The sequence below is a fragment of the Triturus cristatus genome, chromosome 7, assembly GCF_964204655.1.
Source record: "Triturus cristatus chromosome 7, aTriCri1.1, whole genome shotgun sequence".
Classification (NCBI taxonomy): domain Eukaryota; kingdom Metazoa; phylum Chordata; class Amphibia; order Caudata; family Salamandridae; genus Triturus; species Triturus cristatus.
In genome coordinates this window covers 1,171,597,854-1,171,669,942 of record NC_140590.1, presented here as the reverse complement: position 1 = coordinate 1,171,669,942, position 72,089 = coordinate 1,171,597,854, and the positions used below count along the sequence as shown (strand labels likewise).

The 72,089-nt window shown below is 48.0% G+C and overlaps 1 protein-coding gene across 1 annotated transcript; it reads left to right on the top strand.

Moving 5' to 3' along the window:
* Positions 1-49,191: 49,191 nt before the first annotated feature.
* Positions 49,192-56,545, top strand: MYL11 (myosin light chain 11). Its single transcript, XM_085618469.1, has 7 exons — positions 49,192-49,251; positions 51,393-51,488; positions 53,966-54,041; positions 54,665-54,769; positions 54,879-54,957; positions 55,327-55,375; positions 56,051-56,545. The coding sequence occupies exons 1-7, from the start codon at positions 49,249-49,251 to the stop codon at positions 56,153-56,155; spliced, it is 513 nt and encodes a 170-aa protein (XP_085474595.1). The 5' UTR covers positions 49,192-49,248; the 3' UTR covers positions 56,156-56,545.
* Positions 56,546-72,089: the final 15,544 nt, after the last annotated feature.

The following is a 72,089-nucleotide window of genomic DNA, read 5'->3' as shown; positions in this document are numbered from 1 at the left end:
ATTAAGAGTGGAATCCATGTGTATTTGCCCCGCCCCCCCCTACATGCCACCTAGCACTGTTACTTTGGCCCTGCCCGCCCGAAGGGATGCAGGCAGTGGTTGAGCTGTACGACTGATGATACCAATAAAGATCTTGTTTGTTCAAAAAAAAAAAAAAGAGTGGAATCCATGGACCAAGTTATTTTATCTGGAAAACACTCAGAACAGGAGTTAGCGACAAGACTATCCCCCTGATTTCATTTAAACCATAGAAGAGGTTTTTAAATTTTCATGAAAGTCGGAGAGATTTTATTATTTTTGTCCTGATGAAGGTGGGATTCAAATAAGCATCCACCACCGAAACGCGTCAACGCTTATGTCTTTAAGAATTGGTTAAGATCCAGGAACTATCTCATGTCGAAATCCATTATGAAATAATAGACTGATAATTTTTATATATTGATTCTTACTGGAAATAACCTTTTCTTCGATTAATGTAATGATTTCACGCAATGTTTTTGCTCTCTAGCCCTTCTCATTTTTAACACGCACTTTTTATGTATTTCATCATTGGGATTGTATGACTGTTGATTATTGTCTATGTGATTGTGTAATTTTTAATAAATTGTGCATATTTTACATAATTTCAGTCTTTATCATTTTGTCACATGTGGTTGTTCGTTGGGGTTAACACTGAAGCTTGAGCTAGGATAAATATTGGGGTGCCTTTACCTCTGGTTAGGAAAAATGGTGATTGATGTATGTATGATATAATAGTGTATATTTGGGAAAAAAGGTGGTCTTTATAGATACTCAAAAGAATATCTTATTCTTATGATCTCCTCTAGTACCTGCTCTCTCATCTCTTGATCTTATATATCCCCCACATATCTCAAATGTAGCTGTTCGCTGAACTCATTTGTGTGACTGCTATCAAGTCCTGCCATATACTGTTCTTTCGTACCCTGTTTGAGCTGACCTTTGCCCTGTGTCTGGCTGTTCTCTGATATCCTGTGTGTGATTGATCACTGATCTTCTGTGTGACTGCTCTCTTGCTCTCTGATCTCCTGTATGTGAGTACCCGACGCTCTCCTCTTTGTAGATGCCCCATGATATCCCGCATGTGGGTGATCTCTATTAATCTGTGCGATAATCTCATCTATTGTGCTGCTTCTATCTTGTCTCTTGTAATGGCTGCTATGTGAAATGGTACAGTGTCAACTGTCTCATCTCCTGTGTCTGGCTGCTCTCTGATGTCCTATAATTGGTGCTCTCTGATTGCCTGTGTGTGGCTACTCTCTGAGCTCCTGTTTGGGGACACTGTCCTGTGTTTCTGTGGCTCCTATCTCGCCTCTTATAGTGGCTGCAATATGATAGTCTATAGAGTCTGTGGCTGACCTCTGATCTCATGTGTGTGGTTGCTACCTCATCTCCCCGTGATTTCCATTTTGTTTCTTAAGGTGGCTGCTGTCTGATATGGGTAAGCAGCTGCTCCAGGATATCCTGTGAATGGCTGCTGACTAATAACCCTGTGGCTTTTATCTTGACTCCTATGGATAGCTGTTGTTAAATATCAAATAGAGATTGCTCTTTCATTTCCGGCTGTGTGGCTGCTCTCTGATCTCCTGTGTGGCTGCTCTCTGTTAACCTAAAACGGTAAACAACCTTTACAATGCAACTTTTACAACGCACTACCATTACAACAAAACTTTTACAACGCAAGTGGATTTACAACGCATGCCATTACAACGCAAGTCTTTACATCGACTCGCGCTAGATGGCGTGCTAACATTACAAATAGTGTAGTTTACTATCCCAACACCTTCCCTACTGTTAAGTGGACTGGAGTTGGAATAGTAAATTACACTTTTCTAATGTTAGCACGCCATCTATCGCAAGTCGATGTAAAGACTTGCGTTGTAATGGCATAGCGTTGTAAATCCACTTGCGTTGTAAAAGTTTCGTTGTAGCAGCACGCATTATAACAGCACGCGTTGTAATGTCATACATACACCTATAACTGGTGCTCTCTGACCTCTGTGTGTGGCTGCTCACTGATCTCCTGTGTGGCTGCTCTCTGTTAACCTATAACTGGTGCTCTCTGACCTCTGTGTGTGGCTGCTCACTGTTATCCTATAATTGGTGCTCTCTAAATGCCTATATGTGGCTGCTCTCTGACCTCCTGTGTGTGGCTGCTCTCTGACCTCCTGTGTTTGGCTGCTCTCTGATGTCCTATAATTGGTGCACTCTGATTCCCTATGTGTGGCTTCTCTCTATACTCTTGTGTGTGGTTGCTCTCTGGTGTCCTATAATTAGTGCTCTCTGGCCTCCTATGTGTGTCTGCTCTCTGATGTCCTTTAATTGGTGCTCTCTGATTGCCAATGTGTGGCTGCTTTCTGACCTCCTGTGTGTGGTTCCTCTCTGGTGTCCTATAATTAGTGCTCCCTGATTGCCAGTGTGTGGCTGCTCTCTGACCTCCTGTGTGTGGCAGCTCTCTGATGTTTTATAATTGGTGCTCTCTGATTGCCTATGTGTGGCTGCTCTCTGACCTCCTGTGTGTGGCTGCTCTCTGTTATCCTATAGTTGATGCTCTTATTGCCTATGTGTGGCTACTCTCTGACCTCGTGTGTGGTTGCTCTCTGATGTCCTATAATTAGTGCTCTCTGGTCGCCTGTGTGGCTGCTCTCTGATATCCCATAGTGAGTGGTTTCTGATCGCCTGGTCTTAGATCTGAGGTGGCTGCTCTCTGATCTACTGTGTGTGCTTAAAGTAGCAGGTCTCTCGCAGGCATCAACTATCAAGAAACTGCAAATTCAATGTTCCTCCCAGGTACAGATAAAACAGCCTTCCCCAAGCAATGCAGCACGATTCCAGCCTGTCCCAACGAGGCACGGATCAGGGCTTTAAATGGGAAGGGTCATGCCAGGTTCAGACTCTAAAGGAAATGAAAACTCACTTTGAAATGGATCCCTCCTGGGGTTGTATGACAGAGGCACGCATGGCTAAACCACGTGTGCTTCTACTACACAGCCCAAACAACAAATGCACCTCAACAACGACTTCCTTTACCACGCATACCTTTACCATGCAAATGCTCATTATTATTTTCTGTGAAAGTGTGTGAAGGCGGTATACGCAGCTGTTGAAATATTGATGTCGCCAAAGGAAAATAAAATGCTGTGTTTACAGCTGAGGAGAGAGAGGTGTGAGTGCGCGAGAGAGAGGGCCATGGTGAGGGGGAAGTGGTGCAGGGAAGTACCACAAGGAAGTACATGCAAAAGGAAAGACTGAAAAACAGTGACAAAGAGGAAGGAGATGATGTGTAAGGTATGCAGACGGAAGATTTCAGAAACATGTTGCAAGAAACAAAACATGAGCATCTCACAGCGTGAGAGACTGCAGAGTCAAGTGGTGTGAAGGAAGCATGAGCGTGAGTGTAACACTCAGGAGATCACTGTCATTTCCAAAGACCTTACTAATGTTTAATTGGCTATGGCCAATAGCCATGACTTGTTTGAAGTGTATGTTTGTCGTTGTGGAATATGTCTCGATACAGTAACAGTCAACTCAGAGACGCACCGTAAAGTAATAAACAACTCAGAGACGCACCGTGCAGCAACTAGGGTGGCCAACTGGCATGGGTGCAAATTCAGGACGGTGAGTGTAAAAATTCAGGACAAGGGGTCAAAATTCAGGAAACAAATTCGGGACAACAGGTATGCTTTGCAGACACATCAGTGGATGTCAAGCAATAGTGTATAAATACATAGGCAAGGAACATAAGTACAAGTCACTTCTCCTGCCCTGTCGCTTTCTCCTGCCCGGTCAATTCTCTTACCCCGTCACTGCTCCTTTGTCATTTCCCCTGCCCCGTCACTGCTCCTGCCCGTTCACTGCTCCTGCCCGTTCACTGCTCCTACTCGTTCACCATTCCTGCTCATGCCTAATCACAGCTCCTGCCCCATCACTTCTCCTGCCCCGTCACCACTCCTGCCCGTTCACTGCTCCTGCCCGTTCACTGCTCCTGCCCGTTCACTGCTCCTGCCCGTTCACTGCTCCTGCCCGTTCACTGCTCCTGCCCGTTCACTGCTCCTACTCGTTCACCATTCCTGCTCATGCCTAATCACAGCTCCTGCCCCATCACTTCTCCTGCCCCGTCACCACTCCTGCCCGTTCACTGCTCCTGCCCGTTCACTGCTCCTGCCCGTTCACTGCTCCTGCCCGTTCACTGCTCCTGCCCGTTCACTGCTCCTACTCGTTCACCATTCCTGCTCATGCCTAATCACAGCTCCTGCCCCATCACTTCTCCTGCCCCGTCACCACTCCTGCCCGTTCACTGCTCCTGCCCGTTCACTGCTCCTGCCCGTTCACTGCTCCTGCCCTTTCACTGCTCCTGTCCAGTCAGTACTCCTGCTCATGCTCGATCACTGCTCCTGCTTCGTCACTTCCCCCTGCCCCTCACTTCTCCTGCCCCCTCACTTCTCCTGCCCCCTCACTTCTCCTGCCCCCTCGCTTCTGCTGCCTCGTCACTTCTGCTGCCCCGTCACTTCTGCTGCCCTGTCACTTCTCCTTCCCCGTTCACTGCTCCTATCCGTTCTCCGCTCCTGTCCGTTCACTGTTCCTGTCCGTTCACTGTTCCTGTCCGTTCACTGCTCCTGCCCGGTCACGGCTCCTGCTCATGCTACTGTCCGTTCACCGCTCCTGCCCGGTCACTGCTCCTGCCCCATCACCACTCCTGCCCGTCACTGCTCCTGCTCATGCCTAATCACCTCTCCTGCCCGGTCACCTCTCCTTCCCTCTCACCTCTCCTTCCCTGTCACTGCTCCTGCCCTGTCCCTTCTCCTGCCCCGTCACTTCTCCTGCCCGTCACTTCTCCTGCCCGTCACTTCTCCTGCCTCAGTCACTGCTCCTGCCCCGTTCACTGCTCCTGCCCCGTTCCCTGCTCCTGTCCCGTTCACTGCTCCTGTCCTTTCACCCCTCCCGCCCAGTTACCGCTCCTGCTCATGCCTAATCACCGCTCCTGCCCGTCACTTCTCCTGCTTCATCACTTCTCCTGCTTCGTCATTTCTCCTGCCCCATCACCTCTTCTGCCCCATCACCTCTCCTGCCCCGACACTTCTCCTGCCCCGTCACTTTTCCTGCCCATCACATCACTTGACCGTCACTTCTCCTGCCCGTCACCTCTCCTGCCCCGTCACCTCTCCTTTCCTTTTGCCTCTCCTGTCCCGTCACTGCTCCTGCCCCATCACTTTTCCTGCCCCGTCACTTTTTCTGCCCCGTCACCGCTCCTGCCCGTTCACTGCTCTTGCCCGTTCACTGCTCCTGCCCGTTCACTGCTCCTGTCCGGTCAGCACTCCTGCTCATGCACGATCACTTCTCCTGTCCCATCACTTCTCCTGTCCCATCACTGCTTCTGCCCCATTCACTGCTCCTATCCTTTCACTGCTCCTATCCGTTCCCTGCTCCTGTCCATTCACTGCTCCTGTCCATTCACTGCTCCTGCATGGTTACCGCTCCTGCTCATGCGTAATCACCGCTCCTGCCTGTCACTTCTCCTGCCCGGTCACCTCTCATGCCCCATGCCCCATCACCTCTCCTTTCCTGTTGCCTCTCCTGTCCCATCACTACTCCTGCCCCGTCACTTCTCCTGCCCTGTCACTTCTCCTGCCCGGTCACCTCTCCTGCCCCATCACCTCTCCTTTCCTGTCGCCTCTCCTGTCCCGTCACTGCTCCTGCCCCGTCACCTCTCCTGCCCTGTCACTTCTCCTGCCCCGTCACTTCTCCTGCCCGGTCACCTCTCCTGCCTCATCACCTCTCCTTTGCTGTTGCCTCTCCTGTCCCGTCACTGCTCCTGCCCTGTCACTTTTCCTGCCCCATCACTTTTCCTGCCCCGTCACTGCTCCTGCCTGTTCACCGCTCCTGCCTGTTCACCGCTCCTGCCCGTTCACTGCTTTTGCCCGTTCACTGCTCCTGCCCTTTCACTGCTCCTGTCCGGCCAGCACTCCTGCTCATGCCCAATCACTTCTCCTGTCCCATCCCTTCGCCTGTCCCATCACTTCTCCTGCCCTGTTCACTGCTCCTATCTGTTCACTCCTCCTGTCCGTTCACTGCTCCTGCACGGTTACTGCTCCTGCTCATGTCTAATCACTGCTCCTGCCCGTCACTTCTCCTGGCCCGTCACTTCTCCTGCCCCGTCACTTCTCCTGCCCCGTCACTTCTCCTGCCCAGTCACCTCTCCTGCCCTGTCACCTCTCCTGCCCTGTCACCACTCCTGCCCCATCACCACTCCTTTCCTGTCGCCTCTCCTGTCCCGTCACTGCTCCTGCCCGTCACCTCTCCTGCCCCATCACCTCTCCTTACCTGTCGCCTCTTCTGTCCTGTCACTGCTCCTGCCCTGTTCACTCTGTGTACAACATTGACAAATTACACAGGGCGGCAAGTTCCCCACAGTGCTCTGTTTAGGGAAAAGCTCCTCTGTAATCACAAACTACGATCTACTGGCACATGATATGCTAAAGGCAGGCGGCGCATTGTCATTCGAAAGGGGATAATCAGCCTCAATCGGAATGCCAATGGGCCTGCCCACAGTCCCTGCGAGCTCAGGGAGTGGCTGCTGCAGCCTCTGAAGTTCAACAGAGAAGTGCCAGCGCTCCTGAGAACTTTTAATCTCTTGGGACTTCTCGCAGGGAACGCTGTAATTAATGTCCAAAATTACGGACAAACGGCATCCGTAAAAGGAATGATTACGGACAACGGACATCACACCAAAATGACAGACGGTCCGTAAAATGTACGGACGGTTGGTCACCCTAACAGCAACAGACAACTCAGAGATGCACCGTACAGCAACAGTCATTCATTTCAAAACTTTATTCGATTGTTCAAAAACAGTCATAAAAGCACATGGCATCAGTAATACAATACAATACATAAAATGATAAACTAAAATAACAATACATTCGGTTAACGATAATAAAAATGGGGCAGGAAGGGGGGGTGAGCCAGATGGACAACATCTACGAGTATCATTTCACATGTAATTTCAGTAGATCATACTTTTCCTGACGGACACAGATTGCAAAATAAAGGTCGCTGTAAAAAAGCATACCTCCGGTTCGTCAAGTGCAAAAAGAAGGCTCATTGCAGATCCGACATTAGACACTGAATATTTTTTTAAAAGTGGTTTGAGGTAGGCAATTCGGAGATATAAATACAGAGGGCAAAGAAGCAAAAAGTGCTTGGTACTCTGCTTCGAAGTCCCATCACAGGGACAGGGCATTGCCGTGTAATTATTGATCAACGGAAAGGCCACTAAAATGTGGGCAATACCTAGACGTAGTCTGGTGAGGACAAACTAATGAGATTGTTTGGTGACCACTTTTAGGTACTTGGCGAAACCCAAACTTGCCTGGTTAAGGGAGTAGTGAAATTGGTGAGTAGCCATCGGGCGGGTTATGTCTCTACGCACTTTGGATTTAATCCCCAAGTAAATAAGTTTTAGCTCCTTTTTTGAGGAATCTACAGCCCTGGCAGGGTCCACCAAAACATTCATATCGAATATCTCTCTATAGGATAAGATCACGTAATTAAGCCATGGGATCTGGTTATGTTTATCCAAACGGAGGCAGTCTTGGATCATTTTCCTAGTGAAGCCAGTTTCCTCCTTTGCCCAAATCGATCTCCAGGTCATTAGTGGGCCTAGCCCCGTAAGGTCAGTCAGGTATTCCAGCCCAACCTCAAGGTGGGACAGTCCAGTGGAGGCTGCAGTTGGAAAGCACAGTCAAGTCAGAGACGCGCCCAAATACTGGGCAGGTGACCCTCTGAGTGAAGCACAGAATTTCAGCTCACGTTTTTAGCCATGCCCTTTTTACATAGACCTCTTGGAAAGGATTCCTAGTTACACTTCTTTGCCGCCCTCCTTTCAGTGACCCCCACCTTTTTCATCCCACTTCAGGCACTGGCAAAGACCATGCAAATTCATGGAAGGCAGCAGCAAACAGCCTCTATATCACAGGAATGAGCCACACTAAAAACAAAACAGACAGGGTCAGGTGCCGATCGGCATGAGGTAGGGGGCAAGATGCGGGAGGGGGGGTGGACACAAGTAGACGGACTATGAATTTTTTAAATTATAAACTTACCTTTTTGCCGCTTCCTTGCCCATCTCACTTCCGTTGTCCTCTCTCGCTCGGCCACAGGAAGCACACACAGGCTCCCAGTCAGCCAATCAGATCGCTGCCTTAGTAGCGTTGTGATTGGTCTGAATGGAGGCCTGGGTATGTTCTCCTTGTAGGCTGTATTGCAGCCTGCATGGAGAGCGTGTGAAGTGCGCAAGGCTGTTTTGGGAGGGCTGTCCAAGCAGACATTGTGCACTTTAGGAGGGTGCTACCACTCCTCCCTGAAGCTGTGGGCGGAAGTAGGAGAAAATAAAATGATAACAACGCGAGTTATTATTATTTTATGTTCTCTGTCTTTCAGTGTAAAAAAGCAGTGAGGCGACGTTCCTCCGCCTTAGCAGAGGAGCCGCCACTGGACAGGGCTCAAGAAGCCTGTACCTCCCACTCATGAGCTGTACAATACCGGAACTACGGGTTCAACCAGCTTGTCCCTTCCAGGCACGAACCGTGCAGGGAACACAAGTAATGCTCAGCTTATGCCTCCAACACATAAACCATACAAACACCAGCCCGCCCAGTGGTGTCTGCTAGTCTGTGCAGCAGCCTGTAGAGATTGGCTGCACATCTGCGCTGGGGATACAGGCTTGGTTTCCTTTCACACAGTGCCATTTTGTAATCCCACAGAGTGGCTGGTGTATTCCAGGTCCAGGATCACAAACTGCTCATGGGATGCCGTGTTCTGGTAGGGGGGGGGGCATGTGGGTAGTTACTGTTTTGAGAGCCTAATTGTTTGCGATTTGCACTTTCACCTGCATTCATTAAAGGTGGCCATAAGAAGCCTGATTTGCATGCTATTTCCCCAATTCTGAAATGTATTCTTTTGACTGCCTACTCACTTCCGGGTCACACGCGGAAATACATTCAGGAATCAAATCCTTTAAGCTGGAGAGCCTGTTTAGTATAGAATCTGGCTCAATGGCGCCTGTGGACCTGATATTGCCTGAGCTTCACCACCACACTATCAGCTGGCCAATACCTGGCCTCAGGAAGTGTTTAAAATAGTGAAACACCTGCATCTTCCACCAGCCCTGAAAAGATAGCATCATTGAGCCTTCCTCAGAATCTTTTTTATCTTTTTCTGCTATTTTTTTTACAAGAAAAAGCTCTAGTTATAAATTACAAATGGAGGAAGGGCACTGCTGTAACCTACTGTTTGCCATTCCTCTCTTTACCGTGCTCCGGCTGATTCAATTAGAGCCGCAACAGTAATTAAAACAATACTAATCGTAAGAGGGCACTGTTTATGAGAATATCCCTTGTCCTGCTCTTCCGAAGAAAAGCAACGCTGTCTGGGGTTCGGATAAAAAGATATTTGTCGACACACAAGACTTTGGACTAGAAAATTGCGTGCACGAGTGTCGAGGAGATAACATACAATATACGCCATATAGGGTATCCAGGCCAGTGTATATTCTCGTAGGTGATTTGAGGCTGCCTCAATGAGAGACTCCATTCAGATAGGAGCTCAGATGCACCCTCAATGACCAATCTACCAGTGAACCTATCTTTTACAAGAGTCACGATTAAAAAACAACATATATTGCATGACTTCAGTTGTGTACACGGATGTATGGCGTTACAACGCATACATTTACATCGCGGTACACTACATCGCGGTTTTGACAACGCAAGTCGTTACAACGACTTGCGCTAGATGGCGCTCTAGGACAAGGAATAGGACTTAGTCTACGTACAGTAGGGAAGGTGTTGGATAGTAAATTATACTATTCCTTGTCCTAGAGCGCCATCTAGCGCAAGTCGTTGTAACGACATGCGTTGCAAAAACCGCGATGTAATGGCATCGCGATGTAATCCCCGCGTTGTAAACGATGTTTCCCGTGTACACTAGGTTCTGCCACAGAACATGTGAGGTGACTCCGGGCTGTTTGCACTGCAGGTTCAAATGTAGACAAATTCAGCAGCCAATGAGATTGCACCGTTTCAATATAGCATGCTGTGCCAGTTTACAACACAAAGCGGATCCTTTATTTTCTATTCAGCATCATTGGTGATTCATTGCACAAGGCCACCACAGACAATCCTGACCTTCGCTGAATTGAGGCCAGGACTCGGCACGTCCTAGTGCAATGGCATGACTCAAGCTCGTTGTCATGACGAATCAAAGCCTTCCAACCAACCCTTCTTTTTTAAATAAGCACTGTTATTGTACTAGACAATTGCAGAGAGTTCTTTTTCAACTCAAACCAAAAGGCGGCAGCCTCGGAAACAAAGGGCAGGAGAAATGAGCAGTAAAGCAGAGTGAACGCCACTTGGAAAAGAAAGAATAGCTCCACACAAAAGGCAGCATGCGTTGTGTTGCATTCACTGAAGCACCCAGAGGCACTTGATTTTGACATTTAGGAGAAATCTCAACACTGTACTCGAATTTTTAGGAATGCTTTTTTCAGCAGTGTCACGTTGGTCTTGGTGCATCAGGAAACAAGCATTGGCATAGCCAATAGGTCTCGCCTTTGGGACCTTATAAGTGATTAGCCATGCAACAGTTGCATAACTAAATACTTAGAAGGTCCCAAAAGCGAGACCTATTGGCTATGCAAAGCGGCTGTGCGGCCGCGAAAGTTAAAGTGATCGGGATCACAATCAAACATCAAAGCGAAAGTGAAAGTAATTGCGGTAAAGCGTGGCGCGCGCGCCCGCGCATGTGCACTGTAGCTCTAGGCTGGCCTGGTAGCACTTTTTGGAGCCCTCTCAATAAGTCTCGCCAGACCAGCGCATGCGCTGGGTCAGGCGAGACCTAAAAATTAATGTGCACTGTCACTGAACATTCTTTTCTAGTCTTGCTGCCATTCAGAGGCTGTTAGACAGGAGCTGCAGTCTGCGCTCCCTGGGATGAAAACCAAACAACTGCGATAGGCCAGTGCCTGTCAAGGAAGCAGCCTTTAGCAAAACAATTCCTTTCCATAAACAATTGCGAGGGATACTTTAGGCCATTTCACATGCGGCATAAGCCAGTGGAAGTCCACAGCCTAGCGAGCGAACAAGCATCGGCAAAGACAAGAGGTCTGACTCATATTTGCCTCCTAAATAAACATTAAAAGGAAAGCCAGCAGCACTTAAGAAAAAAAATAAAACGGTCGCTTTCTGCATTCAGTGCATCCCTCGGCGAGTTAAATGTAATGAGTAATTATTCAGTGTAGTACTGGGAAGTAAAATAGTCCCGCATGAGTTGCAATGAAAGCACAGCATAGGAGGAAGAAAAATACCGCAAACAGACAATGACTTGAGTTGAAAGGAAAATATGCTTCTGAGAAGAGACAACGCCTACTATATCTATATCCTAAAGAATTGGTACAACTGTCCATGCACATAACTAGGCTGTCAATCCAGACACAAAGAGTAGGGTGGACATTCAAGCTGGGACAGGACAAAAATATTGAAGGTAAGTATGTCTAGATAGACTCCACATATGTGAATGTTGAAAATATACGTATATATTTAAAGTTTGTAGAATTAGGGCCACCTGTACGTCCGTTTTTTAGTGGTCGCAAACAGAGATTCGGGCTGTTTGTAACTGCTCAAAAGGGTTGTAGCATGCATCAACCCTATTTTGTGACTAGTTAACCTGTTACGGGCTTGTAAAATAGGGTTTGCAAGTCGCTATTAGGAAGCGGCATGCCAAGGGCGTCCCTTCCTAATAGCGAGTCGCACGGGCATGTACAATTGTTATGCGACTGGAATGCAGGCACAAAACAATTACGGTTTACCGCCTACTTCACGTCGTTGGTAAGCCACTCGCAAACAGAAAGTGGTCCTCAGAGGACCCCCTTCCCCTTTATGAAGGGCAACAAAAACTTTTTAAGAACAGTCAGTGGTCCCACAGACCCCTGCCTACTCTTAAAAAATTAAACTGAAATTTTCATTTTTGTTTCTGATATGCATCCCGTTTTCTTTAAAGTCAAAGGGCTGCATAAAAAAAAAGTAGCTTTTCTTAAAAAGCAAAATCGGAAATGGGGGTCTGCTGTCCCCAGCAGGCCACCATCCTTGTGTTATTGCCCATTCCCAATAGGTCGCAAATTGCAACCTGCCTAATGTATATTGATGAGGCAAGTCATGTGCGACCCCATTAGGAATCGTAAAATGTGTCTGACACACATTAGTATATTTCCTGTTGCGACTCGCAAATTGTGAGTCGCTAAAATGCACAAATTCCGAGTCGCAAAACGAAATGGTCGTACATGTGGCCCATAGAGTAAACAATAGTAAATCTATACTTCCCTATATGCACATACCTTTCGATATTTTGGTCCTCCATATTTTTGGTACGACTTTAAGGTATCCCAATATTCCTGACTCGACATTACAGAGTACAACCAGAAAAACAGTGGTGTGCTTTCATCTTGTCATACATCGACTAGTGCAACATGCTTTTTTTTGCTTCCCTAAAATGGATGGCTTTTCAGCTAAACCAACAGAGTCAAAATATTGCAGCAAGAGTTTTGTTCAATCTGCTTCCCTGCGGCCATACTTTATGTTACCAAAGGGAGCTGTGAAAACAAAGAGGTATGCAGTTCCTAAAATTGACGCAAGATGTGTTAGAATCACTAAAAGATACCAGGGTGACACTGTGAAAATAATGAGATAAGCAGGAGTGGAGGTCACTCCTTCTGGAAAAGAAGACCCTCACACACCCAACAAGCGGGTGTCTTGCTTCATCACCGGGTCTTTGCTCCTTATCAGGCCAGCGGTGCAATGCCCGATCAGGCACCCAAATGGGGCCTTCCTATTGGAGATCTTTATTTCCAACGCCGATGAGTGATGTGTGTGGGGGGAGTTAATTTTAATAGTTGGTGTAGGTGCATGTGAGGTGAGAGGTAAGTGAACTAAAACAGGGGTAGGTGATCCACTTCAAACAATTTTAATAAAGCATGGTCACCATCCTGATTAAAATCAAAATAATCCGCACATATCTCACCTTTAGGTGTGTGAGTAAATGTGCTAAAGAGATCAGAGGGTCAACATGTTTCTTGCCTTGTAATGTATTAAATGGCAATTCTTCAGGACCAAAGAAAATGATACGGCTACCTGCACTTGGTACCAGACTGCAGCGGCTGGTGAGGTCTTAGGTTTACGGTATTTTCCTCAAGACGGAATCAACACTAAAATTTAGTGGTCTCCCACCCTGGCCTCGAATTCGTCACAGCCTATGAGGGTTGTGTTTTTTTACTCGCGGTACCACACATTTTTAGGGTGCTGTACGTGTGGCCACTTAGAGGTTGTGACCACCACCAAAAAAGTGCAGGTAGCCGTATCATTTTCTTTGGTCCTGAAGAATTGCCATTTAATACATTACAAGGCAAGAAACATGTTGACCCTCTGATCTCTTTAGCACATTTACTCACACACCTAAAGGTGAGATATGTGCGGATTATTTTGATTTTAATCAGGATGGTGACCATGCTTTATGAAAATTGTTTGAAGTGGATCACCTACCCCTGTTTTAGTTCACTTACCTCTCACCTCACATGCACCTACACCAACTATTAAAATTAACTCCCCCCACACACCTCACTCATCGGCGTTGGAAATAAAGAACTCCGATAGGAAGGCCCCATCTGGGTGCCTGATCGGGCATTGCACCGCCGGCCCGATAAGGAGCAAAGACCCGGTGATGAAGCAAGACACCCGCTTGTTGGGTGTGTGAGGGTCTTCTTTTCCAGAAGGAGTGACCTTCACTCCTGCTTATCTCATTATTTTCACAGTGTCACCCTGGTATCTTTTAGTGATTCTAACACACCTTGCGTCAATTTTAGGAACTGCATACCTCTTTGTTTTCACTGATTGATGGGCATGTATGCTGGACCTGTATGAATAATAAGATAGATTATTATTTATAAGCCCCCCTTTTTCCCTCTATTTGTTTGAGACCAAAGGGAGCTGCACTGGTTACCAGTGCACAAACATGTCTAGTTTAAGACCCAGTGCTTCTGTCACAGCGCATTCTAGGAAAAAAGTCCAGTGTTTATCCAGTCTAGGTTAACCTGGTATCTTCTAACCAACTACCTTCTTTCTGCCAATGCTTTACATATGGCTGTGCCACGTAGTAGGTGCTCTAAGTGGGGTGGCACATCTTTTTCTTTTCTGGGTCCTACTTTATGGAATTCTCTTCCTTTCGAGCTATGCTCACATACTTCTTTGCCATCCTGCTCTAAATAGTTGAAGACCTGACTATTCGGAAAGCCCTGAGCACCTTGTTGGCTAGGGCCTATCTTTCATACTCTATCCTCTAGCACTGGGACATCATCCGGGAAGATGTTCACACTCTACAAATCTGCTTCATCATTGATTTAAAATGTTCATATAAAACTAAAGGGTCTGAAAGAGCTCACTGAAATATCCCAGTACTTTCATGGTGTGCCAACTAAGTTTGACCAGAATTTTTTCTGGCTCGCTTGTCCAAAGATGGTTTTGAGAAAATGGTCCCTTTTTCAGCGCAAATGCTCTAAAATAGTGTTTAATCTTTGACTTGTGTGGACCCCCACTTTATTTGATAATCAAGTTTATTGAATTTGAGACAAACCACAGATTTACATTGGCAGCGAAATCAAGCACAATCTCTGAATAATATGCAACCGTACGATAGATGACAGAAACTCGTAAGACATTCTTCAGGGTAGAATCTTGCATGAAGGCATCATTAATCATAAAAACACACACCCCCCTTAGGATAATAGGTTGAACTATTTACCCCAAATCTTTCCAAAATGTTTGGGGCAGCCCCGGGCTTCAAAGAGGGATTCTTCTTGAGTTCCACACCAGTCTACCCCTCGTCGCCATTTCTGTAAAGTAGGGGACTTGGCCTGAGACCAGAGTGCTGTTATATCTCGCTTCGCCACAGCCACCGCTGTCCAAAGGAAGCGCTCATTGGCTAATCCCGGGCGTAGTACTCCGCTTCGCCCACGGAGTGTATGTAGCGCTGCCTGCTAAGCAGTTTACGAAGTAGGCATAGCAGGCAGCGCTACGCACACGCCGCGGCGAAGCAGAGCTGCCCGCCACCCGCCTCCCGCCCACCCTAATTTTAAAATAAATTAAAGAATTTTAAAGTAAATTAAATACCTTACCTGCGGTGCGGCGTCCCGGGGCTCCCTCTTCCTGCTTGACCGGCAACTTCTTCTCACAAATGCGCATGCGCGGATAGCCGCGCACACGCATTTCTCGCGAGAAATGCGCATGCGCGGGCGTAAGGGTAAGGATACCGTCAAACTCACGAAACCAACTCCCCGGAGGTGAAAGGTAATATTTTGAGAATATATAAAAAACGAGGGAGAAACATCATTTTAAAGAGTGCTCTTCTGCCAAGGGGGTTAAGGGGGATGGGTTGCCATCTCCTGACGTCTACCTTGGTGACCAGGGGCGTGATATTTAGGGCCCATTCAAGCTCTGGAAGCAGGGCGACCCAAACCCCCAGATACTTGAAAGACTGCCTATGATGGGGAATGGTCATTTGCCAATCGAAGCAGGCACGGGACGGGTGGACGGGAATCAGAGTGGACTTCGCCGGATTAAGCCGAAGGCCCAAAACCCGTTCAAAGGCTGGGAGGGTGTCCAGGCACCGTCCGCCAGGTAGAGGAGGACGCCGTCGGTGTAAAGGGCGACCATGTCGACCTGAAAGGGTTCCCAAGCCCAGCCATGGATGCAGGGATCTTGGCGTATGAGAGAGACCAGGGGCTCCATTTCTAGCGCAAATAAGAGCGGCAAGAGCGGGCAGACTTGGTGAGTGTCCCTCTGGATGGGGAACGCCTCCGAAAGCACGCCGTTGATTAAGACCCTCGCTTTAGGACTAGAGTATAAAACACGGACGAGGCGCCGGAACGGAAGGCCGAAACCCAACACCTCTAGCACATCCTCCAGATAGCTCCAGTCAACCGTATACATTGCTTTTTCAAAGTCAATGAAGAGCAGAGCCAAATACGGAGTGAGATGGTGGAGGTGCGCGAGGGCGAGGTGAAGGCAGCGTATACAATGCTGGGTACCCCTGGCAGGCATGAAACCACATTGGTCTGGGTGGACCAGGTCATGCAGGTGGGGCCGGCCGGAGACGTTGAGCCAAGGCAGTGGAAAAGATTTTCACCTCTGTGTTGATGAGGGAAATGGGGCGCTAGTCCGCACAGGCAAGGGAGGGCGGCTGTGTCTTTGGGACGACCACAATAGTGGCCACGTCCGTTTCGGATGGGAAAGGATCCCGTGTCTACCACATGTTGAAACAATGCCACTAAATGCGGGACCAACATGTTGCAGTAAGTCGCGTAGTATTCCTGGGGAGAGCCATCCAGCCCTGGCGTCTTACCAGAATGCAGGAGCGAAATGGCCCCATGTATCTCCTCCGGGGTGATGGGGAGATCCAGAGTCTCCAAGACCGTCTGGGTAAGGCGGGGCAGGTGGGTCCCTGTCTCCGAAAACAATGCAGCCAGGGAGGCTGTGGGAGGCCGGACTGCGTAAAGATTAGCATAATAGCCAGTGAAGGCTTAGGCGATAGCCCGTGAGGTGAAGTGGTGAGTACCGGCCGCGTCACGAACCTCAGGAATGATGCGGTCGGCCCTGGGGTACGAGATTAGATTATGGAGTAATTTGCCATTTTTATCACCCCATCCATATACGCACGCCATGAAGGAGCGCCAGAGCATCTTAGTAGAATCCAAAGAGATCTGTCAGATCTCCTCACTGAGCAGTGCAAGCTACCGGGTGGAGTCAGCACTGTCAGTATCAGCGTGGGCCGTTTCCAACCGCGCAGCATGGGCCGTTTCCAACCGCGCAGCGCTGGCCTCCAGCTGTGCTAGGCGGGTGGCACGAGCCGCGCATTTTGCGTGGACTAAGCCCCTAGCCACCCCTCGTATAGTGGCCTTGCCGGCCTCCCACAATGTACCCGGTGAGGGGACCGATCCTGTATTGGTCAAAAAATATTGCCTCAGTTCCTGCCCGAGGGAGTCAATGAATTCCGCATCTTGTAGGAACCAGACGTTCATCCGCCAAGTCATACGAACACCAACGGGGGAGTTACCGAGATGGAGGGACACAGGGGAGTGGTCCGAGATGCCTCGGGGCAAAATAGTAGCCCCGGACACCAACAGACAGTCGGGGGCCGGTAATAGGAGCAGGTTGATACAGGAGTGAGTATGGTGGGCTGCTGAAGTGTGGGTATACTGTTCCCGACTGGGGTTCCACACCCTCCAAGCGTCACAGAGACCCAGGGCGGAGGACCAATCAGAAAGGCACTTAGCAGAGGCAAGACAGGATGCAGAGGGAGCACCTGTTGTGTCGCGAGGAGGTTGTATAACGGCATTGAAGTCACCCCCGATGACCGTCAGACCCTGAGGGAAGGTGGAGTCTATGAGCGTGAGGCGCCGGAGGGCAGAGGGCATTGTGGCGGGGGGAACGTATACACATAAAAGATTAATAGGATGTCTCCGATCTTGCCGGTCAGGGCCACATAATGGCCTTGTGTGTCTGTCTCAGCCTGTGTCAAAATAAAGGGGAGACCCTTACGAACCAGTATGGCCACCCCCCGGGAGCCCTGTGTGAAACCAGAGTGACAGACCCTGGCGAACCCATAGCGGGAGAGGAAGGGGCGAAGAGCTCCTAGAAGGTGTGTTTTCTGTAGAAAAAGGATATCAGGCGCGTGGCGTTGGGCGCTGCGCAGAACAGCAGTTCGCTTTATGAGGTCTAGTAGGCCATTGACGTTCCATGACAAAATGTGGAGGGGTCTACCTAGAGTGGACAGCATTGGAATGGGTAGTGTGTGTTGGGGACATGGCAATTAAACCCGGGTCCCAGGGAAGATAACATCCCAAAACCGGGCCATGGGGTTGAAGTCCGTACGGTGTGATAAGTCTCATGTCATCATCAGTGGCGTGTGTGCACAGAGAGCTGCCAAGAGAAATAAAAAACAGCGGCCCGTAAGCAGCCAAAAACAAAAAACTGTTGGGAGACAACTGTTTGCCTACCCTCCCTTGCCCCCCAACACCCCCCACCCTACACTTCTGTTACCCTGAAAAGGAAAACCACAACAAAAACAACAATACAAATGAGTCTGGGTGCTAAACTAAAACGGCTAGCGGAACATGAACGTGGCAGAGATGGACCCTTCCATGTAGGCAGATGTGAGAATCGTTTGCAGCTGTCAGAACAAGTAAAACAATTCAGCAACAGAGGAATATATTTAAATCTGGGCACTAAGGTAGAACAGTCAGCAGGGTAAACTACCTTCACCCCGCATCTGTGACCCCGCATGCTGACACAACGCAGTCGTAACAACGACGGGTTGTGATAACGCATACCATTACTCTGCAAGTCGTTACAACGACTTGCGGAGGGGGGAGAAGGTGTTGGATTTAAAATCCAACACCTTCCCTACAGTCCGCACAGACTGGAGTTGGAATAGTAAATTTTACTATTCCATCATCCAGCGCCCCCCCTCCGCAAGTCGTTGTAATGACTTGCGGGGTAATGGTATGCGTTGTCACAACGCGGTCATTGTTACGACCGCGTTGTGACAGCATGCGGGATAACAGTATGCGGAGTGAAGAGGCATATTCAGTCAGCAGAACATGGTCTCGGTGAAGATGAACCTTTCCATGTGTCCGGATGTGGTAGTGACCTCAACTGTAGGAGCAATGTGAGAAGTAGTGTATGGATCCCATGACTTTGAGCCCCTGAGTTCAGACTCCCTCGTCATCCCCGGTTCCACGAAGTACGGGGCTCCTCGACAAGTCAGAGTCGGATATGGTAGAGCGCAGTGTCTCAGAGGGGTCTGGGATGCGGCTCAGATCAATCAGGGAGCCAGTCGAGCTGGGAGGTGCAGATCTCTGAGATAGTGCATGGGGAAGGGGCAGGTGGGACACTGCACCCGGCGAGCGGGAGGCTGCATCGCGACGGTCACTCTTCTTGTGGGACTGAGTGCAGCGTTTCTGGGGCTTGGGTGGGGTTGGTTAAGGTTGCGTAGGCTCTCGTCAGGCCAGGGAGGAGACAAGTCGGGTCTGGAGAGGGCACTCCTCCGTGAGCCCGGTCCAGGCTGCCTGGGGGGTGTCAAAAAAGAATGTCTTATCTAGAAAAACAACCCTGAGCCGGGCCAGAAAAAGGAGACCATAGTGAAGACCCAGGTTACGGAGCTTCTGCTTAACATCGTCGTACGTTCGACGTTGGACCTGTACCTCCCTGGTGTACTCTGGGAAGACCATGATCTTGCTGTTTTTAAACATCAGCGGACCCTGTGTCCTTGCCACCCTAAGGATGGCGTCCCTGTCCCGGAAGTTGAGGACCCTCAGGATAATGAGCCGGGCAGGAGCCCCGGGTGGAGGACGGGAGATAGGGAGCGATGGGCACGTTTGATTGCGAACCAGGGGGAGAGGGACTCTTTGGGCATCCAGGATCTTACACAGGTCTCCACAAACGTGTCCGCACGGCCCTGTTCAACCCCTTTGGGAAATCCTATGAGGCGCAGGTTGTTCCTCCTCAACCTGTTTTCAGCATCCTCGGCCCGACAGTGGAGTTCCGAGGTCTGAATCTGGAGACGAGCTACTTGAGTCTTAAGTTGGCCGATATCATCCTCCGACGTGGAGATACGCGATTCTACTTCTGAGATTCAGGCCGTGGCGTTACGCAGGTCCTGACGAATGAGGGCCACGTCCACCCTCACCTCGCCAATCTTGTTTTCGACAGAGGCCAGCGATGCGCCAATTGTTTGGAGGATAGTGGAGAGGTCACCTCCGACGGGGCAGGAGCGCTGAGCGCCCCCCCCCTCCAGGATCCCGGTCGCTCGTGGTGTACTGGTCCATTTTTGTTTGGGTTTGGGGGGTGGGGGTCTGCAGGGTACACTTTCTGCCCATCGCCGCAAGGGTGGAGTCCGGCCACCGCACGGGCAGGGGGCGATCAGCAATCCCAGAGAGGAGGGATGAGGCCCGATACCCAGACTGTCGATACTCGGACCTGGGCAATCAGGCCAGCCCCCTCAGGTCTCCGCGAACCTCTGAGGTAAACCAGCACACATCCGGGGCCCCCGATGCCTCAGTACGTGAAGGGTGGCGCCCCCCCTGGCTTCAGGAGGAGCGTCAGTGAGCCAGAAATGAAGGGCCCCAGGAAGACGGATCGCTATACCGCACCACCGCGGGCGGTAGCGAGGCCAATGCAGGAGTCAGGCGCCACTCAGTGGCGGTGGCCGATGATGGACGGTAGGCTCTACTAGGGTGCAAACATGTCCAGGCGAGGGGCAACAGCAGAGGGTTGACAGCACGCTCCGCTCTGCCTGACAGCGATGGCCGGGAGCAGGCCCCCAGCAGTTGAGGTAACACCAGCCAGTGGAGAAGGCCGTAGGAAGGAGAGGATTGGTCCGACCCTACGGGGGCACGCCGCCAATGGAAGGCCGAATCCAGGCAGGGATGGCCAGGCAGACTCTCTCCTCACACACGGGCAGGCAATCCCAAGGGAGCACCCCCAGAGGACGGGCAAAACAGGTACCCCTCGCACCGCTACCCAACAATGGTAGCCGGGGCCATCAATCCTTGAGCAAGTGTCCACAGGGAGCCCCGGGCTGAGTCTCTTTATCACTCGCAGGCAGGTGCGGAAATGGGAAGGTCAATGAGGGGGCGCACAGCATCCACACCGCCCCCTGCACCACCCCTCTGTCCACCCGCCATTCCCCGGTTCGCACCCCACTCACCAAAGGACCGCCAGAGGGGGGGGCAGAAGGGTCTCCGCCGTCTCCAAGGGGCCGGCAACCCCGGGGGCCAAGATGAGATCGCCGCACCATCGTGGCCCAGGACAATCAGGAGGGTTCAGATCTGGCTGGAGCAGGAGGCCATACAGCAGCGGGCGGCGGTAGGGGCCCCCCGGGGGGCGCCGAGGCCCGGAAGACCCTCAGTGGGCCTGGATGGGCCGAAGTGTAGAAGACCGGTGCACAATGCCCGGGAGGCCAGACGGGCCCCCACCCACAGCGCTCAGGGCAGAGGAGACCGGGCCCGCAGGAGGAGGAAGGAGGTCCAGGTCCGCCACGCCGCTGCCCGATAAAGGCAGGCTGAGATTGAAGGCACCCCCGGCCACTGCGGGCACCCCGTCAGGCAGCAGGCAGAAGCAGGCGGCAGGGCGACGTCCCCAGCGCGGCCGGGCCGCGTCCGCCTCGGCCTCTCCACCGGCCTTCCCCATGCGGGAGGCGGGCCCCTCACAGTCCCCAGGCGCGGCCTGGTCTCGGTCGGTGCAGGGGAACAGGCGAGCTCGATCACCACCCCCGGAGCGGCCAATGAGGCCCAGGGAGGAGCTCCAGGTCCAAGGACATCCGGCTCAGGGACAGGTCGCCGAGGAGGCCGCCATTTTAGCTGTGTAGGGCTTCGGAAGGAAGGAGGTCAAACCAGGACAGCGGAGGCTCCAAGCCACTGAAGAAACGGGATCGGAGCACAACTGAAGGATCAGGGGACCTCTGCTGACGGCTGAAAGGGTCCGATGACAGCTGGTAACGGGCGGGTGAAAGGCAGATGACCGAGGGGGTCCGGAGCACTCTTAGAGTGCTACCGCCACCTTGACCCCTTAGGCCACGCCCCTCGTGTGGACCCCCACTTAATCATTACTGGAACCCTGGGACCCCCACTAATTCAATATTGGAAGATGGAGACCCTCAATGTTTCATTACTGGAAGCCGGGACCCTGACCTAAGCATGTTCTATGATTTGAACCTCAAAACAATACACAAAAAATACCAAAACAAGCATTTGTCAAACAATTCAATTGAGGCCACTCTTCGGCCACACTACATTCTGATTGATTCACTTGCACTGCTCCCATGAATCAATCTAAGGACACTAACTTAATTTTTAGCCTCTAATTTCACGTTTCTTCACATTTTTCAATTTTACAATTTGCTTCTTTATTTATATACACTTTATTAATCTGTGTACGAAACTGGCTTTTTATGTAGTGTGTGAAAAAGAGGTACATTATGTAGAAAGTCTAGACGACCCTTATTGTTTTACAGGGCTTAAATTAATAATCCCAAAGGCTCTCTTTTGTAGTAGCGTGGGCGAGCAGTTTAGGCTTTGTCATGGGGTAGTGTTAAGCATTTGTTGAACACACACAGTCAATAAATGAGACACACTCTCAAAAAGAAGCTCTAAACCAATTTAGAAAAATAAAAAGTATTTTTATATCTTTTTTAACAATAAGAACTTCGTAATTGAGTAGGTACTTTCAGGTTATCAATTTTAACAGGTAAGTAAAATTGATGCACAAATGCGTTTTTACCCAGTCATGCCTTCCTGTTGGGAAAAAGGCCTATACTGCATACAAGAACTTAAAGTACATTTCTGGGGTTCCCCATTAGGACTTAGCGTGCTAAGGGGCCAAGGTCCAAAGTTTCAGCAGCAGTTCGGGTTTAAGTGCCCTGGAGATTCCAGGTACAGAGGTGCTGGACGGGTTGGTAGCTTTGCACACTATGCTGTAGGCAAAGAGAGGGGCCACCTAGATATAAGCTGCAGAGGGGGACTTGGGGAAAAGTTCGTGGGCTCCCAATGGGGGTCTCAGTTTGTGAGGGTCCTAGGAGCATGTGAGCACAGTCAGTTGTCATGAACCTGGTACAGGCGGTTTTGGTCCGCTGGGCCTGTACGTCAAAGGCACTCACGATTCTCAGTTTGGACCACTAGATGAGGACAAAACAGGACAGCACGCTCGGTGTTGGCCTCTATCATGCTGATGTCCCTCGTCGGCTGGTCGGTTGTTTCAGCGTTGGAGTCAAAATTGGACTCAAACAAGCTTTGATTGCTGCAAGGAGTCCGGTACCCCATTTATTGGCGCAAGGCGGATCTGGTTAGTCCCGGCATCTTCACACTTGGTGCGGAGCCAGATATGATGTCCTAGAGCATGGTGACCTCTTCCTGGCTGGCTGCTTCATCGGTGGTCTCAGTGAACAGTGAAACGGTGAACCAGATGTTGCAGTCAGTGCCTGCAGGCTGGAGGAAAGTGGCTTCTCCACTTCAAGGAAAGATGCTGATGGCTTGGTGAAGTGCCAGAGGCATTTGGAGGATGCACAGGTGCAGCATGAGTCGGGCTGTCGCAATTGTCTGGACAGGAGCAGGCAGGGTTTGGCGCCAAAGCCCACCAGCAGTCCGCAGTTCTTGCTTCTTCAGCTCTTATATGTGCTCTTCTTCCTTCAGTCAGACAAATCTTACTTCCTTCTGTCGGGGCCACCTAAATACTGAATCTAGGAGCATTAAGGCGAGTGAAGGGTACTAGCCAATAGGCTACTGACCCTTGGGGTTACTACGCCGCCTATATGACCATTTCCTGTGAATTCCTGTTCATAATTCCATCAAAATCAAGATGGTGGAATTCTTCTTTCGTAGGGCACATCAGGCAGCCCACCTTAGGGGTGTCTGGCCTGGTAGTGCAACACGCCTACTTGCATATCTCATTACCTGCATGTCCTGGTGCCAAATGGCCCTCAGGGCAAAGGGTGGCATCTCCCAGGTCTGGGGGAAGCTGGGGTCGCATAACAAAGGTGGTAGGGGTCCTCGTAGGTGGAATGGACTGCTTGGCATGAGGTAGGCCTTCACATCCTAGGGGACCTCTAACCTCTACCGCGATGGAACCCTGCTCCCATAGGAGTCCTTGATGGAGAACAATGGTTTGCACCCTGCCCACTTCCTTTCTTACAACTCACTGATTACGACTCTAGGGAACAAATGGGGCAACATGGCACAAGAGCACCGACACACCTCACTAAACAGTATCTTCATGTGATGGGACTGGACAGACACTTGATACACTGCTTTGCTGACTCACTGCAAAACCAAGCGGCATTGCAGCTCATGCCCCTGCGCCATCACTAGGAGGGGAAACTAGCTCGTCCCTGCATGGACAAAGAATGGACCATCTTACTGTAAAGCCCAGTCAAATTCCTCACAGCGCTGTTTCCGACGTATTCAATTTGACATTATGTACAGAGCCTACTTTGCCCCTGCTAAAATAAACAGCAATTTCAATCATACTGATGCTACCTGCCCTCGTTGTCGTTTGGTTGACTCAAGTTTATTCCATATACTATGGCCCTTTCCATTCCTTCATCGATATTGGCAGACTGTTACTCTTCACTTATCCAAATACACAGGGTGCCCTGCATTACACACATGGGAAGCATGCCTCCTAGGTCTTTACCATAGGGATAAGATCCATAGGTTATCTCCCACTTCCTTGATCTACGGTTACTGACAGCCAAACCTCTCATTACTCGGCAATGGAAGTCACAGGAGCAACCAGCTCTTGCAGTCTGGACACAATCCCTCACCGCAGGGGCCCAGGCAGAGAGTGTTGCACTACATAGGGAAGATAACTTGGGGCTGTGCAAATTTCCAATAGTAACCAGTTGGGACACTATCCTGATCAATCTTCAGCCTGCCATACAACATGCCAACGATGCCCCAATTGGCCCATTGGAGGGCAGGGTGGAGACGACAGATCACAGAGGACTCACTTAAACACATGGTACCACAAGGCATGTGGCCTTCTCCTGTTCACTGTGTTCCAGGATCTAGAACTGTTACTTTGCCTGGTTCAATCATGTGTTCTCCTGACTAATTACAATGTATGTGACTTTGTCTGTTTTTACTCAAAATTGGAAAAGTTTGTCTAATTCTCAGTACATATGTGGTGGGCACTCTTAGTAGTCTACTATGTTCATATTGAATCTTACCTCCTATGGGGTTCTGTCAATCTGACAAACACTTGCATGCTGGTGTATTGTCAGGGTGTCAGTGGCACAAGGTAGAACTGAGCGCCACTAACCTCTTCTCAGCAGCCAGCAGGGACGACGGCGAGCTGAGGAGCCTTCCTACTCCCCTGAATGCTATTCCCTACAGTGCAGCGGACGCAACTATGGAGCACAGCACCCTCGGGAAAAGGGAAGGGGACAAAATAACAAAGTAAGCTGCTAGGAACACGTCTGTCCTAAGTCTGGCCTAGGCTCAGCTCCTTCTTAGCGTGTGTGCACTGTAGGGGGGAGACAAGAGGGAATTACACGTGTAAATTGCAAACTATCAACCACATTTTGATCTAGATGAGTAATGTACGCCTTACACTTACAAGGAGCCCGGTAGCAGCTGTCCTTGAACACCACAACAGCTCTGTCTTTTCACAGGTAATAAGTCTTTGATGTTCTGACACCAGGGATACCAGATGCTCCCAGGAATTGAGTAGAGTTAGGTGGTAAACAAAGTTTGGACAAATTCAATCCAAGAACAGAGAATTCGCTGTTACATCACAGCGTGATTGTCAGTAGTAAAAAAAAGGAGAAAGGAGGGCCCCCCCCCTTTGCGCCTTCAGGAGACGCGTCACAAAAATTGTCTTACGGTAGCACCCTCTCGGTATGGAGGCTTCAAGAGGGTCTGCTGGGTGTATGCCAGTGACTGCGCGCTGAGGTCCCAGGCACGCGTGCAGAAAGAGAAGACCGGCTGCGGGAGGTTTACGCCGCCAAAACAAATATTGGAGATATAGCCGTGAAATATGCTAACGGCTAACGGGCAACTGCAAAGTACCCGAGCGGGGCTGTGGATAGAGAAACCCCGGCACGCTCTATGAGCGAGGCTTCGGGAAATACCTGGTCAACGGTGTTTTCGTTTTCACCATCAGAGCGAGACACCCGAGAACACCTTAAAAACGGTTCTCGGCGGATTCTTCGGTTAACTCGAACGTCGGCGTCCCCACATCATCCAGCGGGGAGGTAACGTCCGCTCACGAAGAGAGTTGCTTCAAATTGTCAAGCACCTTCCCACTGTGTGGGAGGTGCTTATAAGGAGGCGTTTTCTTGGCCGGCTGTTTGTTTGGCCGAGCTAGGCCCCACTGCCTTCTGGGAATGGTAGTACCACGGGCTCCTTTTCCCCTTGTACCAGTGTTTGCTCACACAGGGGAAGTTGTTGGGGAGTGTATGTACCTGGCTCGGTTTGCTATGGTGCACAATCGTGACATGTTTGGCCAATTGCTTTTGGCACCGCTCTTCTCTGGTGAGCGTAATTTGCTGTACACCATAGCACTCAGCTTCTGGGTAAATGTAATGACTATGTAACTGTAATATGTCTTGTTGTTTTAACGACTTTCCAACAACTGGAAAAGCCAATAAACAGATTCAAACAAAAAAATCAAAGGCAGCAGGGGCATTGAAGTCCCTGGCCTTGGTATGCAGATTCTCTACCCATCCTGCTGGAGGAGGTGTAAACACCTTCCTTTTCTATACCCTTTGAGCTCTCTTGACTCCTTCATATACACTTGAGCACTCTTTCTTACATGTTCCCTAGAACATTCTCCTACCTTCTTGACCCTCTAGTGATTGTTCCTTTAAATGACTAAATACATATATTGTAATAATACCTAGAGGTTTTTCTGCACATTTGTTTGTTTTGATTATTTTCACGATTTACAGACGTTTGTGAACTGATTAATGTAAGCTCCAATAAATTGATAATTCTGCTAAACTAACTCTTCCTTGAATAACTGGTTCAGGACCATTGTTTCTTTATAATAACCGATACCCAGGTCCACGGACCATTTGGGAATACCCCATTGTTTATAATGGTGTGCAAGGGTCAACGCCAGCTTGGGCAGGATGGAGAGAAGCGGTATTCTTTAGATGTCTACTCAATTCTTGGGCAACATGTGCCTCTCAGATTTTTCCCAGGAATGGAAGTAGGGATATGGATCAATGGTTTTTCAGAACTGTGGGGTTCTTGTCTTGCTTTTCGTTAAAGGGATTACTTCTGCATGATTGACAGCTTCTGGTACGCCTCGACTTAATGACTTATTAAGTAAGCTTCTCAACGGTTCATTTATTACAGAGGATAACCCTTTTGAAATGGCAGAGGGCAGGGTTCCCTTGGTGACCCAGACCTAACTTTAGATGTTAATTCACCCAGTCGGTCTTCATCAATCTCAGTAAAGCAAGTTAGTGCAACAGAGTTAAATTCCAACTTTGGCTCAGGTATTCTTGCATGACTATTAGTAATACTGCCTTTGACCAACTTTATTTTTTCTATTAAAAAAACTATTTCATTTATCACATAGATACTGAGTGCATTTTATATAAGTTGTAATCTTTTCTGGGTAAGTAAGTTCTTTTAAGATGCTAAACATTTATTTTTGTTTATTTGCAACTTCCATGATTCTTTTGGTATATTAGTTGGGTTTACATTCATTAACTTTGTTTTGTATTTAGCTAGTCCCACTTTAGATGTAATTTTAAATTCTTCCTCATACTTTTTACATCATTATCGTTCTAACTGGTGTAATTTGAGTTTAGCCTCCTTCAGTTCCTCTGCGAACCATGGTGCTGGGTTTGCGCTGTTAATTACATATTATTTCTACAGTGGAGAATGCAGATCACTCGCCATCATTAACTAGCATGTGGACTCTCTTCTGCCTCAATTACAGAATCACTTAGCATGGGTAGAGTCTGCTGGAGGGTGGCTGGCATCTCCTTGATGTTAATTTGTTTAACTTCCGTATACTTTTGGTCTCAGTTGTATTGCTATATTTATTTTTGGTTAAAGGAATCTTTAATTGAATCAGAGTATGGGCTGAACAAATGCAAGGTTGTTTCTCATATAAGTTATACCCAGATTATTAAGTTAAGTAACATATTTGTAAATCGCAACGTATGCCGAGGCGTCTTAAGTGTCCAAACAAAATCCAAGCAGTGGCATTTTATAAGAGTGGGATAAGTCATGTGCTGATGATATTTTAAGGAAGTCATTCATTCTGTAAATTCCTAAACTTTTGGATCTATATCAAGTATGTCTGTCCAAACGGTGAAGTAGCCTAAAGCCATTATTTGTGAGCAGTGAGTCGCCGGGGGATAAATTACTTCAAACATTTGTTGAACAAAGTTGACCATATATTGGGGTGGTTAGCAAATGAGGAGACATGCTACTGTACTATTGTTGAATTCAATCTTAAAAAGTAATAGATCTACATTCTCAGTTGGAATACATTCATAATCACAAGTCATAATACCTAAGAAGATGAAATTTCCTAGCATTCGTAACAGAAAGTCTCAATTCTATTAAGGACATGGAGGCGAGGTTTATACTTTACTTTATTTGCTTCATTTCACAACAGCCATGTTAAACATTATCAAACTACAAGTCCCATGAACACTTGGAAAAAGTTATTCATACTACATCCAATTATGGTGCACATATCCCCTTTATAATCCTCTATTCATGATGCCTCCTACTCTTCCTTCGTGCAACAATCTGCCGTACAGTCATCCTTTATTCCTGCTTGTTTGAATCATTCCCTATGAACGAGAAATGACATTGAGAACACATCCTCAATGTTGAAACAAAAGCATGTACGACCACATATCCTGATAGCTGTGTATTGACATCATGCATCAGAAAAACACACACACATTGTTTTACATGGGCATGCAATCATAAAGATATTACTCACATCAAGGAAGCACCTTATAAACAACACCGGTGGGGAAGCAGTTGGTTCGCGACCCTAGGGCGGAATAATCCTCGCCCCGTGTCCTTAATAGAAATTAAACGTTCTGTTACAAAAGCTAGGAAATGTTATATCCTATGTAAGGACCAGGGGCGAGGATTATGCTAGCTCTAGCTTATCTGCCTCCAGGGCTGCAACATTAGGAAGCAGTTTAAAACAGAAACAACTGAAAGATGACCCATCTGCTGCATTCATGATGTCTTCCAAGCGTGCCCCCAGGGAGAGTACCTTAGACACCATTGCTGCTCTGGTAGAATGTGCCCCAAACATTTTCATATCGATGTCTGCTTTTTGCATGGCTCATCTAACCCATCTAGTGATGGTTGGGGAGGGCACCGCTAGTTGTGGTTTTCTGAGAGCAATAAGGAGTTGTCACTCCCTATGGGGACGGACATCTTTCGGCATGGCTTTGTAAGCCTTACTGCATCTAACTACACACAGTTTCAGAGAGTCTGGAAAAGCTGGCTAGGCGACAACACAGGAGTTGGTTTTCATTCATCTAAAAATGTGGAAGGTAATACCTTCTGGAGTGAACACTTATCCGGTGATGTCCAACACCCTGACATCAGATACCCTTCTACATGAAATCAAGCATAGGAGAGAGGAACATTCGTCTGAAAGTTGATTCCTACAAAGATACTTATTCCTAGGCCAGGAATTAAACAAATTGAGTACCAAATTGACATTCCACAGGACTGAGGATCTCGGTTTGGGAGGAAGGAATAGACAGATACCCCTGACAAGTTTCGGACCTAACGATGTTCTCGCACAGGGAGGCCTTCAATCAGGGGGTGCCCCACCGAGATCAGTGAATGGAAGATAATGACTGTCATGTAGCCAAGCCCTCATTGCCAATGTGGCTAAAACATTCAGGATACAGCCAATCCTGCCCCTTGGGATACAAGGTTCTTTAATTATGCAAACCCATCCATCTGGACCAAGCCGATCAATATCTCTTAATTGGGCTACCTGCACTTGCCTTGGAGAGAAGGTCTGCAGCCTGGAGCACAAGTTCTGTGACATACCATTGTCTTGGTAATCCTCCACGCCATAAACCACAGCCACCCCTCCGGAATGAGATGGTGGGGATTCCCTGAGGCATCCTTGAGGAAAGCTGGGAACAGGGTAAGACAAATTGGAGAATACCAAGAAAGTTACATCAGAACTGAAAACCACACTTGAGACCTCCAGAAGGGGGTTATTCCCACCACGGTTGCTGTTGCCCCCTGACTTGGAGAGTCACATTATCATGTAGAATTGCGGGACTGCATATCCTGTCTCCACATTCTAGTTTTGCTGAAAAGGATCAGTTACAAACTCCAATCCATCCGGTCTCCAACTGAATTATTTTGCCTCTTGGTGGTCCAACCGGGATGCAAACAGGTCCACCGAGAAGGAGCCACATCTGGATTCTATCACGGGAACACTGACAGACCTAGTATCCAAAGGCTGAGGTCCCGAAGGTACCTAGATTGCCAATCCGCCACTTGGTTTGCCATGCCTGGGAGGTGTTCTGCTGTGACGAGATCTGGTTATTGAGGCAGTATTCCGTAAAAGCTCCTGGCCAAGTGCGATAGAGGTTTGGTCCTTCTCCCCACAGATGGTTGATGTATCGGACCAGCGCCACGTTGTTCATCTTGAGGAGGACACAACATTGAACCTTCACTTTCGTCCAACACTTAACTGCAAAGGAGCCGGCCATCAGTTCTAGACAGTTGATGTGTAGAGCACTCGCTTGATCTTACCACCTCTGGTGGAGAATTCTCCACATTGTGCTCCCCCAACCAAAGCAGCTGGTATAAGATTCTATCACCATATCTGGCTGTCATTCGAAGATGGTGCGGCCGTTCCAAACCTCCACGTGGGCTATCCACCAGTGGAGTTCAGTTTTTGCATCGTCCGTCAGAGGTACCCTCTGACAGTATGTAAGACCTTTGCGAAGGTGTGAGATATTAAGCCAGGGCGGCTCTAATTAATGTGATCAAAGAACAAGGGGAACTCTACTCACATGGAGCCTGGGTACTAAATTCTAAAAAAAGGAAACAATGGCTCCTGCGGGATAATAACCAACTATATGATCTACAAAGCACAATGGCAATATATAGGGTTTAAAGCAGGGCGGCTCTAAGGGCAGTGCGATCGGTGCTACCACACCAGGCGCTGACTTCGAGTGGGGGCGCAGAATTTGCAAGTATATTATGGTTTTAAAAGCACCTGCTGCCACATTCTGGGCCTCCAGAAATTTCCAAGCAACAATAAAAATGCCAAGATAACTCTAGTGATTAGTGTGCTTTCTGGATAGAGATCAGAGTTTTGTCTTGAGGAAGTTTTGGCTCACCGTAAGATAGTGCAGAGGGTTAATATGCCTGCTGCAAAGAAGGTTTACCATGCAAATCACAGAAGTGTATATAATGTAAATATCTCTGTAGGTTATTGCTTTGTCAGAGAGATCCTTTTGTTACTTGTGGTTTATAATTTAAAATCCTAGTAGAGAACAGCAAATGATTAACTGTTATCAAAGAGCTGAATGCAAACTGTAAGGTATAGATCACAGCATTATGATTTTCCCCAGTCTTTCACTATCCTAATATTGCAAAAAGGGTTCATTTGGGTAGAAATCAATTCTTATTGGTAAAGAGAACCCTCAACATTGGTGTTACGTTTTACATTCTGAGTTTGTGCTTTCCCAGACCAAGCACTCTTAAACCATACTGCCTACCAGTGTGGATGACATGTGACTCCTACAAATTGCAGTCCTCTGTCTTATGTAACATTTCCTATGCACTGATTTACACACTTATGATTGATTGTCTCTGTGAAATGTGTGTGATGTGAAGTGCTCTGACACCCTGCACTGGTCTGAGTGGCACTATAAACTCATTAAATGCATCTGAGATTGAGTGGTTATGGAAACTTGAGGGGCAGTGTTAAAGGGTGGTAGTGAGGGAATCTGTGGTGGAGGTGGTAACTGTGGGCACCAACACACATTGTTGCACCAGGCATCACCAGCGCTAAAGACATCTCTGTATTAAGCCATTGAAGGGCCCTGTAGCGGAGGGGTCTGGGAAAAGTGGCCTGAATGGAGGAGGAGAGGAGTCCTACCACTTGAGCATTCTGTCTCAAGGACATGACCGGTCTAGATACCCTGTGAGCCAACTTGTGGTTGATCTTGGCTATCTTCCAGGATGGAAGGCTCAGGTTGGCTTGGACCTAGTCCACTACTAAGCCCAGAAACACCAGGGACAGTGTTCGGATAGGGCTAATTTTTTCTCATTGATGAGAACCCCCAGATATTGGAGAAGAGAGACCGTCAACTGAAGATGGGCTTGCAACATTTTTGATTCATCAGCAGGATGTCATCCTAGTACACGATTAGGGAAATGCCTCTGGCCCGGAGATTTTCCACCGTGGGTTTGAGAACTTGGGTGAAACACCAAGGGGCCGAAGACAGCCTGAATGGGAGTGTCATGAATTCATACGTGGCCTGACGCCAATGGAATTGCAGGAAGAATCTATGAGGAGGAAAGATCTGGACCGTTAAGTGTGCGTCTTTGAGATAGAGTTGTGCTAACCGGTCATTGGGAAGAAGAAGGTCCCTGAGGAGATGAATACCCTCCATTTTCAAGTAAATGAAGACTAACCACTCATTGAATTGCTTGAGATTTATGACGGGTCTCTTCCTGCCAACATGTTTGCACATCACAAACAAATTGCTGATGGCTTCTTTAGAAAAGAGGTCTTAGACCTCGGAGTCGATCAAGGACGTCTCCTCATGAGAGAATCGCAAAGGGTGGTGATCATTGTTGGATGGGGAGCCGTAAAACTCTACCTGAAAACCACTGATGGCTTGCAAGGTTCAAGTGTCGGATGTCAGGGATTTCCAGTTGTGGGCAAAATCTGCCAACTTGCCCCCCAACCCTACGTGGGAAAAAGGGATCACACTCCTGTGAGAGGCACCTTGCTGGTGGGTTCCTTTGGTGACCCTGTGTCAAGAATATCTGCTGGTGGGCTAGAACCCCCGACCCTGGGTTGATCCTGCCATTGCCCCCGTCTAAAGGCTTGCCCCAAGAACGAGGCCTAGTGGTTCACATGGTCGGCCCCAGTGAAAACCCTGGGTTTAAATATCTTTTTAATGGAGGACTGAGCCTTATCCAATTAATTGAATGTGGCAATGAACTTACTTAACTCTTTAATAAAGGGATCGCCGAACAGGCCTCCCTGTGTGCCATTGGGGCAGTCTCTGAGGAGGTCAGATCCCCCAACTTAGGATCGATTTTAATAAATCGGGATCTCCTGTGCTCAGTTGACATTGCCAAGGAATATAATAGCCTCTTGTGCCCAGCCTGACAGGACTTCTGGGGAGATAAGGGATCTGGAGGATTTGGCATCCTCCATCATATCTAATATTTTGGTACGGGGTCCGGCAAAGTCAAGGAGCTTGTCCTGACATGACCGCCAAGAGCGGTCTATGCCATTATTAGGGTCATGAACGTACTTGGCAAGGAAGGTCGCCCTATGGGGTCTATTTCTGGGGTAAGGGCATCTGCCAGAGATGGTCAGGGACACTCCACTTGAGTAGGTTGCAGACTTCTGTATTGAGAGATTGCCACAATCTCTCCGCCACGTACATGGCCACCTTGTCCGTAGGGGCCATATCAGATGACCGGGATGCAGGAGGTCCTCCGGGTCAAGCATGTCCGAATTTAAGCGAAAAATGCTGTTGCCGCCATCTGGCATTTTAGGTTCGGAGGCGGGGTGCCAGGGCCTACCTGGCTTTGTATCCCCGTCCAAGACAAGGGAATCATTGCCATCCTAGGTGTGGGAGGCAGGAGATGTCGCCGGGCTTAAGATGGGTTTTTGGGGCACAGAGAGGGAAGGGAATACCCACTGGCTTGTGAAGGGTACTATTGCCCAAAAAGGCACACTTCAGCCAGTCAAAGGCATCCAAGTCAAGCCCTAGGTTGTGAACACACCTCTTGTTTTAGGTCTGGGGCGTCTCAGGCTGGCCTGTAGGCTCAAGGGTAGATAACCCGTTGGGTTTTTCCCTTGGATTGAGGGGTCGTAGGCACTAGGTTGCTAGATTGAGGAGTTTTTTTCCAGAGGTGCCATAGCATCTGAGACCGCCCTATGTATTGATGCATCCTTGACCTCACAAAAATCATCATCAGTTGGGAGGTAATTAACTGAATCTTCCTCCATATAGGAATCATGCAGATCCTGTATGTTAGGGGGTGTTTATACTGGGTGGACCAGTGTAATTAAGATAGCCTGTGAAGGCACACAGGTTTACACTGCTGGATACCAATGCCCTTGTATACACTGGGCCAATAATAATATTGGTATGGTATATTTCGTATACAAAAATACACTTATATTGGTATAGCTTTTTTTATTGTAGGTAAGTTGCCTGGGTAAGGTGTTCTAACGCTCTCTATGGGAGCCGGAGTGTATCCACGCAGAGCACTAGATGAGCGTGTCACACACCCCTGCAAAAGGCGTCAGCATGCGCTACTTGCACTAGGGAAGAAACAGCCCAAAGGCCAAATACAGACCCCGTTTAGGGACTTTGCACTCCAGGTACTCGGGGCTCCAGAGAGGCGGGCGGCCAGTGGCGCTGTTCCGATTGCTGTCTGCAAAGGCACCGGAACATCACGACTGGCACATACACACCAAGAGAGAAGCTTCAGAAGAGGCGTGCGGGTACGCCTAGCAGTCGGGTGACCACACGGCACAGTCCCAACATGCCTCTGACAGGCAACCGCCATGGCGGGGTATTCGAACTGCGTAGAAGCGAGTGAGCACTTCCACGGTGAGAACGAGTACCTGAAAGCAATAAGGTTAATGAAAAAGCATAAATAGCATGAATAAAAAACGTGTATAACAGAAATGTACAGCCCACTGGCCCTTCCTTTAACTATTGCATGGACCAGTGATGAAAGAGGAGGAGGCATCATGAATAGAGGACTATAAAGGGGATATGTGCACCCTGATTGGATGAACAATTATGAACTTTTCCCCAATTGTTCATGGGAGCTGTAGTGTGATAATGTTTAACATGGCTGCAGTGAAATAAAGCGAAGAAAGTAAAGTAAAGCATAATCCTCGCTTCTGGTCCTGACATAGAACCTCCTTCTAAGTGGCTGGGTGGAAAAATAAACAAACGCAAACATGCATCTTAGATTCTCAGGCAGGATAGCAGAACTAGATAGATTTTACAGTCACTAACAGCAATGGTCCCATTCAGGTTATGGAGACTGTAGAAAGGTAGGATCTGACTGCATGGTTACCCCCACTTTTTGCCTGGTGTTTTGCTGGTTTTTGACTAGTCTGACTGGGATCCTGCTAATCATTACCTCAGTCTATCTGCTTTCTCCATAAATTGGTTGTGTTATGTACTTAGGTACACTCCAGATTTGATACCGGGGTACCCTTGTCAGTCCCTAGTATATGGTAACCATGTACCCAGGGCATAGGTACCCCAGAGGCCTCACGTGGCCTGAAGCATGTATTATACCACCCATGACATGCCATGCAAAATGGAACTACAGGCCTGCCAGTGCAACCTGTGTAAGCTGGTGCTTGCACCACTTACGAAAGATATAGGTTTACTATATCTATAGGTCACTACACCTAAAAACGTATCAGTCAACCCCCTAGCAGGCCTTGACAATCCTGAAGACAGGGTGCTGGGTTTTACGTGAGGGTGCCCCTGCATGAGCAGAGCCCCTCTGCAGCCTTCAGAGACCATTCTCCTGGGTTGTCAGTGACGCAGCCAGACATTTAGGTAGAGGTGCATTATATGCTCGCGAAAAATGCTATCTCGAAAATGGCTGCAACAAAACATGCTGTGTTTGGCATCAAACACCTTGGAACCATACCTCCACACTGGTAACTTGTGTGAGAGGTATGATTCCACCCTTCTGAAGCAAGCTTCGTGGGGGCACTGGTCTTCCCGGTACCAGCCTTCTCGACCTGGGCAGCACAAAATGGTTGCTGCCGGCCAGACACACATTTCTGCCCTCCTGCTGCTGAGCCAAGCTCAAACAGAGGGAGGCAGGACAATAGGCATCCTGCCACAGGGAGGTGTGACCACCTCCCAGACAGGATTTAGTGTATTGGGGCTGGGTGGGTGCACTTCCAAAGTGCCTGAAAGTCTGCATCTGGGGCACACTTGGTGTCCCTGTGCATAGTCCAGTTCAAACTAGTCCTGGGAGCCGTTGGCTCCGGCACAAAATTGGACAAGGGACATGGGAGTATACTCCCCACTGTCCTGTGTCCTGACCCTCCCCTGGGAGGGTCCCCTGAATCTGTCCAACCATCTACCGTGGGTACAAAAGGGCTTACCTGGTTGTAGGACCCCAGATTTTACGTGGACAGGATTCTGATCAAGAAACCACTGACCTTTGACTGTCTGAACACTCTGGACTTCGCTGGACTTAGACTGGGCCCGACTTCGTCTACCTCTCTGACCAAAGCATTGTCTGTGCCCGTGCACCATACAGGCTCCATGCAGGTCTGGTGGAGCATCAAGGACAACTGAAGTATCTCCCTTGGGGTGAAGGAGTCACTCCCCTGCAATCGCAGGCACCGTAACTCAAATGACAGGTCTGCTGATCCTGAGCTCCTGCGGACTCTGAAGGCTCCAGCAACACAGGAGGCGGGTTCCTATGTTCTTTGAGGTTGAGCTGCCCTCTCACCAAGTTTGAGACCAGTATCCCTCGTGGGGACCGCATAACCCGAACCCCTGTGCACTGCGTACATTTGCAAGTGCATATGCTTGTTGGTGTTCCCCAACTAAGTGCATTGGGCTATTGAAAGCCCCAACCTCTGCGCACATTTTGTACAAAGGACATTGGCCTCCTTGCATTCTGTGCCCTGCAAGCTGTTGTTTTGTGAAACTTCTAGAGGTCCCCTCGCGACTCCTGTGCCTTCGGCCTGTGGGTCCATTTGAGGGAAAACAATGCTTTTATTGGGCTTCCCTGGTTGCTCCAGGCCTGGCCTGACTCCCTTGCTGTGGTAGGTCTCCTGGTGTTTGCTGGGCCAGACCGTGACCTTCCGCGACCTTCTTCATGGGTTGCCTCTGTCAGGGCTTGTTGGTGCTCCCACCGGACACCGACCTCTCAGCACTCGACATCCTTTGAGGGGCAGCTCATATACGGCTCCTGGTCATTCGCGACATCTCCTGGTCCCCGTGGCTGTAGAGTCAAGGTCTGCCTCTTCACACCTGAAGCACCCGACATCGGTGGGCATTCTCTACCGAGCCCCTGGTCACTCCTGAGTGACCCAGAATGTGTCCCCTCTGCTTTCAGGTTCCTTCCTTCAAGAATCCACCTGTGGGTTCCACCGGACATTTTTCTTCTTTCCAGCAGTGGCATTTCTGTGAAGACTCCCATTGAGAACGACGCCGGTTTCCGACGCCATTGCAGTTCTATGCACCCGCTTCCCTGGGATAGGTAACTCTGTTACTTCAGTATCCACAGGTGGGGTGGCTCTCCAACCTTCTATGTTCCAAAGGGTTTCCTCGTAATCCACTGGGAAGGGTCCCTAAACACTAAAACTGCAACTTCGACCACCCCATTGAATTGTACGTAGCACGCAGTCATATTCTCAGACTGCACCCATCCTCCGTGGGGTCCCCCTTGCTTACCTTGTGTGGTTCCTTGTGGTCCCAGTGATTCTACAACCTCTAGACACTGTCTTGACTCGAGTCGTGGTTCTTCTACCACTTTTTTAGTATATGGTTTGGTCTCCCCTGGAGCCCACTGTGTAGTAGTGCTACTTACGTTTGTTTCTGTGCTACAGTATTGTGTGCTTTGTGTTGATCTGCGTGTAGCAGATACTGTGAGGTATTTAAGGTGTGTTATAATAATAAATACATATTTTTATAACTACTCTGTGGTTCTCCTTTCATTTAACCAATACAATGGGATTGCATTCTGGTAAAACGAGCTGCTTAACATTACTTCAAGACTAAGCCTAAAGGCTGCTCTCCAAAGCTACCACTGGATAGCTTAAGGTTATCTTTGACCTCTTAAATCACCATAAGGGTTGTTTAGACTGGTGCAAGGTGCCCACTTTAATTGGTGGACATCATATACCAGGCCAACTTCTCACAGAGACCATATAGCTCAGCCAGTGGTAGTGCTTATCACTCAAGTATTTGCTTTGAATATATGTTTGGAAAAGCAATAATCATATCCTCAAATATCAACTTATAAGTTTACAAAAATACACAAATTTTGCTGTGAAATAGATGTGGCCTTCTGGCTAGAGCTGCTGAATTTAGAGATGAGGCACCAGGTTGAAATCCTGACCTTGGCTTAACATCCTGTGATTCTGGGCAAATCCCTTAACCTCCCTGTGCCTAAAAAAAACATGTATAACATCGGGTTCTCATGAAAATGCTACTTCTCATCTAAAGTGCTTTAACGCCGTTGGGCCAAGTTTGCTCTATATAAAACTTCCAAACAAAAGATTCTGCTTTCTGGTCCATGCATGGCTATCTCATGCCATAGACAGCAATAACTACCACTAGTATGACAGAGTCAGCAGTATGCCAGGGATGGGCAACATCAAGCCATGAATTCCCCCATAAGCCAAGAACTACCACCACTTCTCCAAGGCCAGTATTTTGGCTGGTGTGGACCCAATCATCCCAAAAACATCTCAGATATGCCACGGTTTGCCACCAATATGCTATGGCCAGCATTTGCTAAGGGGTGAGAGAGGCACCATCATGCCATGATTCCTGCAATATACCAAGAATTACAATATTATCTCAGGGCCAGCATTTTCAAAGGTGGGCACTATTGAGCTGCAGGTGCCCCAGGGCATTGACATACAAATAAAGGGAACGATGAATGAACTCTAAAAATCCAGGCAACGCTTAATTTGTAAATAAATAAGTGCCAGGGCTCTCGTCAGGAGGTCGCTGCACCTTGCACCAAATATTGCTCCTGTCAGCGCTGCCAATGACTGTAGTAACACAACTACTAACCTCACACTCCTACAAGTGTGATAATTCAGACTATTTCAGGCCCCCAAAGCTATAAGAAAGGCTTAACCGGCAGGTAATAATCATTTTTAATTTATATTAAATTACTAGTTACCTGTTGTTGTGGTTATCCCTAAGTTATCAAGACAGCGCCACCTTGTGGCAGACTGTCACCAGCGCTGGTGTTGACAAATAAGTGCCAGTGCCGAACACCCGAAACCACCGGCTCAAATTAAGTACTGAATCCACAGCATACATAACCCAACGAGCGTGTCCCTCGTAGGAATAAACCGTACAAGTGCAGAGAGATGGGGCCCAAGCAGGATTGAACTACACAAATACAGGGAGAACAGGGCTGATAAGTCTGTCCTTTCCAGACATTAAACTTACAGATAGAAGTCATTACCATCCAGAATTTGGTTGCTGGAGTTGTGGCTAGGATTTCGAAGAGCAACCCCATTCCAGCTACATTACCGCATCTACATTATCCTCCCATCACAGTAAACGTCAACAATTTTACACTAGCCCATAAATGCAGATCAGGCAAAGGCCCTACTCACTTGAAAGGTTTTAACCAGATTCAATTTAATGTATGTTATTCAGGGGGAATGAGTGTGTGGGGCGGGAGGGATGTGTCGCGACCTTCTGCCAAACCCAGGTGCATTTAAGGTTGTCGATTGTAGTGGATGGAAAAGTAGGCGTACTATCATATGATCAGGGCCACTGGAATTATGCGATTGTGCGGGTGCGGTTATTTTTGCATAATGATAGATTTGCCATCATAATCCATCAACTGCTGTATAATCTACAGATTTTAACAAAAAATTGTTTCTAGCTCAAATTGTTCAAAAGTTACTAAAAATAAAGCGCTGCGTGTTACCGCTCAGTGGAAGGCCTTTTGTAAAGGTTGACCGGTCACCTTTATGTTGCTTAATGCTATATTTGGGTATCAAGCTGGTACTAATGAGGTGTACACAATGCCCAGACAGTGTTAACAAGTGTAAAAAGTACAAAATAATGGAATAATACTATTAAAAAATGTGCTACATACCACCGCATAATTTGCCTTTTCTTGCCGCATAATTTACTCAACCCTGCCATATAATTTGGCCACATAATTTCAGTGGCCCTGCATAAGATATAGAGTTTAGACCACTCATCAAACACTCTCCTTGTGGAATGGTAGCCAAATTCTAGGGTCCATTTGTAGTCTGATTTTTATTAAGCCTCTCAAACTTTATATAATAAATAAATGCATCCACATACAAAGAAAGCCTTTGGGACAGTCCTGTAAGCCATTTATCTGTTCAAGCGTGTGTCATATTTCAATATTTAAATCACTAATACACATCTACACCATCCACGCCCCACACCCGCACTTCACCATATGGCAGTTGGATAGAAGATCTCTGACAAAGTGCCCCTTTTCAAGGGAGCCCGTTGGGCATTGCACCGTCGGCCCTACGAGGAGCAGCCCATATGATGAAGCATGACACCTGAAAGGGTGTGTGAGGGCACCATTATCCAACATATGGATTCCCAACCATGGACACATGGTGGACTTAGTTGGATCCAGCCTTCTCTTTGATTTTACTAACTCTTTAATAGAGGAACAGCAGAAACTCCTTTCTTTGTAATCTATATGTCAATACCACCCACCACGGCATACAGCATGGGGGCAATGGGCCAACCCACTTACGCCATTTGCTCTCTGGCAGTGTGAGACAACATTTTGCCAGATCACAAGTGTGCATCAACCTAAAAAGAACTACATTTCAATAACAGGGCTGTTGGGCCAAGGTTTAACTTTAACAATATTTTTTTCTTTCCATTCTTTATCCATTTTTAGGTCTCGGCTAGCGAAGGCTGCGCTTGCGCAGTCTCGCTCGCGAGATTTAATGACTTTGAGTGACTTTTAGAAGAGGGGCTTGCTCCCGCCCCTCTTCTCTCCTGTTCTCCATTGGCTGGCCTCTTAAATGCAGGCCAGCCACTGGAGAAGAGGTCCAGTCACTCCGTTGTAGCCCCGTCCTTTTCGGATCGGGGGGCGTGGTTTTACCGAGAAGTCTCAAGCGTGCCGGCCGTCCCCTTTTTCACCCCTTTTGCAGCTGATGGGCGTGTATTTTTTTTTTTGGTTTTCCCTGTTTGGAAGGTCATTTTGTGTTGGTTGCTGTGAGGCGAAGCATTCCTGGAGCTGTGTGGTAAGCGATCTTTTTTTGGGTGGGTTGGTTGGTAAAGGCATCCTTTATGTTTGGGAACTAACTGTTTGACCTTTGTTTTGTTACAGGTTTCCAGCAGTGTGGGTCGTTCCGGTGCAGCGGCTGCAGGGAGCGCTTTAGTCGGTAAGTATGGCGGGGTTTGCGGGCCTTCGATAATGTATATTGTAGCTTTTGGTAGTAACTGTGTATTTTTTATGTTTCCTTACAGGTCTTCAGCAGTGTGGGTCGTTCCGGTGCAGCGGCTGCAGGGAGCGCTTTCCTCGGTAAGTATGGTGGTGTTTGCGTATGTGTTGTAAGTAACTTTTTTTGTTTTAGGTTTCCTTACAGGTCTTCAGCAGTGTGCCTCGTTCCGGTGCAGCGGCTGCAGGGAGCGCTTTAGTCGGTAAGTATGGCGGGGTTTGCGGGGCTTCGAGAATGTATATTGTAGCTTTTGTTAGTAACTGTGTATTGTTTATGTTTCCTTACAGGTCTTCAGCAGTGTGGGTCGTTCCGGTGCAGCGGCTGCAGGGAGCGCTTTCCTCGGTAAGTATGGTGGTGTTTGCGGGGCTTCGGTAATGTCTATTGTATGTGAGGAAGTAATTTTTTTTTTTTTATGTTTCCTTACAGGTCTTCAGCAGTGTGGGTCGTTCCGGTGCAGCGGCTGCAGGGAGCGCTTTCCTCGGTAAGTATGGTGGGGTTTGCGGGGCTTCGGTAATGTATATTGTATGTGAGGAAGTAATTTTTTTTTTTTAATGTTTCCTTACAGGTCTTCAGCAGTGTGGGTCGTTCCGGTGCAGCGGCTGCAGGGAGCGCTTTCCTGGGTAAGTATGGTCGGGTTTGCGGGGCTTCGGTAATGTATATTGTATGTGAGGAAGTAACTGTTTTTTTTTTATGTTTCCTTACAGGTCTTCAGCAGTGTGGGTCGTTTCGGTGCAGCGGCTGCAGGGAGCGCTTTCCTCGGTAAGTATGGTGGGGTTTGCGGGGCTCCGTTAATGTATATTGTATGTGAGGAAGTAACTGTGTTGTTTTTTATGTTTCCTTACAGGTCTTCAGCAGTGTGGGGCGTACCGGTGCAGCGGCTGCAGGGAGCGCTTTCCTCGGTAAGTATGGTGGGGTTTGCGGGGCTTCGTTAATGTATATTGTATGTGAGGAAGTAACTGTTTTTTTTTATGTTTCCTTACAGGTCTTCAGCAGTGTGGGGCGTACCGGTGCAGCGGCTGCAGCGAGCGCTTTAAGTGGTAAGTATAGTGGGGGTTGCGGGAGTTAGCTAAGGCATATTGTATGTATTTTAAGTAATAATTTTTTTATGTGTGTATTTACAGGGCTTCAGCGGCTGCAGGGAGCGCTTTCCTCGGTAAGTATGGTGGGGTTTGCGGGGCTTCGTTAATGTATATTGTATGTGAGGAAGTAACTGTGTTTTTTTTTATGTTTCCTTACAGGTCTTCAGCAGTGTGGGGCGTACCGGTGCAGCGGCTGCAGGGAGCGCTTTAAGTGGTAAGTATAGTGGGGGTTGCGGGAGTTAGCTAAGGCATATTGTATGTATTTTAAGTAATAATTTTTTCATGTATGGTGGGGTTTGCGGGGCTTCGTTAATGTATATTGTATGTGAGGAAGTAACTGTGTTGTTTTTTATGTTTCCTTACAGGTCTTCAGCAGTGTGGGGCGTACCGGTGCAGCGGCTGCAGGGAGCGCTTTCCTCGGTAAGTATGGTGGGGTTAGCGGGGCTTCGTTAATGTATATTGTATGTGAGGAAGTAACTGTGTTTTTTTTTCTGTTTCCTTACAGGTCTTCAGCAGTGTGGGGCGTACCGGTGCAGCGGCTGCAGCGAGCGCTTTAAGTGGTAAGTATAGTGGGGGTTGCGGGAGTTAGCTAAGGCATATTGTATGTATTTTAAGTAAGAATTTTTTCATGTGTGTATTTACAGGGCTTCAGCGGTGTGGGTCGTGGCGTTGCAGTGGTGTATCTTGGGCGATTAGGTAAGAGTACGCCATTTTTTATTTATTTATTTTATTTCTAAATTTTAGAGGGGTACTGTTAGACGTTTTAAGTTTAGTTAGCTTTGTTTGTTATGGATTTGTTGTATAGCAATAGGCTTTTTTGTCGTTGGGAGTGTTGTGTATTTTTACTGGGGTTGTGCCAGGGTTTGTTGTGAATCTGCGTATGTTGAATTTTTCTTGTTTTCACGATGCAACGCTCGGCGGAAGACAGCTAGAAACAGGTAAGTGAATTTGTATTTTACGTTTAAAGTTGGACTTGGAGAATTAGTGGGAGGTAAATGTGTGGGTCGTTCCGGTGCAGCGGCTGCAGGGAGCGCTTTCCTCGGTAAGCATGGTGGGGTTAGCGGGACTTAGGTGATGTATATTGTATGTGTGGTAAGTAACTTTTTTTTTTTCTGTTTTCTTACAGGTCTTCAGCAGTGTGTGTTGTACCGGTGCAGCGGCTGCAGGGAGCGCTTTAGTCGGTAAGTATGGTGGGGGTTGCGGGAGTTAGGTAAGGCATATTATAGTTTTTGAAGTAATTCTGTTTTGTTTTCTGTTTATTTACAGGGCTTCAGCGGTGTGGGTCGTGGCGTCGCAGCGGTGTATCTTCGGCGATTAGGTAAGAGTACGCCATTTTTTTTCATTTCATTTCTCGATTTTTGGGGGGTACTGTTAGACGTTTTAACTTTAGGTAGTTTTGTTTGTAATGGATTTGTTGTATAGCAAGAGGGTTTTTGGGCGTAGGAAGTGTTGTGTATTTTGACTGGGGTTGGCCCAGGGTTTGTTGTGAATCTGCGGATGTGGAATTTTCATTGTTTTCACGATGCAACGGTCGGCGGAAGAGAGCTAGAAACAGGTAAGTGCATTTGTATTTTACGTTTAAAGTTGGACTTTGAGAGTTAGTGGGAGGTACATAGATTATGTTATGTTTGATATCTAATTCTTTGTTATGTGTCTGTTTTTGTAGGGTCGTGCCGGTGCTGCGGCGTAACTTCAACGAATAGGTAAAAGTATGCCAATTTTACATGACTTCATTAACTTATTGGTGTAGTGTTAGACACTTTATCTTTTTGTTGTTTTCTTTGTTATGGATTTTGTAGTATAGCAATAGGGTTTTTGGCGTCGCAAGTGTGGGGTCGTTTTCGTGGGGTTGGGCCAGGGTTTGTTGTGAATCTGCGGATGTTTACTGTTCATTGTTTTCCCGATGCTACGGTAGGCGGAAGACAGCTAGAAACAGGTAAGTGCATTTTTTCTTATAAGTTTAAAGTTAGACTTGGTAAGTTGTTGGTAGGTAAATTTTATGTCTATGCGTAGTATTTCATTCTTTGTTATGTGTCCAGTTTTGAAAGGTCGGTCCGGTGCAGCGGCGTCACTTCGGCTATTAGGTAAGAGTACACCATTTTTCAGCATTTAATGCAATTATTTTTGATTGTACTGTTAGACTTTTTATTTTTAAGTTGCTTGGGTTGTTATGGGGTTTGTAGTAGAACAAAAGGCTTTTGGGTGCTCAAAAGTATGTGTTTTGAGTGGGGTTGGGGCAGGCTTTGTTGCGAATCTGCAGATGTTGACTGTTCATTGTTTTCACTGCGCGACGGCCGGTGGAAGGAAGCGACAAACAGGTAAGTGTATATAGTTTATACGTTAAAAGTTGCACTTGGAGACTAATTCGGAGGGGAATACAATAGGTTTGTGATTTTTTAAAAGTGTTTGCTATGTCTCTGTTTTAGGAGGTACGTACCGGTGCAGCGGGGAGCGCTTTAGTCGGTAAGTATGGTGGGGTTTGCGGGAGGTAGGTAAGGCATATTGTATGTTTTTGAAGTAATTCTGTTTTGTTTTCTGTTTATTTACAGGGCTTCAGCGGTGTGGGTCGTGGCGTCGCAGCGGTGTATCTTCGGCGATTAGGTAAGAGTACGCCATTTTTTTACATAGCATTTCTCGCTTTTTGGGGGGTACTGTTAGACGTTTTAACTTTAGGTAGTTTTGTTTGTTATGGATTTGTTGTATAGCAATAGGCTTTTTTTGTCGTCGGGAGAGTTGTGTATTTTGACTGGGGTTGGCCCAGGGTTTGTTGTGAATCTGCGGATGTTGACTGTTCATTGTTTTCCCGATGCTACGGTAGGCGGGAGACAGCTAGAAACAGGTAAGAGAAAGTTTTAATATACGTTTAGAGATAGCCTTTGAGAGTTAGTGGGAGGTAAATAGGAAATGTTATAATTTATATCTCAATCTTTGTTATGTGTCTGTTTTTGTAGGGTCGTTCCGGTGCAGCGGCGTAACTTCAACGAATAGGTAAAAGTATGCCAATTTTACATGACTTCATTAACTTATTGATGTAGTGTTAGACACTTTATCTTTTTGTTGTTTTCTTTGTTATGGATTTCGTAGTATAGCAATAGGGTTTTTGGCGTCGCAAGTGTGGGGTCGTTTTCGTGGGGTTGGGCCAGGGTTTGTTGTGAATCTGCGGATGTTTACTGTTCATTGTTTTCCCGATGCTACGGTAGGCGGAAGACAGCTAGAAACAGGTAAGTGCATTTTTTCTTATACGTTTAAAGTTAGACTTGGTGAGTTGTTGGTAGGTAAATTTTATATGTCTATGCGTAGTATTTCATTCTTTGTTATGTGTCCAGTTTTGAAAGATCGGTCCGGTGCAGCGGCGTCACTTCGGCTATTAGGTAAGAGTACACCATTTTTCAGCATTTAATTCAATTATTTTTGATTGTACTGTTAGACTTTTTATTTATAGGTTTTTTTGGTTGTTAGGGGGTTTGTAGTAGAACAAAAGGCTTTTGGGTGCTCGAAAGTATGTGTTTTGAGTGGGGTTGGGGCAGGCTTTGTTGCGAATCTGCAGATGTTGACTGTTCATTGTTTTCACGGCGCGACGGCCGGTGGAAGGAAGCGACAAACAGGTAAGTGTATATATTTTATACGTTACAAGTTGCAGTTGGAGAGTAATTATGAGGCAAATAAAATATGTTTGTGATTTTTTTAAAGTGTTTGTTATGTCTCTGTTTTAGGAGGTTCGTACCGGTGCAGCGGCTGCAGGGAGCGCTTTAGTCGGTAAGTATGGTGGGGGTTGCGGGAGTTAGGTAAGGCATATTGTATGTTTTTGAAGTAATTCTGTTTTGTTTTCTGTTTATTTACAGGGCTTCAGCGGTGTGGGTCGTGGCGTCACAGCGGTGTATCTTCGGCGATTAGGTAAGAGTACGCCATTTTTTTTTCATTTCATTTCTCGATTTTTGGGGGGTACTGTTAGACGTTTTAACTTTAGGTAGTTTTGTTTGTAATGGATTTGTTGTATAGCAAGAGGTTTTTGGGGCGTAGGAAGTGTTGTGTATTTGGACTGGTGTTGGCCCAGGGTTTGTTGTGAATCTGCCGATGTTGAATTTTCATTGTTTTCACGATGCAACGGTCGGCGGAAGACAGCTAGAAACAGGTTAGTGCATTTGTATTTTACGTTTAAAGTTGCACTTTGAGAGTTAGTGGGAGGTACATAGATTAGGTTATGTCTCATATCTAATTCTTGGTTATGTGTCTGTTTTGGTAGGGTCTTCCCGGTGCAGCGGCGTAACTTCGGCTATTAGGTAAGGGAACGCAATTTTACATCGTTTTATTTAAATAGTTTTTGGGGTACTGTTAGATTATTTGTCTTTATGTTGTTTTCTTTGTTATGGATTTAGTAGTATAGCAATAGGGGTTTTTGGCGTCGCAAGTGTGGGCTCTTTTTCGTGGGGTTGGGCCAGGGTTTGTTCTGAATCTGCGGATGTTGACTGTTCATTGTTTTCCCGATGCAACGGTAGGCGAACAGAGCTACAAACAGGTAAGTGGATTTTTAATATACGTTTAGAGATAGACTTTGAGAGTTAGTGGGAGGTAAATAGAATATGGTATGATTTATATCTCATTCTTTGTTATGTGTCTGTTTTTGTAAGGTCGTGCCGGTGCTGCGGCGTAACTTCAACGAATAGCTAAAGTATGCCATTTTACATCACTGCATTAACTTTTTGGTGTAGTGTTCGACGTTTTATCTTTATGTCGTTTTATTTGCTATGGATTTCGGAGGATAGCAATAGGGGTTTTTGGCGTCGGAAGTGTGGGGAACTTTTTGGTGGGGTTGGACCGCTGTTTGTTGTGAATCTGCGGATGTTTACTGTTCATTGTTTTTCAGATGCTACGGAAGGCGGAAGGCAGCTAGAAACAGGTAAGTGCATTTTGTATCTACGTTTAAAGTTGGACTTTCAGAGTTGTTTGTAGGTAAATATAATATGTCTATGCGTAATATCTAATTCTTTGTTAGGTGCCCATTTTTGTACGGTTGGTCCGGTGCAGCGGCGTCACTTCGGCTATTAGGTAACAGTACGCAAATTTACATCTTTTTATTTAATTGATTTTGGGTGTAGTGTTAGACGATTTGTTTTTAAGTAGTTTTGTTTGTTATGGATTGTTGTAGTATAGCAATAGGGTTTTTGGGTGTCGAAAGGGTTGTGTATTTTTAGGGACGTTGTGCCCGGGTTTGTTGCGAATCTGCAGATGTTGACTGTTCATTGTTTTCACGGCGCGACGGCAGGTGGAAACAAGCATTTACAATGCAATGGTCTCGGCATTGGTAAAGTGAGAGCTATTTGCATTGCTCATGACATTATTTTTGTTTATGTTTTTGTTTTTAAAACATTTAAAGAAATGGCATTGTTATTTACAATGTCAATAGCTTAATCACTCTCAAATGCAAGACCTATTGCATTTGCACCCACACACAGAGCCACCTACACACACACTGATTAAGCTATTGACATTGTAAACAACAATGCCGTTTCTCTACATGTTTTAAAAACAAAAACATAAACAAAAATAATGTCATGAGCAATGCCAATAGCTCTAACTTTACCAATGCCGAGACCATTGCATTGTAAATGCTTGTTATTTTTGTAATCACCATTGTATGTAAAAGTATGTAGGTTACAGTCATCAGTCTAGAAGAAGCATATTTTCTTGTAATGTGTATTTTAACACTAAATGGAATTGCTATAACGTTTCTAAGTACCTCAGTATTCTAGGTAGCACCTGACCAGTTCTATTAAAATAATATGTGATTATTTTATTTTTTATCTAAAAATTTAGCAAGCATATCGCTGCTAGGTTTAGGCAGCAGCGTGTTTTCTTTTTTCTTTCTTTTTCTCATGTATGCATGCAATAAAAAATATTTTTTAAGTAATCATCGCAGGAGCTTTACAATGTCAGACGTATTGCCGTTCCAATATTTGTTATGTAACTTTCCAAACACGTGTATAGGGTGGATCCTGGCTCAACGTTGCAGAGCACAGGTGAAGGTGTGCATTGTTTCCGACACGTGTTTCGCTCTTGGCCTTTCAGCCATCGAGATTTCTCAGGGAGTTGAAAGTGCATGTTGGATTTGAAGCAAGTCCCTTCCAGGGTGTATTTCTTTTATGATTCATCTTTATAAACTAAACGCATGGATAATTCTTAGAGGTCCGAGTCTCAGCCAGGCAATATGGCGGAGGGGGGGGGGGGGGGGGGGGGGGGGAATCAAGAAGTCAAACAATCTGTCTCTATCAGGCATGACCCATTCAGCTGTCGGGAATTCAAACAAATAGCAGCCTGCTCCCCCCCCCCCCCCCCCCCCCCAGGCAGGGATCAAAGAAACTGGGATATCAAAGGGCCAACCAGCATGTCACCACAGCAGCCTGACTTTCCCGCCAGTGCGTCGGGTGCGTAAGGTCCTGGAAGGAGTTTCTGGCGTGAACACTGCCGCGCGGGGGCCTAGCTATCACAGGTGCAGCAGCACCGGGCCCAGAAGTGAGGAGCTAAACCCCAATTTTGTTTTTTATCACCAAAGTAGGGGGCAAAAGGACCCGCATCCCTTCCATTAGGGTGGGTGGCACTGCAGTACACCACTACTACTGTGAGAGGAGGGTATAATTCTAGAATACTGCCTCTTCTGTGGGGAATATGTAAAATGCCCCTATGGTTATAGTTTTTCCTGGAAAGATTCGGTGTTTTAATTTAACGCAAAGTGTACCCCTTAGTGCCCACATTTGTGCCTGCACATCGCCACGGTGTGTACTCCCGTCGCACCCACACCTGGGCACCAATGATCTTTGGAGGGGCCCCCGATATGTGCTGAGGCGTTGAAGTCCCAGTCCGGCCGCGTGGGCCCGGGTCCCCTCCTTGCCTCTGTGTCCAATAAAGGAGTTCTACGTCTTGCCAGTAGCCCGGGGGTCTATTTCTGTGCTGGGAACGCGAGCCCTCCCTCCGTCGCCCTCCCCAAGGGTCCCCGAGCCAAACTTGAAGATGCTGCTAAAGTTAGGGCCCGCATGCTAATGAGGAGGGGGGTATATAAGGCCCGGGCCTGGGGTGGAAGTATGTCACTCGGCAGCCTCCAGTCTTCCAGGAACATCACCACCTGCACCAGCTGAGCAATGGTAAGTGTGGAGCGACGACCATGGGGCTGCCCGACAGGCGTCCGGGCCACCGAGGAAGGGTCCCGACAGGTGGCCGAGGACAGCCGGGCACCGGCCCACGGGATCTCCGAGGATGTTCACAGGCCTGTCCGAGGGCCTCCCGAGCTCACCGAGGGGCTCGCGGAGGGTTATCTGAAGACGATCACTGGGGCGGCCTCACTGGAGTTCGAGGCGCTATAAGACTGCGGCCAAGATGCGTGGTCTCTGCCCGGCTTGACGAGGACTTTTCCCGCAGGCCGAGGAGCCCTCGCTCCCTCGTGGGACTTCAGGGACTGCTGTCCGGGCCGGGGGTTCACCTGGCGCCGCCAGGGCAGCTCCCCGAAGCTGTGGAACTTGGAGTGGCAACTCGCTCCATCCGGGACGCCCAGGGCTGTCACCCTACCGGACTCTGAGGGGTGTCATGGCTGAAAGATGGGCTGCTCGGGTGCTCTTTGGCTAGTCACCGGTTCCACTAGAGCTGCTCCCTCGAGCCTCTGAGGGATGAAACAAGGGGATGAAAAACTGAGAATGTTGGCGTGTGCCCAGTTGGGTCTGTCATAATTAGGGTCCTCTGCCTACTGGGGGTTTCAGTCACATCCTTTAGAAGGGAGCTCTGATCCCCTGCACTGAAGTCGAATCGACTCTCTGTGTCCCATCAGTGAACACGCTTCACTTTTCTGTGCCGTTACCCCGTCTCTGCTACTGACTCCTTGTTTGATCTCCTACAACTCCCTTCCCCTTACTTCGCCTGACTCGGCTCACTCTTTGGGTGATCTCAAATACGTCGCCTCATCTACAAGTACCTGTAATCCTGGGTCGGCTTCTTTGTAACCAATAGCAACCCCCTTCATTGCACGGGTTATGCAGGCAGCCCTGTAATCCTCAAGGGGCGAAGCAGCGCAAATGTACTATATATATATACATTTAACCTTTTCCAGTGCTTGTGGGGGTAGAGCAGTCGAAAGTGGGTTCTTTCCTAGCTTACCTCTCTTGCCAGTAATATCACAGGACGACCGGGGCGTCTCATGAGGGTCAAAAGTAGAGACCTTGTACGGTCTGCTTGCCATGGTGTATGGCAGTAAAGGGGAGACCGGCAAAAACAGGGCACCAAACGTGCTGTGTGTGCAGTGTCGTAGAGAACCAGCCCCCCTCTTTAGCAGCTTACGTGGGCGCGGCCACTGCACCCGGTGGCCCAGTAATGTGTGTCCCAGTAAACGTTGATTCGTACTATATTTGGCCTGTTGTGTCTGCAGACAATCTGCCATAAAATGTCCAAGGTAAGAGAAGGGCAAGACAAAGAGGTGGGGGCCAGCTGCTGGTACGTGAGCCCCAGGAAAGGAAAAGGAAATGGCGAGCACATTTAAAAACAACAGATAGAGCAGCAAATAAAGTGAGTGGGTAATGAAAGATAATGTGAGGAAACAAATACGAGAAAATGAAAAAATGATGGTAGATAGAATTGAAAAACAAAAGGGAAAGGAAGGAAGATTGAAAAGAACAAATGGAGGGTGCAAGGGTGGAGAACTGGAAGGGGGAACGTTTAGATGGAGAGGTGAAATAAAATATTAGTGAAAGGTTGAAAGGAAGAATGGGTGAAAGGTTGGAAAAAAGAGTGAATGACAAATGGATGGAAGTGTGAAAGGATGGATCGATGTGTGAAGGAAATAGTCACTGGATGGAATGATGAAAGGATGAGTAGACAGATGGATGGAAAGGTGAAAGGGTGGGTTTATGAGTGAAAAGACAGATTAATTAATCAGTGAAATGATGTAAAGATGGAACATCAGCGGGTTGCTGGAATAACAGAAAGATGGGGTGAAGGATTAAAGAATGGGTGAATCGAAGGGTGGGACAACGCAAGGCTGGATAGTAGGGTGTACATCTGAAGAGAACAATTGTAGGAAGTGTCGGGGTTACTTGCTTCATGCGCTCAGTGTCATTAAAGATTTGTTTCAAAGTGGGGGGTATTTTTACTTTCTGGCTGCTCCCATGGTGTAAGGGGCGAGATAATCTCGAGTGTCTGCATTCACGGAGCAGTGATGCCTCGGCGGCAAGGCCTGGCTTGCTCCGAGGGAGTGTGTGCCGCCCTCCGGCCCCTCTAACCCCCTGCCCTCTCTCCCCAGGCACCCGCAAAGAAGGCCAAGAGGAAGGCAGCAGAAGGCGGCTCCTCCAACGTCTTCTCCATGTTCGACCAAACCCAGATCCAGGAGTTTAAGGAGGTGAGTGTGCCTTGAGGAGCCAGCGACATCTTTTCCATCGGATGCAGGAGAGGAGTTCAGGGCGTCCGCATATTTCCTCCCAGCTTAGTGTATCCGAGGGTCGATGGGGGAAAGGCCATCCCTACAGCCTTCAGTGACCAGTTTACTTATGTCACATAGGCAGGGCCAGTGAAATATATATGACAGGGAACCACATTATGCGGCAGGGCTCACTACATTGTACGGCAAGAAAAAGCAAATTATTTGGCATAGCGAGGCACATTTTGTGATATGATTACCTCATTAAGTCATTTTTACACTTTAACACTATCTTAGCAAAGGTTTCACCTCATTAGTAGAATTCTGACGCCCAAATAGAGCGAAAAGCAACAGAAAGATTATCAGGCAACCTTTGTTGTGATGGGCCTTCTGCGGCTAAGCTTTTTGTTAAAATTGCTGAATATTCTCCATGTGGCAACAACATAGCTATGCGGAAAACACCCCAAACGTGCCGACTTCCTGTGGCCCTGCCCATAGGCCTGACTGGGAGCAGGGTCAGTGGCAGGTGATCAGTTTAGGATGGGGGCATTCTATTGTTCCAGTTTGGATGTGGGGTGGAAAAATCCCTTAGTCTCTAGTTACCCCAAAAACCTGGTCATTTCTCTTATTAAGCTATCAAAATCCGGCTGATGTGAACCACACTCCCCACTCCTAAAGGTTACAGTAGGGGGCAGAAGCAACGCGGGCGGCGTTCCGCACACAGTCACTTCAAAGGAGGGAATCACCTTTTGGAGGGGGCTGTAGGACACGCAGGGACCGCACACATGCACTGACCCGCTCGATTCAGCCACTCCTCACTGACTGACTTCACCGATTCACCGCATTCTATGCTCCCTAGCCCCAGGTACTCACATCCTCCCAGTCCTTTGCATAAGCGATTTACTCTGTTGATTTGGAGGCGGGGGGTAAGCCCTACACTTTAAGATGTGCGGGCGTGTCCTCGCCAGTGGGATGCCTGTGGGGGCCCACGACGGCTCAGAGTGATGACGGGCTAGCCTAGAACTCAGGATGTTTCAAGTCAGATGTTAACATCTTTCCGAGTCCTACTGTCTGTTTTTGTTGTACTTTGCATTCTGGTACTTGTAGTCTTACATGTATAATGCAGATTAAAAACACACAGGGCCGATTGAGCAATTCCCACCTGAAAAGGGACATCTCTACTTCTCTTGCCCAGCGTCTCCCAGAGAGGGGCGTGGCGTAGACACATACAACACCCTTCAGGGTTGGGAAGTGGCAGCGGTGTCTCCACAGGCATGCCCACCTGTGGGTGAGATCAGGGGACGGATATAAGCGGAAGCACATGCCAAGACAGACAGCAACCAACCAGCGCTCGCGCAAGAGCATTCCTTCCATCAGCAGAACGCGAGGAGGGGGCGGGGGTAGACAGCTGTCGAACTTGGGGGGGCTCTGAGGGAGCAGACAGCTGACTGGAGCATTGAATTACACCCCAAGGCTCCTTAAACAGAAACGCAGTTAACCCAGAGGCCCAGAATATCCTGAGATCAGGTGACCCCGCCCAAAGGGACCGACACACCCACCTCGCACCGCATAACCACCACCGACAGGAACATTAGGCACTGCCACTACTACCACATAAGGACACGCAGAGACAAGCTAAGCGTCCCACTCCTACACACACACACCACAAATAAGAACACATAAATAAACAGAGTAATCCCTGCCCACCCAAGCACTTACAAAGAACTCCCCACTCACACAATGACACAGACAAGAAGGCAGCACATACAAACACAGGGAGACTCAAAAACAACAGAGTTAATATATGGCAACATACACACACACAACACCTGCAACAGTAGAGCAAACCACAGCACACACAGATGCTAAGCCAGACACATATGCAGCCAGGCAGACATGATCATGGAGACTCGTAGGGCGACAGCAGGCACATCGGCTCAACAGAACACGCATTAAAAAAAGCAGGCACAAGCAATCCGCAGACATTCACACAGCAACTAGAAGCACAAAAGCACCACCTGTGCATTGAGATTCAGGAATACGCAAACACAACTGAGATCTTTATACAAACCTCACAAGCACAGGTGTAACACACCAGAAAGGGCTTCTTCCACGGTGCAGTTGTGATGGGCGTTATTCCGATGGGTCTCCCCGGAGTCCCTTGGGACAGAGCACCCCAACAGTGCTGCTCCCACTGCGATAGGCCACTTTGGAGAAGACACCCCTTCACTTTGGTGTCCCCATCTATCGACGGTGCTTCGAACAACTTAGATATTCCCAGGTTCTTCCCATAAAATACTTCCATTACAGGTGATTTCCACACCGGGCTGATTGCTGTCCAATAACTGTGCCATGTTCTATGCACCCCATTCTGCTGGTGCATGCCAATGCTGCGGTGTTTTGTCCTCCCAATGATGGCGCACCCGTTAACACTCCCTTCTGCCTCGCTTCCCCTCCAGGCCTTCACCGTCATTGACCAGAACAGGGATGGCATCATCGACAAGGAGGACCTGAGGGACACCTTCGCCGCCATGGGTGAGTGAGCCTGCCCGTTCTCTGAATGTATAGAGGTGGGGTGCGGGGCCAGGCTTAGTGCCATCAAAGGTCACTTTATTTCCGAGATCGCATTAGTCTGCAACGCACCATTTTCTAAGCAAGTATTTCTGGTACCTCAGCAAAATATCCTCAAGGAGGGCTGGAATGTCGGCCCACAATTTCCCTGAGTGCATGGGGGTGGGGGTATTCTCAGTGCGCCCACCTGATCCTGAAACCAGAACAAATAGAGTAGTCCTTCGGCATCTGCTGTGGTGCAGGGCTTCAAACCTTCCAGGGCGGCTGGGCAAACCCACTGGTACCATAGATGTACCGGCTGGCCGATGGACGGTACCAGTGGAGCATTGCACCATGGGATACCTCAGCTGAGCTCCAAGCGCATCATGGCCAGTAACGTCCACGAGTACCTTACATGTGTCAGCTGGCCGGTACCACTGGGGCATTGCACATGGGGAGGTTCTAGTCCTGCGTGCCTTACACAACTCCCGCCCGGGGAGTCTGGAAGCAGGTAGTTGGCGCACGAAGGTGTGGCCCTGCACACCATACATCTGAGGGGCCCGGCGCCCCGACCCTCGGCTCACCTTGCTGCTCCCTCTCCCCCACAGGCCGCCTGAACGTGAAGAATGAGGAACTGGATGAGATGGTCAAGGAGGCCAGCGGCCCCATCAACTTCACCGTCTTCCTCACCATGTTCGGTGAGAAGCTGAAGGGTAAGTCTGGCCCCTGACCCCTGTGGGGGTCTTCATTTGAGCACTATTGGCAAACGGCGCACAGAGCCCGTCGCTCACCCCTCACTGTGTCACCTGCCTCTCCCCACAGGTGCCGACCCCGAGGACGTCATCACCGGCGCTTTCAAGGTCCTTGACCCCGAGGGCAAGGGCTCCATCAAGAAGCAGTTGTAAGTAGCGCGCCCTCCTTCTCGCTTTACCCACCCGGGGCACCCCTCCTCATACAGCCCCTAACCTGCCCCTACATCTCTCCTACTCACGCCGCACGCGCCCCCTCCTCATTCCTTGGTTCCTCTGTCTCCCACTTTGCCTCCTCTCCCACTTCCTTAGTCTATCCACCAATGTCCATCTCTGCCTACACCACCAGCCCCCGCCTCATCCATGTCTCTCTTCATTTCCCTACTTAACTCCCTTCTCCGCCTCTGCAACGGCCCTCCCTCCCTCCACCCCGTCTCCTCTAGTGTTACTTCACCCCGTTCTTTACTGCCCCCTCCTCTCTTCTCCTCTCACCTTCTCTTTCTCCTCCTTCTCTCCCACAGTCTGGAGGAGCTGCTGACCACCCAGTGTGACAGATTCACCCCAGAAGAGGTGAGTTGATACTTTTCTGTTTCGTTGACGCTCCAACCGCTTGCACACACATGTACGGTCCACACCAGGCGTCCACCCCAGAGAAGCGCAAATAGAGTGCCCCCCCCCCCCCACTCAAGGATGTAACGAAGGTGTAATATCACAGTCCCTCAGATTCATAGGAGAGTACATCTGCAGCCGCTTCGTCAGCAGGAGTATCCCGCAAGATGAGTACACAATACAGCGCTTAGGCAGCAGAACTATCCCTCAAAACAGGCAACGTGCAGCCTTTAGACAGCGGAGCTATCCATCAGGATACAGAGCTTTAAAGACCCTTAGAGAGCACATCTACCCCTCTGGCTACATGCCTCTTACAGCAGCCAGACAGCAGAGCTATCTCTCTAGATACACGGCTCTTAACGTCGTTAGACAACCTTTCAACATTTACGTCTAACCCAGCCCTTAGATAGGTGACCTGTTCTTCAGGACACACAGGTTGTACACAATTCAAACAGCAGAGCTATCACCCATTGGGTGCAGGGGGCTTCGAACGCTTACACAGCAGGTGCTTTAGCTCTTAAAAATCCCGTCTCGTGCATCATAGCGCTACAGCTGCTGCCATGGCTCCCCGAGTTCGTGTGCATTATCACCCCTTGGACCACTGCGCCCTCCTGATCACCTCTCTCTTTCCCACAGATCAAGAACATGTGGACCGCATTCCCCCCTGATGTCGCTGGCAACGTGGACTACAAGAACATCTGCTACGTCATCACCCACGGAGAGGACAAGGACCAGGAGTAAAGCGCCCTTCCAGACCTGCCCGGGGGGTGAGGCCGGCCCCGCCCCCGCCACCGGCCCGCACATCGGCCCCGCGCCGGCCGCCTCGCCCGCCTCTTCCGTTCTCTGTACCATAATTTATATTTTGTTTGTTTTATAAACGTACAAAAACTCTAAGAAAAAGACCCATGTTCTTATTCTGGGGGTGGGTGTGGATCGGAGGGGTGAGGGGAGTCCTGGAAAGGGGGTGCACGAAAACGTCGGTGCCCCCACCGCCCTCCACCTGTGCCCATCTCTACCACACGCCAGCACTGAAGTCTTAAGGAATACGAACAGGCGAGGGCTCCGAAAACCAAACCAAGGGGGCTCAGCTCGTGCTCAATAAACCGAGACCCACGTCTTCTTTGTACTCTCTCTCTGTCTCCGATATATCTTTTCAGGGAGGGGCAGGGAGGGGCAGGGAGGGGCAGGGAGGGGCGGGGCGGGTGGGCTTGGGAGGGGTGGCCATCAGCCTGGGTGGGAGGAGCAGTAATTGGTTCACATCCGAAACCACCTTCCGGCCATTGGCACCAAATGCAAAAGGTATCATCATATGGCAGCGCAGCTCTCCTCAAAGCGGACACGGGTTTCACAGAAGCCCTCAAGCTGCCGCCGGCTTCCAAGTCAGGATTGTTTCCCGTTCGCCTTCAGGATCCCCTGCTCCCTATGCCACTTGGTTTCGTTCTTTTAACTTATGGTCATCGCTAATAGACTCACTGGTGTCACATTCTCCCTTTGTCCCTCATGCCCTCCTTGCTATCCAGAGCTCCCTCTGCCCTTGCTCTTGCTCTTCCAGTGTACGCTTCCTGTGCCCCTCGGCCTTTTTATGGCGGCGCCGCGTAGTCTGCGGCGCTCACTGTCCCTGATATTAACCTGTGGCGCCTCAGTCCCTCCTTTCCCCATCTCAGTGGCGTCCCCGGCGCCACTTGTGTGCAAGTCTCTCCAGGTATCCGACCCACTCGTTCTCCATGTCTCTCTTTGATATCCAATGCATGTCTTCTCCATTCCCTTTTCGGACTCAATAAATGCGCAACACTCACTTTTACACCCTAATTCTCCAGTCCTCCTCACTCACATCTTCCAAATGCCCCTTCTATGACTTAGTCACTCCCTTCTTCTACTGTGCCCCTTCCCTGTAGCCACTACATACACTCACCTCCAAGCTTTCTCCCTTGCAGTGCACCCCCCTCTTACAATCTTCACTACCAATCAGGCGCCCGCTCCATCCAACTCACCCCTCACACGTGACACTTCGCACCAGCTCTTCCGAACTGCCATATTCCCGGTGGCCTAGCAAAGGGGCCATCCATCCTCCCTAACACAAGCAAATAAAGAGGTCCCCTTTACCCAACGGTTGGTATTATTTATTAGATAGCCAAAATTAGAGTGTAGTGCGCACCCCCACCCCCCCCCCCCCTTCCCCGCAACCCTGGACGCGAAGCCACTGCATCTGCTGCACTAATTACAGCCATGTCCCCGCTAAAAGGGCTCCACCTTCCTAGGTCTACCTCTTTGGTCCCTTCCTCCACCCCTCTGTCCTCTCATCCTCTTCTGCACTTACAATGTCCCCCCACTATCCACTTCCACTGTCTCTTCTCCCTTCTCCCTCACTCACCTTGTGTCCTTCCTCTTTAGTTACTAGTGCTTCTTCTCTCCTTGGTCTTCTTCATCCTGTCCTCTTTCCCTCACTTCTCCCTAAGCAGCTCTTCTACCCGTATCCCACCCATCCCCTTCAATCACCCCGCCTATACTTTTCTTTCCTTTTGCTTTCACATCTACACATTGTCTTCACTTCCCTCCCTTTCCACTCTCCTTCCTCTCCTCGTTCACTCCATCCTAGTCTCCTTCTTTACTTTTCTTTTTCCTCATTTCCCTGTCCTCCACCACCTTTGTATGACCAGCCCCGTGTATATGGCGTCTCAATGCTAGGTTGCATAGTGAATGTCTTGGGCCCCTCTCTCCTTCTTGCCCCTGCCTGACAGTGACTCTTCCCCAGTTCAGCGAGAAGGAGGCACCACTGAACCAGCACCCAGGGAGGCACTAGCCCAATATGAGCGGGCAGCCCTTCACTTGAACTGCAGCTGGCGCAGAGACAGCTGGACCCAGGCCTCATTGCACTGACCGAACCACCAATACTATGCCCCTGACTGCCCACCACCCCCTCCCAGCTCCTACCACGTGAAAACTGAAAGTGTGCCTTTAATGAGCCCCCACAGACTGTTTACAGATATATTCTCAGGAACTGCCCCCCCTCCTCTCTTTCTACCCCTTCCACATCCATGCCTGTTCCTTGTGGACATTTACAATTGGCATCCAGCTAAACTGCACGAACTGTCTTAATTACTGCACCCCCCTCCAGCGACCCCCCTTCATGTAAATGCCAGCTCGCCATTTCTATCCTTTTAAACTCCCTCCGTTTTTGCCCCCTCCCCCTCCATCCCTTCCCACCCACCCCCTCTCTAGGGAGCCACGCCCTACTCAGCCCTTCTGGACCCGGCACCTAGCAGTTAGCCTCTCTCCCATCCCTTCCTCCTACACCGCCCCCCACTACCCTGGAGCTTCCTAATAAACTAAAAGAAGTCAGATCACGTTCAGGAAACTTCAACCTTGGATTCCACTCGACCCTGTCTCTCCCCGGCTTCACACACCCTTTAAGCTTTTTCCTGCATTTGACCCCGATGGGCCTCCACATGCGTTCTCAGTGACCTCCTCCCACCCCCATAGGTCGCATTCCCCACATCTCTTCCCCCTTCTTGTTCTGCTGCTCAATTCCGTCCTATCCCTCTGATCCATCTCTGTGAGACCCCCTCCTTCCTCTCTCGAAGACCCTGTCATGCTGATCTCATCAAGAGTGATGTTTCCCAAGGCAGCTACCCTGACTCCCGGCTCTTCTTCTCTCTCAACTGTGCTCTCCTTAACTGCAGCGCTGCAGCTTCCAACTGCCCCAACATCTCTGTTAATGCACTCAGCCCCACTCTTGATGTTTTCTGTCCTAGTGAAACCCCGGTTAACCACTCCTCTCAGTACATCATAGACATCTTCGTCCACCCAAATTGTCCCACAGGAAAGATTGAGCCGGGTGAAATGGGGTCCTTTTGCCTTGCTCCTGCACTAACCTACCCCTTTAAACCCCTTCTCATAAATCCGCCCCCTACCAACCTCATCGAGCTGAGACTAGCTACTATCTACCACCCCCTGGAAGCACTTTCCTAAGCACGCTCTTTGAACTCCTCACCGCCAATCTTTCCCCATTTGACTCCATGCTTCTGGGGGATTTCGACATGAGGTGGAACAACCCTTCTGGCCCGATCACTTGTGACCTGGCATCTTTCTCTCAGCTAACGATGACCTTCGAGTTGTGATAAACATGCCCATAGCAGAGGCTCCATCCTCGACCTTAACACCAAACAAGATGGTGTCCAAACCCTTGATCCAATCACCTTGGACTGGTCTGACCATTTTCTTATTTACTCAAAGCTACATTGCCTCCCCCCACACTGACGCAAAGGCTCAAACCAAACGTGATATGCTTGATGCAGGGTTATCCGCTCCCGGACGGCGACTGAGAATCCAAAAACACTCCAGACACTTACCCAGGTCTAACCCATCCTCCCAGCCAGAGCAGCTGCCTGAACTCACAAACTAACCTCCCTGACAAAAGACCCAAGAAGCACGCTTTATGTCTCAAACCAGTGCATCCCCCTTCTGGTCCAGATGCTTCCTGATATAACGTTTTTTTCTTCCAAAACAGATAAGACTCCGAAGTTTTCACAATAAGGGCAGGACTCTACAACATCCCTCCTCCTAATTCCACATGGTAGCCTAACACCAAACTGAGCTCTCCTTGGAATGAACTCGCCCATATCTCAGCAGACTCGCCTCTGGCGGTTATCTCTGATTGCAAACCCTGCTCCTACTCCAGGGATCCAGCTCCCTCTCTATTTCCAAAGACCTTGTTTAGCTCTTTTTGCTCATTGGCCTGTCCTCACACATTTATCTCTTCAGACTGGCATTGAATCATCCCGTCTTAAACCTGCACATGTACCCCAACTCCGCTTAGAGACCAGTAGGTGATAATGCGCTATAGAAATCCCAATTAACATTAACATTAACTCCGTAAGAAAGTTAACCTTGACCTCCACCAATGTTCGCCCCATCACAAGTCTTCCCTTTCTAGCCAATGTTATCGAGAAATATGAATCCTCCCAATTCATTACACATACTTAGGAAAATAAAAAGGCAAAATGAGTTTGAGGTCACATTGCACATATTCCCTTGATTTGTCAATAAGAAACCTTCATTTTTTCCCAATAAAATTAATTCCAGTGTGGCAAATGTGTTGCCATAAAGTTCTCAACACTTTATTTGATGACCTTTTCATATCCAAGAGGTGCAATAGATCTTCAGAGAAGGACGAGATGGGAAACATACTGGTAGCATAATCTATTCTCTGTCCAGCATAGAAGCTACCTTTGGGATAAAGGTCAGGTTTGGTTTTAAACATGATACCTTCTTCCATGTTTTTCAGAAATGGAGATCTACACAACAATGCCCCAATCGCACCAATTCTTCACGCAGATGGGATTGCCTCTAGATATAACACACTTTTAGTTACGAACTTTAGTTCAACAGAATTTAAAGGTCCCAAAGGACAATCCTGAAGACATTTAAGTACATGGTGGTGGGAAGGTTGTACTAAGGATCTATTTACAGAAAACCCTTTCAACAGGCGAAATCCAAGATTTGGATAGCTGTGAGCCGTACCATGCCTGAAGATTGCCTGTTTGGCAACAAACTAGAGCACGCTGTCTGGAAGGAAGAGGGTCTCAGGTCACACATGGAGATTTTAGGCTTAACTGAATGTGTCTGTATGACCACAAAGTCCATCACTGTCCAAGAGGAGAGTCAAGGAAGCCTGGAGCCTAGAACAAAGACCCAGGAAGCTGCCAGGAAGAGAAGGGCAAGGGATGCAGGAATCCTGCCCCTGAAGTTACCACAGTCCAGGTTTACGGGACTCCTGAGGAGGCCGCCCCTCAGCTGACCAGGGGTGGGGACACAGTCGCTCTCGGAGACCTGCCTGAGCTTACTGGATGGCAAATTGAAGTTGGGCCCACCAGGGAGGAGTTCTGCATGGCACAGAAAGCCAACTCTAGAGGTCTTGAGGCGGCAAGCTGAGGCTCAGGCGTTTCCTCAATATTTCAATAGTGAAGCACTTGTAGATAAACTAGTTATGATATTTACAAATTCTGATAGATAAAGAAAGTAGGGACCCATAGCATCTAATCAAATAACTTATATAAAAACTATGCAGTGACTTATAAACATGTTGAGCATAGAATAATATATATATATATATAAATCTATAAACATGTATACACACATATACACATACATATATCTACATATATACATACACACATACATACATATAACCATAAGTAATATATACATTTTTTAAGCAGACCTAAAACATTTCTATGTTTTAAAAACCATAGTTATGCATATTTGTACAAAGAAATACACATATCTAGATACATAATTTTAATCAAATTATAAATGTTTACATATACAGGGATTTGCTAAACATTAGTGTTTGAGTATGGCGGTTCTGTAGGATAGAGCCAACTCTTGGGTAGTCCTCTGAAGATAAGATAGTTATCCATGGATCTTATGTTTGGGGGTAGTGAATTCCATAGTTTGACTGCTTGAACAGAGAAAGATATACCACCTATGGTCTTTTTCTTGTATGGTGGGGTTTTGAGGCGAGTGATAAAGGTATTGAGGGCCTTTGCAGATTTATAAAAGCATAACACCCTACACTTGAAGAGGTTGAGAGTGCAAAACTGAGTCTTGAGGAAATACGGCGTTGGGTTGAAAATCAAAGGGAACTAAAGTGTGCCATTAAAGGTTTCACTTAAAATGTCACAAGTGAGAGGAGTAAGGTTATGACATTTTTGTTTTGACCTGGGGATCAGGGGAATGTCTTATGAATTAGGACATGGTTGGAAAGCGAGGGGTTAATTGTGAGAGTTGAGGAGGACACCAAAGGTCTGATGTGTGTAGCAAAAAAGGGAATGTAGGGGAATTTCCAACACAGAAAATCCTACTACAAGACAGTCATATTATTTCCCTTGATAAGTGCTCACTATAATCACTCTTTTCAGCGCTGAAGGTATTCAGGCTGCAGAAAACATACACAAAATTAGCTATCTTGATGACAGCCTGCTCTGTCCTCAGAGTAAACATCCTTTGGAGGATTTGATTAAAACCTCAAATCACTATAGGTAGGAATCAAAATCCCTCCTAAGGGATTTTTTTATATAGCTCTATAAACCATAAGGGTTGAGTGATAAAAAAATGCTCTTTTCTGCAACAGCTAAAGTGGTTTGTAAGAGAGACATCAAAGGTGGGTAACTTGGCACATTTAGAACAAATAAAGCAAGGAACAAAATAAAACACTCAACATCAAACAAGTTATTATAAGCAACATCCCATAGCAGTACAATAACGTCCCTTCAGATGTACATTGACCAGTTTGTTGAAAGCTGTTGGGCTAAGGCTACTGAAAAACAAAACGATTGAAAGGTTTGACAGAGCAGAGGCAAAAAATGGACTATGACATAATGTCTAACCTCTCCAAATATAGTCCAGCCCACCTTCTCTTGGTGCTGCTGCTCCAGTTCAACAAGTTGGCTTTGGTCCTCAGTTTCTATCTCTGCCAACTCTTTTCGCTCATCAAAAAGAGTCTTCTGGAGGTCAGCAGAATGAGCCTTGGCTTGCTTTAGGTTACTCTCTTGTTCACTGCATTCCACCTTGGCAGAGACCAACTCTTTGATAAGGTATGGTGCTGTGCTGATGCTGAGGTGGTGCTGTGGTGGTGCTTAGGTGATGCTGGGCTGATGTTGAAGAGGTGTTTAGTGATGCTGCGGTGGTGCTGAGTGATGTTGTTGTGGTGCTGAGTGATGCTCTGGTGGTGGTGAGGCATGATGAGGTGGTGGCGCTGCGGTGGTGTTTAGGTGGTGCTAAGATGGTGCTTAGTTCTACTAGAGCTAGAGAATGAAAGTCTGAAGTAAGATGTGTGTATAGGGGGACAAAATAAATATGTGATAAAGAAAGATGGGGTTACTATGTGAGGGAAGTAACTGAATTTAAAGAATTTTATCCAGAGGAAGGATAAACAGTGATAGAGAAAGAGAAACAAGAGGGAGAGAATGAGGCAGAAATCCTGTATGTGTATGTGCTTGAGAGAGAGATACAGGAAGTGAGAGCGAGAATGAGTGAAACAGAGGAGGGGAATAGAAAGTCTGTGTTAGAATAATAGTGACTTTATGAGAGAGTAACTATAGTAGTGCGTGAGAGATGGTTAGATAGAGAAAGAGCTTTAACAATTATGTAAATAATGCCTGTGATGGAAAGTGTCACTGGGCCTGTGTTTTTCCTTTTGCTATGCATAATTGTCTGATATCTTTGGTAACAGTAGGGTTGTCATCAACTTTTCACTTTAACGCAAATGTTCTTTTAACTATGATGAACAGCTCATTCTACTACACTTATATAGGTAAAGACACTAATGAAAGGAGATCAGTTTAGACCACATGAGTGCTGTAGACATTAGTGATAGAAAGTGAGGTGAGGAATTTTTCCAAATGCACAGTGCATGGCGCTGGGAAGGGATTACGAGAGAGAAACTAAACTATCCTGATGGATGAAAGGGCTGTGTGAAGGGATTGAGAAGTGAGAATTGTGATGAATATGATGATGTGGGCATATGTACAAGGAGTTAATGCCGCCTGAATGGCACTTTTCAGACAGTTTTGCGGCAATATTTTTATCGCAGTATGTACAAGCTGTGGCTAACCTCTGTTAGAAGCAGTTCTCCAGCGAAAACATCCATGCTAAAGATCGCCACTTCTGTGCAGTTTTTTAAGACCAGAAAATAGCTTGTCTCAAAAATGCAGATAACACTTGGGGCCTCTTTTCAGCAGGTTTTGGTGCTGGACAGCACTGCAAGCAATGATGCTGCACTGCCCTGCGACAAAACTAGAGGGCAGGAATGTGCACCATCGATTCCTGGGCCTCAATCATGAAAAGTGTTGCAGCACTGCTACAAGACAGCGTTGCAACACTTTTCACTGCGCCCTTCTTGCGCTGTATTCACTGGATAGCGCTCCATGTCGCAAGTAATGACAGATAGGTCTGGAATCCTGACGTATCTGTCTGCGCTAAAGTCACACGTTTCTGCAGTCGTGTCACAAGCATGACGCAACTCCAGCAATGCATGGGGCTAGCCTATCCCTGTGGCACTGCATCCTGCTTATGCCTGCCATCAGGCAGGCGTAAGGAACTTACACAGTACTGTCTTACAATTGTCACAGTGAAATCTGAGGGATTTCACTGTGCCACTCCTATGAGGTCTTTTCGCGTGTGAACACACACCCTGCATACTTCATACCTGATGCAGGTATGATGTGGCACAGGGCTTCACAAGAATATCGATGTGGCAGGATGTACTCCTTATTTGATAATCCATCTTAACTTGATCTCAAACTTTAACAATGTGCTTTCTGACAGGCTCTGCATTGTGATCCAACAGTGCTTCACGTAATTTCAAAATATATGGAGCGACTTGACACTCCATCCGCCTGTCGCAGAGCCAATTTGGAAAAAATCCAACAAACTTTGTTGCCAATTTAATCATCCATTTTTAATCTTTGTTAAATTCATCTGAATCCATCTAGTTCGTAATATTTCCACACTTTTCTCTGTTCATATGAAAGGCTGCATGTTTCCCCATAGTTTCTGATGCTACAGATATACCAATCCAGGCCTTTTTCCGCAGCGCGTAGGTGAAAACAGTTCATCCTGGACAGCTATGTTCGTTATTACCCAATGCATTTCGGGCTCGTGGGCCCTTCATCAGGGATAGCTACAAATGTAATTTAAACCCACTGTTAATCTTTATGACCTTTGGACATGCACCCTAAAGAATGCTGAAGTTACAATCTGTGTTTAATGCACGACCAAAAAACGAAATTCTGTGTAAAACCTAGCACTCATACCAACACCCACCATCATCCTGTGCACTGTACCTCAACCTTACCGAACCCAACCCTGAGTGAAACTCTGTCCCCCCCACGGAAACTGAAAAGGCAACCCACATTATATCATATTATTCTTAAACCCCCAAAAAGTTCATCTGTACCTGCAAGAAGTGAATGCTATTGCAAGCATTTAAACTAGATGATATCCTCCATCTCCCACTGCAAACCAACTTGTGCCACAAGCCCAGGGCCGGACTGGCCATAAAGGGCACCGGGCGTTTCCCCGGTGGGCCGCTAGGGTGGGGGCCGGGTTTGGGCACCTGGAGGGCCATTTTTGTTACCGGGGGCTGGCAATATTGGCCCCCTGTAACAAAATCGGCCGAAACCGGCCCTCGCAAACTACTCGGCTGCACCCTCCCCTCACCGAGGGGGGGGAGGGGGGCTTAGCAGTTTACCAGGGCAGGTTTCGGTTCCCAGTCCGGCTCTGCACAAGCACCACCTATTTAACCACCTTCCCTGTGCTGTCAGTGCTTTGCAACTGGCTGTAATTGCCTCTTCATTTTGAAAAAAGGAATACAGGTCCCACGACCCATTGCAAAGTGCTTCAAAAAACGTGCTCCACAATTTGCCCTTTCTATGTCAAAACTTTGCATGTTGTTGAAAAATCGATGTTTAAAATATTATGTGTCCAAAGTACATTAATAACGACGATGTCACTCATATTCAGTTCTTCATAAACATTTGAGAAATGCTGAAAACACGGACTGGCTTCCACTTGTGAACTCGATGTAATCCATAAGCCTTCCATATGATACTCTACTTATTATTTCTAACAGTACGTATTCTGGTTTGTCTTGTGGGTGCAAACTGTCCAAAGGGGCCTTCAAATTTAACATGAATATAGATTTGTCAACAACATGTAAAGTTTTGACATAGAAAAGACAAATTGTGGAGCAGCTTTTTTGAAGCACTTTGCAATGGGTAATGGGACTTGTTTTCCTTTTTCTTAAACGAAGGGCTCGTTTAAGAGGCAATTACAGCCAGGTGCAAAGCATTGACAGCACAGGGAAGGTGGTTAAATAGGTGCGGATTGTGGCACTAGTTGGGTTGCAAAACAGTTGAAATATAATGAACTAGATGGATTCAGATTAATTTAACAAAGATTAAAAATGGATGATTAAATTGGCAACAGAGTCTGTTGGATTTTTCCCGAATTGGCTGTGCGACAGGCGGATGGAGTGTCAAGTCGCTCCATATATTTTGAAACAGGGCTTCACAAGGTCACGCATATGGCTACATGCGCCGCTTTGCAAATAAGGCGCAACGTGGTGCTAATTTTGCCTGGCCCATTCTTGAGGGGTGCCAGGGTGTCGGTGCAGTTGGAGATCCATCAATGGCGGTTGCGCGCTGTGCTGTCATCATCTGTAAGCGTTGGCGGAGTGGTGGTGCTGAGGGAGTTGACAAGATGTTCTTCGGTGGCCTTGATCCAGCTACGAGGGGGGCGATGATGGCGGTGGTGTATGGTGAGCATGGTGAAGACATGATGTATACAATGATGGTCAGTCCAGGAGAGCCCGGTGGTGTGGCTGTAGTTGAATTTCCTGCTGGCGGAGGAGATATGCTCGACTGTGTGTCCTGCTATGTGGCTTGCAGCGGTGACTAGCTGCTTGAGTCTGATGTTGGGCAGCTCCCCAGGAGGGGGTGGTGTTCTGGTCACTGGGGTTGTCCAGCTGGAACTTGAGTTCACAGTGTAGGATGTCGTCGGTGGATAGGAGAGTCTTTGGTGCAATGAGGTCTACAATGGTATTGGAGAATGGGGCTCCATGGCCCAGGGGGCCTGCAGATGAGGGTACCACAGAGGATGGGGTTGGGGTTGGTCCGCATCTGGAAGCTGAGGTGTTCCATGGTTACAGTTGGGTCATGAGAGTGCATGGTCAGTCGGAGTATTCTTCTGTAGGTGATGGCAATGCCTCCTCCTGGACGGTTGGGGTGCTCCTTGCGGGTGATTTAGTAGCCATCAGTGATGGCGATGTCCGGTCTAGAGCAGAGGTTAGTCCTGGGAGGTGATGTGGCGTCCAGGGTTGATGGCGAGGAGGGTGCTGGCATCGTAGCACTGGAGTGCCCGAGAGGAAGGGTCCTTGGTGCTGAGCGTGGTCCAAGGGCAGAAGGACACAGACGGGCTTGCCTATGGCTTGCCTTCGGCACAGGAGACATCCATTACAACGCAGGCATTACATCGCAACTCCAATAACGCTGGTGCCTTTACATTACATTCCAGCCCTACCCACCCTCCCGCCCGCATAGGAAACATAGCATGATTACATCAGGAAGTTATCATCATGTGATGATTTTTCCTCTTCATGCACTGCTTAAAAGCAGTGGGGTGATGCTCTACCGCCATATCAGATGAGCCGCCACTGGGTGTGCGTCATCTACAGGTGCTAGGCCTGAGCAACTCGACCCCCAGGCCTCCTCCGCTACACATCCCACCTTCTCCTTACCTGGACATCGCCACCAGTACGCAATCCGCTGCACTCTCTCCAAATCTGTGACTCAGCCAGCAGCAGCCTCAGCCAGGTGGGATTTCACAGGCCTGGGTACAGCAGTCGCCGCCAAGTCCACTGGTGAACTTCCCAATGCAGTTGATGCAGCAGGGGCCCCTTAGGTGTGAAGTTGCAGCGCTCCCTCCACACAAGTTCGGCGCAGCTCAGGGGCCACACCCTCCAAAGCGTCTGGCCAGCTCAACATCATCTGTACTGTGATGCAGAGAGGCGCCGCCCACCGCTGGTAATCCCCTCTGTGCACCCCGGTGTACTGGTGGATCGTAGTATGCGATCCAGACCTCCCTACGTTGGTGCGCAGGAGCGCCTCTACTATTAACAGCTCCAAGGTGCACAAGGCGGTCTTCTCACACAGGTCAGCAACGTGTCTCCATGCGACCTGCCAGACTTCAACACTAGGTACTAGCGATCACCGTGCCTCAAAGTCTACCTCCACGGCTCATCAACTCCACAGCACCTCCGCATCACACTCCAGGCTCCAGACGCAGGTCCATCGAGGCATCCAGGATCCAGACACGGGTCCAGCGAGGCATCCAGGCTCCAGACGCAGGTCGAGCGAGGCATCCAGGCTCAGGTCCCGCAAGGCATCCAGGCTCCAGACGCATGTCCATCGAGGCATCCGGGCTCCAGACGCAGGTCCAGCGAGGCATCCAGGCTCCAGGCGCAGGTCCAGTGAGGCATCCAGGCTCTCATCCTGGTCATCGAGTGGCTTGAGGGGGATGTTGATCTGTGCTGCACGTGGCCCTGGCTGCTCCATTCGGCATTTCATTGTTTTATTGCCTATTTTCCTATTCGAGGTCGACAGATAGGCTATTTTTTCCAATCAAGGGGAAAAAAACTCATGTTGGGCTGACTAACGTGCGTTTTTTTGCCGCTAATGGGCCTTTCGTTGGTTTTCGCCCGATTACGCTGGAAATCCTATCGCCATCACGCTAATGTTAGCAGCAGTTTTGGCCGCCAATCCCTGAAGGTATCGCCATGTAGCGACGTCTTGTAACTACGTCGCTAACATGGCGATAGTTTTCAGCGGTACACAGCGGTAAGAAAACTGCCGCTAACTAGCTTAGCGGTAGTTATCGCCCAGCCCTTGGACATATGGCCCAGAAAGTCGATACTAAATACAGCACTGCCAAAGTTGTAGCTGATTTATTACGAAAAAAGTTTGTTTACCTTTTCAAGAGGTGAGTTTTTCGTTATAGATTGACCTTTTCAAAGAGGTGAATTCTTTTGCATAACGTGACCTTTTCAGAGAGGTGAGAGATGAACTCTGTTAGCTAATTTAATCTAGATTTTTTAAACTTTATTGAATACCAAGTAGTCCATGGGAGAAAGAAAACGTGTAGTGACTTTTACAGGAAGAGGTAGGAGTTCTGTTGTGATAGATTTTATTTTTGTCTCCCCTAGCTGACTTCATTTAGTCAGAGATTTTAAGGTACAGCAGGATGGCCAAGGTGACCGTAATCCGCTAACAGCTGCCTGTGACGGGTGCTCTGAGTTACACATAAAGGCCCCTATGTACGATGTGTTGGCTCTACAAAGGATCAAGGACGCAGAGTAAAGGGGACCATGATTGGGCCAGAGGACTTTCATCTCAAGTTATTTCAGCACTGTGCTGAGGGTTTCAGGGATTGCTTGGAAGAAGGTCTTCCCAATAATGTAGATCTGTCTTCTTTGAGTCACATAAGTAGAGCTATTAAGTCTATGTTGTTTGAGGCATGGTAAACGCAGAAGTCATCCCCATGAAAGGTGGTTTGACCATTTCTGTATCAGAGCACATCAAGACCTCTAGAGGGTCTTAAACACATTTCCAGGGATTCAACTGTGGTATGCCAGTGTCTGTCTGCATACAAACTAGCCTTCAAGGAGAGGAAGCAGTATTAAGTAAAGAGGCTTGGGAAGAGCGTATTCTTTCTTGTACAGACCGAGACATTGGGCTATTCTGGAACATTGTAAATAGGCCTTTATTCCAGGCAACCCGGGATATTTCACATATTTCAGCAGATGTGTGGGTGAAGCACTTCAAATCTATTTTTGACGACCTCGAACACTCTCCTTTATTTTGCCATCAAGTGGAGTGAGGACATTTCAGGTTTAAATGAGAGGAGGTGATGCCATTTCAGCCCTTCTGAATAATAAAGTCCCAGCTTCGGATGAGGTACCAGGTGACCTGTTTAAATCAAATGTAGAGTTGTTGCGCCACCCTCCCTAATCACCATCCATCTCAAAGGCTGTAGGAAGAACCCGTGCTGCTACTGCCAATCTCGCTAATCGACTCGGAGGTAATTTTAAATGGACTGAGTTCTTGGGCTAAACAGCACAATGTGATGTCTGACATACAGTATGGTTTTAGGCCTGGTTTAGGGTTCGCTGACCAATGATTAAACTTGTATTTGATTATTTCAACATACACTGTAGCCAAGAAAGGGTCAATCCATTTAGCCTTCATGGATCTTAGTTGAGCTTTTGACAGAGTTAACAGAGATAAGCTCTGGACTGTCCTGGAATCCATGGGGGTGGAGAAGAATATTGTTTTTTGTTGTCGAGAGATTTGCACCGTAACCTGACCACCTCGATCTGATATGGTGGGGGTAGGGGGGTGCACAAAACCAGCTAGATTTAAAAGAGGATTCAAACAGGGCTGTATTCTAGCCCCCTTCCTTTTCACCCTTTACATTAATTTTTCAGGTCAGCATATGCTCCAGGGCAGGAAAGATTTATGCCATTTGGGTAAGCTTTCGATAGCTGCATTACTGTATGTAGACAACACTGTGCTTATCTCAAGAACCGCTATGTGCCTGGATAGGCTTTTAGAAATTTTTGTCGAGTTTACTTATAATTTGAGTTTTAGCACTAATCTCATAAATTGAATGTTATGGTCATTGGCCCAACAAACACCAAATCCAGGCCATTTTTGTATTAAGGGAAGTTATATCAGTAAAGTGAAATAATTTTCTTATCTTGGTGTCCTGTCTGATGCCTCACTGATTTGGTCCTTGCTTATGGAATACAAATGTCTACTTTTGGGCAGGGCTATCCAAGGTGTTTTTGATTTTGCTAAGCGTCTAGGCCATACATCAGTTGATGCAATGATTAGAATATATAATGTTATGTGCTTATTGATTGCTTCTTACGGGTGTGATATTTGGGGATATGTTTCTGCTCAACCTCTCTAGATAGTGGAGGAGGTTAGTATCCTCGGCAAATAACACAGTCGCAGAGGTGGCACATGAAAACTGGGTATGAGGTCCATTATTGATAGGATACTATATCACCCTTTGATTTTATGGCTCAAAGTTTGATCTAACCCGCAAACCAAGCTGAATCGACTCATTTTGGAGGACTGCCTTGAGCTTGCCCATGCATCATCAATACCATGGCTGAAATTTCTAAAGTCGAACTTTATGGCCCTTGGTCGACCCACGTTATTCAGTCTACCCAGTAAGATCATTGAGGCTGATGTGGACTGGACAAAGAATGCTTTTGTTCAGTGGAAACTGTCCGAGAGTGTGGTACTTTGAAATTTGGGACCGCGTGGGAGACAGGGCCCTACCCCTGTCTATTCCGGTACTAACAAACCGCGAATGGTCAATGCGGTATGTACAAGTGCTTTGTATAACGTTTTAGCTATAAATGCACTGTGTATACGATATTTTACATTGACTACGTGGGTTCCATCTTATGGTTGGTGGCCATCTTATGGTTGCCCTCACATAGGCTACACATTTCAAACAAGTACGGGCCTTTAGAACACATGTACTTTCTGTTTGACTTCTCTGTGACCTGTGCAGCTTGGCACCGCTGCCCCAGGTCAGTCCGGTCTCACGAGCTCCCCGTCCTACGGCCACCTGTGATTAGCATCAGGGTTTGACACACCATAAAGCCTTTTCATCCCACATGAGCCTCCGGCTAATCTCTTTCACACCTGACTCTTCCTGCTTTATGGCTTGTTTTCCAAACAGGAGATGCCCGTGTTTATTGGGGCCTATTGATATCTGATGTGGGATCTGAGCCTCGCTGGGTAAATAATTGTGGGCTGGCTTAACTGGAATGTGGGATGGTCATCATGACTCTGCCTTTTCGTTTGTAATGGATACACGTAGATGACCATATCGTAAAACAAGGAATGTATGCCTGAAGCATGATATTTTGTATTTAAGGAGAAGCCCGTTTCTGTAACTTTGAGCAGTCTCCTGAGAACATACATTGTGTTGTACTTCTCGGATACCTGTAATTGGTCTGCAGCCAATAAATCGATCTTTGACTTCACCTAGAAGACTCTGTGTTTCTGTTGGTCTGAAACAGGAAGAACCCAAAGTC

What these genes read in the sequence shown, in the direction of transcription:
- MYL11 (XM_085618469.1), top strand. An exon ending in AGATCCAGGAGTTTAAGGAG is followed by an intron (nt 51,489 to 53,965) that starts GTGAGTGTGCCT and finishes CTTCCCCTCCAG; the next exon opens with GCCTTCACCGTCATTGACCA. An exon ending in GGACACCTTCGCCGCCATGG is followed by an intron (nt 54,042 to 54,664) that starts GTGAGTGAGCCT and finishes TCTCCCCCACAG; the next exon opens with GCCGCCTGAACGTGAAGAAT.